General features: G+C 35.9%; 1 long non-coding RNA gene and 1 pseudogene across 2 annotated transcripts; both read right to left on the bottom strand.

Moving 5' to 3' along the window:
* Positions 1 to 6,512: 6,512 nt before the first annotated feature.
* Positions 6,513 to 7,901, bottom strand: LOC145564101 (protein JINGUBANG pseudogene; annotated as a pseudogene).
* Positions 7,902 to 21,141: 13,240 nt separating this feature from the next.
* LOC145564100 (uncharacterized) lies at positions 21,142 to 45,750 on the bottom strand. Of its 2 annotated transcripts, XR_014094747.1 has the most exons (7): positions 45,608 to 45,750; positions 38,168 to 38,188; positions 31,187 to 31,335; positions 24,668 to 24,722; positions 24,505 to 24,581; positions 24,277 to 24,356; positions 21,142 to 23,066 (listed from the first exon to the last, which is right to left on the bottom strand). It is a non-coding gene; the product is annotated as an uncharacterized LOC145564100 (long non-coding RNA). The 2 variants fall into 2 exon arrangements; XR_014094746.1 differs by having other exon boundaries at positions 21,142 to 24,356.
* Positions 45,751 to 72,089: the final 26,339 nt, after the last annotated feature.

The following is a 72,089-nucleotide window of genomic DNA, read 5'->3' as shown; positions in this document are numbered from 1 at the left end:
TCTGTTTCGCGCCAATGGCAACACTCGCAGTTTCTCTCTCTGCTTCACTGCCTGAGCAACTTCGGCTGCAAAAGTTCTTGATCAAATCATGAAAATCAATCTGTAAGTTGAAATTTTTTCAATTTCTGAGCTCAATTTCATACTTAATTTATGGTAATTATTCGCCTGATTTCAATTTTCCTTTTCGCATTCGTTGAATTACGGTTTTTTTTTTTGCATAATCTTTTGCTTAATGTTGTTGGTTACAGTTCGCAATTTGTTGTTCTAAACCTAATTTTCGGTAATTTTATTCGTAATTCAATTGTGAGTTTGAGTTTTTCTGATTATTGCACGTTAATCTTCTTTTAAGCTTGAATTAAGGCACCGAGGGTTTATAATTAAATTTTTTAAAAATATTTTTTATTCCTTTACAAATAATTCTCTCTTTAAGAAATTTCTTCAAGGTTTATTAATAATCCTCAATTTTATTGAAAACTTGCAGCCCTAGAATTGTGTTATTGCTTGTGTATGATATTTTAGCAGTTAATTACCGGATTATCATGCACATTAGGTACAAAGTATTATCCTATGAAAGAAGAAATCAATTACTAGATCATATATGTGTAGCTTCAGTTGCTTCCCACTGAATCGTTGATGTAGTTTCAATAAATATTGTACTTTATCTGTTCGCTATTTATAGTCACGTATACGATTTTGAGAATAAAAAGAAACAACTATTACGAGAAAAACTTTTGTATACACCCGGTTTACACTAATATTAGTGTAAATCGAGTAGTATAAGGGTAACTTTTAGCTAATTTTAGGGTAACCTTTTGCCTATTTTTAGGTAACTTTAAACCTAATACAATTTTTATATAAATAAACAACAAGAAAAGTTTTATAAAAGTAATTTAATTACATTCAATCACTAATAATTGGTTTTTAGTCATTTAAAATGTGATTTTTTACTAATAAAGCGTAGATAATTTTTATTTGTAAAGGGTTATATTTATACATATTGGGGGTAACTTTTATTCATTTTAGGGATAACTTTTGCTCATTTTAGGGCAACTTTATAACGGATGTACAATATTTTATTGTACATCCGATTTTTTTAAAAGTTTGTCCTATTACGAAGGACTTTTTAGAGACGTAGGACTTTCTAGTGAAGAATGGTGAAACCTTAATTATGGAGGGTTGAGACAATGTGACAACTAATTCTGACGGGGTGTTTTTGTACTCTTATCATATTTCTTAAAGACAAGCATAGATTTCTTAACATGCTCTTTGATTATTGTATCGATTAGCTTATTTTTAACTTGTCGCCCTATTATTTGTGGTTGATTTGGTAATTTGTTGCTTGGAGGTAAAGATGGCCATGAGCCGTGTTGACATGTGGGTGGCACGGGCCCGGCCCGGCGGCTCACTTGTGGGCTGTGCCGTGAACAAAATTCTAGAAAATTGGCACAGACACGGCACGGGTATAGCGGGCGGCACGGTCGTCGGCCCGTGGGTCGGCACGCCGGCATAGCTCGCCTACCCGGCACGTGGCCCGCAAGGCACGTATTTATTATTATTATTATTATTATTATTATTATTATTATTATTGTTATTATTATTAGCAAAGCATTATTGTTTTTTGCTAAATTAATAAAATTATTTATATAAAATTAAACATAAATTATTTATATAAACTTATATAAATTAAGGTTGTTGAAAAAAAATATATATATTAACATTAACATAAACATAAATTAATAAAATTATTTATATAAACTTAAGTTGTTTTAAAAAAAAATTATATATCGATTTTTTTTAATATACATGTATATTTTTTTTTAAAAAAATAAATAAATCGGGTTGGCCCGCAGCCCGACACGGCACGGCTTGCCAGGCACATGGGCCGGGGTGTGCCAAAACTTGGCACGGCACGGCCCAGCACGAGCTCACCCAGACACGGCCCGGCTCGGCCCGGCACGATGCCCATCTTTACTTCGAGGCATGATTGTGAAGATTGTTCAATGAAGTGTCCAATTCAGCACATTTGATTCGGTATGGTTTTCTTTGTATAAATTCTCCAAATGCTTACTTAATGAATGTCTGTTGTATTTAAGATTGTATCAAATAGAAATGCAATAAAAAGATTGTATCTTTACTTAGGGCCTGTTCTCTTACGTTGAAATTCAGTTCAGTTCAATTCAGCTGAGTTCAGTTCAAATCTGTTTGGAAACAGAGCTCTTTTATCGCGGAATTAGACCCTTTCGTCTCTGTTCGACCAGTCGGTCTCACAGTCAGGCGCACTCTCCTAAAAAAAAGTAAACAAGAGTTAACAGCAGGCACTACCCACGTCTATCCATAAGTAGTGAGCCCCCCGAGGCCCCCCTTGGGGGGGAAGGAACTGCAATAAGGCTGCCCCTTGCTCGCTGCCGGTTCAGTGAAGTCAAGTCTTTACGTCTATAGGGGCTCCCCTTTAGTAAAAGGGAGGGGTATAGATGGTACTGGACAAGCTCTTAGGGAATAATCTTTATTTATGCATCAATGACGATAGATGCATTCGCTATAGTTTCAGCATTACGGTCTACGTAGTCGGCCCAGAATTTTTCTTCCGAAGGAGGCAGGAAAGGAACGTTTCCCCCCAAAACTCTTATTCTGATTCAACCTCCCCTGCCGAAAAAAAGATGGAATTCTCCTTACTCTAAGCCATCCGCGCTGTCCCACCTACGTGAAAGTAAAACCACACCGCCCATCTATGCTGATCGAGAGCCCGACCCGGCAGTTCTCTCTTCTAGTCTGTTAGTCTGTCAGTTGGAGAGTGAAGGCCAATCATTCCGGTTCTCTGAGTTTCCCTCTGCTTCGCTGCGGGTCAGCATCTCCGAAAGAAACGGAGGACCTCAGCTGAGTTCAGTTCAGTTCAGTTCAACTCAGTTCAGTTAAGTTCAGTTCAGTTCAGCTCCTAATTTCCTTCTCTTATAAAATATTCATTTCAGTTCAGTTCAGCTGAGTTCAGTTCGGTTCAGTTCAGCTGAGTTCAGTTCAGTTCAGTTCAGCTGAGTTCAGTCAATGAGAACAGGCCCTTATAGCAAACATCTATATGTTTACCCAGCTTGTTACCTTCGACTTTATTAATTAGCAGTCTGGTGAGAAATTTTAGGCTTTTCTTTGTTGTACTAAACTTTTTACTTTCTAGGCATCTAGCTATTGAAATGTGAACTCAACGTGTTCAGCACTGTTCTTTGTGTTTTCACTTCCTTTGTTGTTCATCTCTTTTTTCTCATCACAAGTTTTTTATTTATTAATTTTTGTAAATTCTATGTCCAGCTTACTAAGTTATTATAGATGAATACAATCCTAGTAACTTGCGGATGATCTCATGATTTACAATTCTGTAATGTTATGTTCTGTAAAATATTTTAGGAATTGTGACTTAGGCAGCTGCCATCCTTTGGGACTTCGTAAGCCAAGATTTTTCAACAATAGAAAAAGAAAAGGCTACATGTATGCACTGATCATATGTTTATCAATCCAGTTTAGTTGTGCAATATATGAATTGACTGACTAGTGACTACATTTTTGCATGCTACGGAGTATTCAGCAACTTTATCTAGCTAAGAAAACACCTTTAACATTCTGTTTGCATATTATATCAGATAGGAGTTCCTCGATTAATATCTACTTTTATTTAGCCTTTGGACTTTGGTGCTCTGGCTTTTTCTTATGATGAGATCATTGATGTTGAGAGTGCTATGTTTACCAACTGAAATCATACTACCAGTGGTAAGGCATATATTGTGTAGCACCGAGTTTGTACTTATTCCAGTTGCAAATGGTCCAACTTTTTTTTAAGCTATTGATAGTAAGCAGGCAATTTAGCGGATTTACCTGTGCTTGTGTCAGCTTGGTTGCTGCACTTTGGCTGCTATAAGGCCTTTTTCCTTGTAGAAATAATAAAGGCTTATTAGTAATTTATAAAATACATTATTGGTAGTGGGTATTATTAAAGTTAATGCCAATTATTGGCCATTCTTAAGCTGGATGCTTTTTAAGCTTTTGGAATAGCCAATATAAGTCAGTTGTGCTTACATAATATAACACAATACAGAATTTAAAATGTCACCTTGTCTGGGTGTAATTCACAAGCTATAATAGTTTTGTTATGTTCAATTGAGCTAGGAACTATACTACGTATAATAGCACTCTGACCTTACATTTCGCTTCAAGATTAATATACTATTAAAAGAAACTACATTATTTGGTGGCAGCATGCTTCATGTCGGTAAAATTGTTGGGGATGACTGATTTTGAGCATTTTTTCCTTCTGTCATGTTCAAGAATAATACTTTCCAATTTTAATGTGTCAAGTAAATGCTAGTAGTGATTAGTGCAATCCAAGCTTCGCCTCCTATTTCTCTCTTTATATCTTTTGGGTATTGTTTTATGCCATTATAATCTTACAATATTTATCTAAGAAATTACTTGTCTGGTTATTCCAAGTTCACCATTTTTATTTATTTAATTAGAACATTGTAATCTAGATTAAGAGAATTCTGGAGTCAAAAGGGTGATTGCAGCACTTTCTTCTGTTTTTCTTAATTACCTTCCTTCTCACTGTCACTCTTTAACGTGGCAGGGTTTTGCATAAATAAAAGATTAATTATTGGCCATCTAAAATCTGCTAAGAAGCTTCCTATCATTCTTTATTCACCATTAAGAAGAATCTAGGATAATCTTGATCTTTTGTCTCCTTAATCCGCGTCTTAGTGCTCTTCCTGTTGCTGAAAAGATATTACCTTAAACAATGAGAGAAAATCAGAAACAGGATCACCTTTAATTTTGTGTTTTCTTAGATCATGTTTTTGTTACCTCCCTACAACCAATTTTTTTTTAGAAAAGTAGAAAGGAATGAATTAAATATTATGGGTTACAGGACTAAGAAATGACATTTACCTACCTTCTAGTTCAAGAGCAGTTATTAATTTAGTATAGTAATCTGAATTTAAAAGTATTAATTTAGTATATTAATCTTAGCTGTTTGCTCTCCTTTAATAAATGGATATTTTAGAAGAGCCATTCGTTTATATTTTACTGTCTTACTGTATAGTTTTACACTATATTGTATATAAATATCAAATACATAGAAAAGAAAATGACTTAAATATTGATAAATAGCTTTCAGTTGCAAATTAAGTGGAATATGCTAAAACTTTTGAGTTCTGCAATTAAAAAGCTCTGAAGGGCAATTAACTAACCATTAATGTTGCTTTTCTTCGATCAGAAAAATATTTTTGTATATAGTAAAAAGAATTAACTAAACTTCCAGCAAATCAATATGTCTGTAAGAGATTATATTCATTGTATAGTATTCTTTGCATACCTTCATTTTTGGTTATATGTAAGAAAATATTATTCCTTTGTGTGGTGCTTGTTACTTGTTTATTCAATGATCAAAGAACTAAATTCATTGACGAAATCATGCTGTCTTTCTGTGTTTGCTTAATATTGAATCCTGGAAAAAGTATACTGACATCATTTACAGGATGATATGGGATTTTGTGTGTAGCTTCTCAATCTGTAAGACTGTAATCAACTAAATTGCCATGTTACAAAAAGAATAAAAACAAAGCCTTTTATAGTTTATCTAGCTGCAATTCTGGAGCCGAAATAACCAATAAGGGTTTGCTATAGAGGGTAGATTTCATAGCCTATCTAAAAGTCAATTGTGGTGCTCACTTTGTAACAGGGAATAGTTTCATTTGAAGCAAAAAATTAATAAATAATCTAGTATAAGAGCTTGTTCATGAACACAAGAGCATAACATACCATTGACTAACCGAATATTGACATTTAAATTAGGTTTTCTTATAAAGTATATGTAAAAGGGGATCTGGGAGTTTTAATTTTTTTCAACTTCCTCGGTAGATTCCTCTTATATATTTCATACATAGCAAATTCTATCATATCTTTACTACATAAAATCTTTGCATATATGTTAAATTTGTTTTGATTTCTCATTAATGTGAATTTTAGTCTATTTATAGATTTGATCTCGCTTTGCTTGTTTGACGTGGTAACAACAATATAGTTTATTTGAGTCTGTAAATGCGCTTAAGAGTAATAGTCATGTACTGATGCATATGTAGGTAGACTATGTCTATGAGCTTCTTAACTTGTTAGTAACAGTAGTGTGACCAAATCTTAACTCTATATTGGCATAGGAGCTGGAAATTTCTTAGAAGTGTTTTAAGGAAATGGCCGCGCACCCTCAAGGAACTTCTTTGAATCATCTGTAAACCTTTTATTCTGGCTTTTGACCGATTTTATTTATTTTTTTATTTCTGAAAGCTAGAAAGGAAAGAAAAGGGAAAAAAGATGGGAAAAATGAAAGGAAAGATTAAGGCTATTCTTCCCCAAGCTGTTGCCCTGAAAATCCTTGGATGATTTGAAAGCAAATAAGGGGTTTAGAGCTAGGAAATGTTCAACAAAGGCGAACTCCAAAGGACAAAATCTGTAAATAGTCTAAATACTCAAATCATATCTTACTCACTATTCTATGTACATTTGAAACAATATGTAACAAAATTTCAATAAATTAACTACATAAAACATGGAAAACTCAGTGAAAAGGAACCCAAATTTTCCATACCTTAATATCACAATCTAAACTTCCACTATAAACTAAATAAGAAGTACCAGAACAAGAACTACTGTTTGGATCAAAAACTGCAGTTAAGCACTTAACTGGTTTCATATGTCCCTCTAAGACAGCTAAACAAGTATAATTCTTGTCAACACCTGACCTCTTCCATATCCTGATAGTCTTATCAGCTGAACCACTGAATAATAGGTCAGACACCACAGCCAAGCACAAAATGGCCTTGCTGTGGCCTCTAAGTGCTCCCACCACCACCATGTTGCCACTATCACCAGATTCTCTTTCCCACACTACGATTGAACGATCACATGCTCCAGAATAGAGCACAGACCCGTCATTGCTAAGAGCCAATGCATTGACCGCAGACTTATGCTTCTGTAATGTTTCCACCAAGGAGTGTTTTCGTTCTCCTTGGTGTTTCTTCCATACTTTAATGGTTTTATCAGCTGATCCAGTGTAGACATAGCCATCTTTAGATACTACAAGAGCATTGATAGCATCATCATGAGCGTTGGCCACTGATTCTAGGCACTTAAAGTCGGAGGTCCTCCATACCTTGAAGGTTCGATCCCATGATGCGGAGTATAAGAGGGATCCATCACTTGACAAGGCAAGTGCTGAGACAGTGTCAACATGATGGACCCAGGTACAGGACTTGTTCCTCCGTACCTGTATGTAGTTTTTTGCTGATAAGAGCCTTAGGAAACGATCGTTCATTGTGGGAAGAGTGGCTGTACATTGGTACCTCTTATTATGGCTCTCGTTATTGCTATCAATCTTCCAGACACGAATTTTATGATCTTGATGTGCACTGAAAAGCTTGTCTCCCAAAGCCACCAGGGACTTAACTGCACCGTTTGTAGTAGCAACAATATTGCTATTATTTTCAGCATAATTCTGGTGGTGGTTGGTAAGTTCTCTTGGCCAAACTCTGATTTCATCATTGGATGAACCACTATAGAGATATTTTCCGTTGAGAACAAGGGAGAAAACGTAGGAGGTGTGGCCTTTGAGGGTGGAAATACACTGGTAGTGTATGGTGGTTTTTGGATCAAGTTGTTGGGATAAAGAGAGAGAAGGGAGGGATTGAAGACTTCGCTGTGAAGTAAGAGATGATGAGGATGACGAGGAAGAGTACCCGGATCGAAGGCCATGAGAGCTAGATTGATTTTCATCTTCTAAATGGCAAGGTAGTGGACATTGAAGAAATTTCATATTTGGTTTTCTTTAAAGCTTTAGAGGGAAAGTATGTGTTTGATGGGTGGGTAAGGCTTACAACAAAAACTTGTATTTAAAGATAGGAAAGGAAGTAACTTAAGGTTCAGGGCTAATTGCAATTAGGTAAAGAGTAAAGGAGAAAGTTCATACAAAAATTTTAAAATTTGTGGAGGCCCCACAAGATACTATTGAGAATGTAAGCAATACGACAATGTACGAGAACTGAGTCCAACTTAGCTAGGCGCACAATGCACTCACCAAATTTTTTATGGGTCCATCAATTTTCACCTTTTATTGTTGTTTTTTAGTGCCTGAATAATATATGTATCAAACTGTCATTACATTCTTTTTCTTCTTTTTTTGCAAGGTTTGAAAGAAATAATCTTAGTCTTTACAATGGAAAAGTCCAGCCAATGGTTCCTATTGCTTGCAAAAGATAAGGTGTAAACTGGGATCTATTTGGTAAGATTTGTTTTGTTAGCTTCTTCGCTTTAGTCAGGAATAATTTTCCTATGATGAGTGGTTTGGTTTGGTGCATATGTGAAGACTACTTAAACCTAAAAACTAGGTCATATAGAATGAAAAGTGTATAAACTGTAGTACTATAAAACAACTTGCGGCGCCTTCAATTAGACCATCTATCAATTTAGTAAAATGATTAAATTTCTGGAAATAGTGATCCGTATGCATCTGAAATCACTCCTTCTACTTTGCATACATTTGAAGTGGACTGTATTACTTTGAGACTCACCTTTTTAAGAAATAATTTATCGCATTGGCTAGTCTTGCTAACAAAGGTAAAACACTCACAGGGATCGGACATTTTAATCCTATGCCGGGGTAGGTTTTACGAGTGACATTATGGTGTATCTTGGTGCATGTTAGGTTTTCCTGACTAACGTAGTCGTACAAATTTTAGAATAAAACAACTTTAGTTAGAATTTAAATCTTTTTAGGGATCAAATATGTGCTCCTTTTAAACATACTTGCCTTTTCTTAGCTAACATGTTTTTTAGTTTGAGCTTAGATATTTTTCGCACTAGGTGTACATCTTTGCGTAGACTAACTGGGAAGGGGTTTGAATAAGTATGCATCTATACAAGTATAACACTTGGCAGTTGAGATTTTATGATTAGTCATTAATCTGACTATATAAACCATATAACAAGGATGCTTTTGATTTTGTAATTTTTAAAATATTTGATTAGCTTTTAAAAGTATGCCAATTTTAAAGCAGACCATAGTCATGTCAGTATGTCACCATAGAGCATAAGATGCTTTGCCATACTAACAGTCTAATAAAAAAATCTTCCTTTGTGGTAAAACCAGATCAACATAATCCTATAAGAAAATATCAGGATCACAATCCCATGTCGATCTTTCCCTAGTCATCTTAGGGACCAAAATTACTTAATATATAATTATGTCCTAAATAATTTATTAAATCATTAACCTCTTATTTTGGCTAATTTGAGAATAATGTTGAACGCTCTAGATTGTTTTGATCAATTCTTAAAGTGATGTAAGTGTGGGCGAAGGGTTGAGATTAACCCTAATTATGCTGACTAATGCCACGTAAGCCATTCTAGCCGTCTTGTGGTGGAGTTTATAATATTGCTCCTTGTTTCCTAAGCACTAATTAACATATTTCTAAAGCAACCTATTTCAGAATATTAAATTACTAAAGGAACAATAGTTTTACACCAAGTTGCAATGAGATTCTATGGTAGGGTGGGGAAGAAAGGGGATAGGGAGTTGATTTTGCGGATAAGAGAGATTTTCTTCTAGACACATGAGGTCATTGGCATCAAAGTTACTTTTTTCAGATTGACTTTTTAATCTCAGAATGGTTAATTTGACCTGTCCTGTTCAAGATTATGGTGCTTTTGTTGTTCCTTGCAGTTGTTTCACGTTGTTTTAATTTTATATTTTTATTATTATCTTTGATCAGGCTAGGAAAGGGATGTATAAAGCATATTACAGAAGTCTAAAGAATGTTACAGAAAAGTTTAGTAAAACTGTAAAAGTGGCAAGGATTAGTAAATTTTTAATCTTGTACGGTACAAGTGCTTATATTTTTGTTGCAGACTAAATATGTATGTGGTTGTCTTACTACTTTTATTTATTTGTTTATTTATTTTTTATGCTGAAACCATACCGTTTGTTTGTTAACCTTGAATATGAATGTTTTCCTGTTCCATCTGCATGTGCATGGGCTTAATGCCTGAATACGTACGAAAGTATTAAATTTCTATTTATAATTTTTTTTGTTTTCTTAAAATGATTGAAATTAACTGTACTTGTACTATTTGTGTGATAATAACTCATTTTGCAATTTCCTAACTTTTTTTGGGTTCCTGTACATTTCTCATAGCTTGTAGTAAAACCATGAGAAGATCTGCCATGATCAAGTGATTTTTTCTATTAAAACTTTAAACTCATCTAATAGATCAAACCTATCCTCTGTCGCAGAAGCTAGTTCTTGGATGTTGCAACAGTTGCAACATTGCTCATTCCAAGTGCCAGAAATCTAATCTGTCGTATGCAAGGTGAGAAGCTTCTTACTTAACGCCATGTATTCCTTTCAATTTTTGTTTTGAATAAATTGTAAGCTGGATAATACTGTGGTTTTTTTTTATAAAGACCCTAGAAGTACAATAACACACAATTTAAATATAGGATATATTTTGTACATTTGGTTGATCAAGTGATAAACAGGGGAGGAAACTTCAGAAATTATTGTAACATATCCTCTTTGGTTGGTATAATCGTATCAGACTTTCTGGCCCCCATATTTTGCTAATTCACATGCTCTCCCCATAATTGGAAATTTTGGAACTACGTGTGTGGCTCATTTCTCTTAGGAGCAAGTAATATAAAACTGGTAGAATAGTTACACTCCACAAATAAAATATCAATATAAAATCTAATATCTGATAATATTTTTTAAGAGCTGTAAGCTAAATTGTTAACACAGTATTGGAGTATGGGCTAACAATTTTTTTGATTCCTATCATTGATGCTTTTATTATATTTGTGATATTTAAGTGAATATGTCCTAATGTGCGTAAGTAGCTGTATTAGAGCAAGGCAGCATACAATGAATAAGTCATTTTAATTATAATTATCTTCCCCTAAGGTCTAAACCGACAAGGCATTAGTGACATGATGCACCCTAAGGGCTAAGGCTAATACACTTCTATCTAATCCTATTGCAAATGGGTTAATTTTAGAGTTGCTAAAGTCATAGGAGTCGGTACGTGGTGCCATTATTAAATCATTATGTCGCACCAATTGTGATTTTCTCATGTTCTTTCTGAATCAGATTTCTTCTGGTGTGTCTTACTCAATAACCTTCTAGTCCCAACCTTATCCAAAGCAACGGTGATTGTTCTTCTTAGCTTTGAAGTCTTTGGTTGAATGAAACAAGAATAGTGCCAAGTGGTCCTAGTGTATTAAAGAAAAAAAGGCAAAAGCAAGAAGTACACTAGTACAGGGATATACTCTCCTATGTTCTGAAATTCATTATTGAAGCTGATTCACCATGATTTCAATAATTTGTCATCCTTTAACTAGTTGAGTAGGAGTATATATGTTTGGAAATCTACAGATATGCATGCATGCATACAACATTCATGCATTCTTAGATAGAGGAGATTTTATGAAATAGAAAATAGATGTACTTATTGAAGGATTTGGTTGAATTAAAAAATATTAATATTTTGTAAAAACTTAGGCAATTAGGTTGCCAAAGCATCAAAATTCCTGTGATATCTGAATTAGTGTAACCTGGACTTGAACACATTGTTGGCCAATGCACTAGGGAAAGTTGGATAAAATTCAAGGGAAAAGCTTGAAAACACCCAATTTGAGGGTAAAGTTTTGAACTTGGAAAAGTCCACTTTGTTGCTAAGATGGCACAATTCTACTCTCTTTAGAGAATTTACTTGTTACAGAGTACTTGCTAGTTCTTTCCAAAAGGAATTCATCTTGTCACGTTCTTATCTCTGGACAATCTGGATTATTTCTTGACTAGTTAGATATTAGTCATTGTCTTGTGTATAGTCGTAACTCATTAGACTTGTAATAGTTAAATTATGAGTCTCCTAGATGAAATCTGTGCTATAATTCTTGTAGTTTATCATGATTGTTTTGTCTTTTGTTTTGAAGACCATTGATCTTTTTTGCTTCTATGGCCTTATGTCAACTTCTGCAATATGAGATCCTTGTTATTATTAGCAGTGTTGGTAGTAATTTTTGGTAGGGGACTCTTAATTTGTGAGGAAGTTGTGTTTCTGTCTTACATGAAACTGAATTTAAGGTATCATACATCACTGCATGATTCAGTATTTCAGTAAATATTCAAGCTTGGTTTGTAGAATGCTTATTGAATTGCTAGGTAGCAGTGTTACATACTCGTAGTATACTAGCGCCAGTAGATCATTGTTTAGAATGTGCAAACTAGGTATGCAAAACATGGTACATACATTTTATAACTATTCTAACAAAATTAGTAGTGAATTATATTCCCGTACTCGTTCCACGTACCAAATGTTTCGCTGGCAGGCAGCTCACCTTTGTTCTAACAGTCCTCTACCTTCCTATAATGAGTCTGCTCCCTAGTCTTAGTATAGTTAGAATCAAAAGTATGATAGATCCTGGTTTCTTTTCAAAAAAAAAAAAAAAAAAGAAAGAAAAAGAAAAAGGAAAAGTGGGAATAGAAAAAGGGTAATGTACGGACTACGGAAGTTGGTTACAACTCAGAAATAGGTGGTAATCGATCCTTACAGATTTGGATGTTTCTTAGATCTTGGCACTAGTTTCTCTTAAAGTGTGTAAACTTGATTTTAGCTTTCTGAAAAAGTCTTTTTGTGCAACGAGTGTATTTTATGTAATAGAATAAATGGCTTAATTTTTAATTTAAGTCAATCTAGAGTGACTAAACCTGTTGTATATTATACATGTTGTATAAGATTTATCGTTATTGCAAGTTGTATCCTGTTGCTTGTCGTCTTTGAAAAGGAGAAACTTTATTGCACAAATATCTTCAGGCTAGTCTGGTAAGTAATACGGAGTACGTTAACAGTTATTGTACAACATATGAATAGCTAATCAACCAAAGCTTATGATTTGATGTGTTCTGTATTCCTTATCGCATGCATCAATTATCATCCGTTTTTTGGACCTACAAAAAAAGGAAGAAATGGTTGATGCTAGCTCTTCATCTAATGGCACAAAATTTTGATGGGCCCTTTCTAGAAATTGCTCTTCATTTTGGTGAAAATCACACATTTTTAGCTGTAGTTATCTTACCAGTCAATTTTCAGCTTCATTATCAAATGAAATTCGTCTGTCAGATTTATTAGGCTGTTTTTTTCATTTAGTAATATGAGGTGATTAGTAAGACACGATATTTGTATCTGGTAAACATATATGAAGACTTGTATGTATCATACATTTAATTTCTATTTCGATATGTTATTTTCTATCTGACCCACGCCTCAGAAAATCAATTAAATAAATTGAACTTACTTCATCATGTCTTATTGTATTTATGGCTTTAAGTATAGAGATGTGGTTAGGGGAAGTCACTTGAGATGACATAAACTTGGTTATCACTATAAGCCTCGTGTACTTGTGCGCCACCTCTAGAGAACTTTGATTTGCTTACCTTAGTATGAAATGTTAGTTTGTGTTAACTATTAATATCAGCTACCTTAATTGGTAAAGTCTTTGGAGGGAGTGAGTGAGTGATATCATCAAATTGAACATATCACACATGATGTTTACTTAGAGTCGGGTATTTATGTTTGAAATAAGTTAATAGTAGACAATTTACAAAAGTATGGTTTCTTGAAAACTTATTTACACTTTTGCGTCGGAATGAAACTTAATTACGGAACTATAGTCCACGTAAGCTCGTATAAGTTTTTTTTTTTTTTTTTTTTTTTTTTTTTTTTTTTTTTTTTTTTTTATATATATATATATATATATATATATTTTTCAGAGTAAAACTGCTACCTCAAGTAGCGGTGAGGTAGAGTTTTTACCCTTTATAAATTGCTATTCCATATCTTTATTTGTTGTATTAAAGACAAAAGTAGCGGTTTGTCTCTAAATTAAAAATTACTCTAAATGTATTCTCGAACCTACGTAGACTGTATATTTGTAAATAAATTTCATTCTAACGCAAAATTGTAAATAAGTTTTTAAAAAACTATATTTTTGTAAATCATTTGTTAATCGTGTTCAAATGTCTGACTTGACTATTTTGAAATATATTCTTTGTTTTTGGTAAAAGAAAAAAATAAATAAATAATAAAAAAAAATAAAAATAAAAACAGAAGTGATCAATTGTCCTCCCCCATGTTGAATTGTCGAGAATCACGTACGAGTTATTAATCTTATTATCGGCCTTTGTGATTCATATGTACAAATAATTGTTTTTCGATTGATTCTAGTATTTTTTGCATAACACTACCCTCAAACTTGATTTTATATAATAGTATTTGCTAACCACGCACTACCCTAGTCCGTACACGTTAGTCCTCACGAGTCTTACTTTGTTAGATAATAGTTCCTCCATAATCACACAAAGAATTAGGTTGTCGACTTGTATCAAACACCCATCTTCATCAATAGCATGTGCCCCTGTATGGCCTTGTTAAGTTATTATAATTCGTCACCTTCTATTACAAGTTAGTGGTTGAGGATTACGGATCAGATACGCAAAATGTCATTGTTAATATCTCAGGTGATTGATAATATCACTAATATGTGGATGTCGTTAGAGTTTTAAGGGTAATATCCAAGACTTAAGATTAATTTTTGTCTATATTATTTGTTTTTTTTTTGTAGCTCTTTTCACAGTATACAAAATAGTACGGAGTAATCATATAACTAATATATAAAGCTAAATTTTTAGCTAAGTCACGACATTGCAACACTTGGCGTTTTAACTTTTCGCTAAGTGTTGTGCCACGTTGAATAGATTTAAATAGATTTCATAAGATAAAAAAATTAGTTTAGAATTCTAATTAGATAAAATTTTTAGTTTAGAGTTTTACTATCGATAAAATACCAATATTCAGATGTACAATTAATCGGCGGTTAAAATTATATACTTCACAATCTAATAGAATGGATACCTGTCAATTAGGGTTGGGTCATGAAACATCTCGGATTGGGTCACTTCAGGTTACGAGTCACAAAATGTTCAACCTTTGCCCAATGTTTTGGGTTTGAGTCAATCCAATGTGCTTTCAACACTTATTTTATTTAGTTTTAATTTTTTTTAATTTAATTTAATGTATTAAATTAAATCGAACATTTCCACCAACATTATTATACTAGATAGCAAATTGTCAAAAAAGCACATTAATTCCTAACTAATTTTATATCAATGATATATTTTAAATTTTGACATATAGATTATAAATTTATCTTAAAATTCAATAAATAATTCGGATATCGCACGGGGCACAAACTAGTATCATATTATACCTCACATCAACATGACTATTGAATACTATAGACACTTCTCATCACTTTTAATTTATATGGGATTTTTTTATATCTAAGATTGCGATTACTCATAATCTCTAATTTTCTCTTTTATTTAAAAAAAAAAAAAAAGAGAAATTATAACTCCACAACCTATAGGAAGTCTAGTTCCTATCAATGAAACCCCATGAAGAAAATAATTGAACGTAGATGTTAACAATTCATTAGCCTTATCTGTATTATTCTCTACCACGTACTTTAAATCTAATTAGAATCTCAAAGATTTGAATAAACATGATTAGAGGGCCTTTAAATTAAGTGGATTTCTCTTTTCCCCCATATTGGGATAAAATGTTGCTTTTATGAAATGATGAGTATTTGAGTAAGCACTAAGCAGTAACCTTTTATTGTCTGAATCTTCTGTTGGGTGGTACGGTACATTATATAGTACAACGTACCAACTGTACAAGGTTCTCAATTGCCTTATCCGAATGTTTATCTCGCCAGCTAATTTGTGATCTAACTGGTGCTTTTTATAGCTTACTTTCCCTAACAAAAGGAGTATGCCTTTAGTAAATAGGGTGAATGACCTAAAAAAGTAAAAAGGAAGGGATAGGGCCTTTTGATTGTAAGGAACTGTGCTAGGGGAGAGACTAATTATTTGGATAGAGGTGCAACTGGCTAATTTAATCTACTTATGGAGTACATCTCATAAGCTAAGTTTTATGTACTTTTGGGTGTTTAATGAGCGTGATTATTGATTAGTGGTAAAGTATACCTTACAATCATGCATGTTTTTTATGACATGCCTATGATTGGGACTTGGGAGTGTGTAGTAGACTAGTAGTGCATGCAATGATGAAACAACTTCTTTTAACCAATTTTGTGTCTTTCACAACTCTTTTCTCCTAATAAGTGTGCAATTGGAAAATTGGTGAATAGAATATTAGCAAGGGAGTACAAATGTGTAGATGACTTAAGTAATAGAATTAGGGGTGCCAATTTGGATAAACAGTTCGGATTTGGGTTGGGTTTATCAGTTTCGGGTTAAATGGGTTGATTTGTTAAAAGGTTGAAATGATTAGTGGGTCGGGTTTGAAAGTCATCAGGTCAGTTTAGTTTGATTTTTTATTTTTTTATCCAGGGCTCATTTATATGAGAGCCTCAACGTCATTTCCGCTTCACTATTAAGGGCAAAGTCGTAAAGATGCAAAAAGCCAGAAAGTCGCACTAACAGCTAACTACCGACGTTAAATGTTTCAAACAGTTGCCCCCCGTTTCAACACCTTCCGCATTCGTGACTCCATACTCAGTCGAACATTTAGGTTTGCAACAGCTTAGACGTTGCAGTTTCAGATCATCATTGTCCACAACTCCGAAGTTCGGCCCTTAGTTTTGAATTCAAATGTATTGTGACAGAGGGTTGGATTAGGGGATGCAATTGTGCATCTAGGGTTCCGACAAGGTATGTGTGTTTTAGTTTGAACTTTTTAATTGATTCCATTCAGTGCTTATAGGGTAAATTGGAGGAATCGAATTTGGTCAAATTTTGGGACAATTACCTAGCAAAGCTCAACACTTTTCAGATCCGATGAACCTCAGCTCAATGGATTGACGGCTCCTAAGATAAAATACCTACCCTTTAGGGTTAACAATGTCCTTTATTTCTCACATTTTCCTCAGGGTTTTAGTAGAATTCGGCGGCGGAGCCGCCGGGAACGACCGCTGAAATGGTGGGTCGGGGTTCGTGTATGTTTTGGTGTTGGGTTGTTGTCTGAGATGTTGGTAAAAATTCTGCCATTGTTATGTTGAGAAGGAAGGATGAGGAAGAAGGGAAGTAGGAGGAAGAAGGGAAAACAGACGTTAACATCCACAGTTATGTGCCATATCAGTTATGTGCAATATTAAAATATTGAAAGATGCTTGAATATTACCGAAATTGTCATCATATTAATGAAAAACGTTAATATGGCATATTAACTGGGGCAGGCTCGATCAGCTCCCCGAGAAACAGCAAGAGGAAGCTCCAATTTGGTGCTTCTCCTTCTACACTCCCTAGAAGCTATTTTGAGCTTCTAAATAAAGTGTTTTTATTTCTAAAAATCACTTGTTTGGCCCAGCTTCTATTTCATTAATTGAGAAACACTTTGAAAAACTTGGCCAAACACTACCTTAATCTAGAACTTAATACTACCTAGAATATGATTAAAAACACATTGAAGTCCGTATTATTATCCTTAATATCATAGATTATCCATAACCACTACTCAAAAATATCAATATTTAATTCTATTCTTACTCTGAAAATTCTAAAAAATTAAAATGTACTAGAAGTAAAATAAGTATTAGGTGTGACGCCTAGATGTACTAGACCTCTGCTTGGTTTCTTATCGTGGGTTCGTGGTCCATGTCCATTACCACTTTGAACAAACCTAGTTTTTGCTTTGTCTACATTGTATATGCGAATTTTTTTTTGGTAAAGCAAGGAAAATGACCTTGTCCAAGTAAGACAATCTCCACCTTCAAATACCCTTATTTATTAGGATTTGAACATTAGACCAGGAGTTTAGGATCTAAAAAAAGACTTACCAAGCGAATTAAGCTATACTTAGTTAAGCAATGTATTCTACATCATTCGTTTCTTAATAATTAACATGTTTGACATTTTTTTTTCACCATTCATATATACTAACTTTGACTGCTGTATATATAATACAAAATCATAAAATAGATTGTTTAATAGATATTAAATAAATTTTCATTATATATAAATTTGTATATTTTTTTTTACTAATACAGTATATATATATATATATATATATATATATATATATATATATATATATATATATATATATATATATATATATATATATATATATATATATATATATATGAAAAATTGTGAGAAATCACCTTTTATAACACTTTTTTTGTAAAATAACATCTTATAAAAAATTTCTTGTAAAAATACACCTAAAACCAGATTTTTTTTTTTGCAAGATAACACCTTGGGCCGGTTTCAGGGCATTGACCCTATTTTCCGGCGTTGACCCTCACGTGCTCCACCCCTCCCTCCTCAAAACCACCAAAACCACCGCCTTAAACAACCCCAACAGTCAACACCACCACCTACCCACCACTAGAACCATCACTCAGCCGCCGACACCACCACCCATCATCATAGCTGCCATCACCGCCTCCCAAATCACTGTAAAGCCACTGGAAAAAAAATCCCTTAGATCTAGGGTTCTCAATTGGGGGAAAAAGGGGGGAAACTACTACCTATCCTCTTCACTATTGGTTTTTGGGGAAAGACGGTACACTATTCCGAGTGAATTTGGGTGGTTTTGGGTGGGACATAGGTGGTTGTGGAGGTGGGTAAGGATTTTTGCGGCCTGGTTTATAGTGATTTTGGTGGGTGGGATGACAGCTAGGTTGATGGGTTTGGCGGCAGAGAGGTGTTCTAGTGGTGGCTAGGTAGTGGTATCGGCGATTAGGGTTGGCTTTGCTCTAATTTTGGTGGATTTGTGGGAGGAGGGGTGGAGCATGTGACCCTCACGTGAGGGTCAATGCCGGAAAACAGGGTCAATGCCCTGAAACCGGCCTAAGGTGTTATCTTGTAAAAAAAAAATTAGGTTTAGGTGTGTTTTTACAAGAAATTTTTTATAAGGTGTTTTTTTTGCAAAAAGAGTGTTATAAAATGTGGTTTCTTACAATTTTTCCATATATATATATATATAATATTAATATTATATATATATATATATATATATATATATAATATTAATATTATATATATATATAACGAACGCCTCTGGGGCGTTGGATAAGCATTTAAAATATTGCCTAAAATGGTATTAATTTGGGAAAGCGTGACAAAATCATGCGTCGATCGGTGTAATAATTGTTCATTTTAATTTAATCTTTCTACTTTTAGCTAGCTTATCCAACGCCCCCGCGGCGTCCAATATATCTTGCTAACGAACGCCCCCGGGACATTGGATAAGCATTTAAAATATTGCCTAAAATGATATTAATTTGGGAAAGCATAACAAAATCACGCGTCGATCGGTGTAATTAATGTTTTTTTTTTAATTTAATCTTTATACTTTTAGCTAGCTTATCCAACGCCCCCGCACTTAGCTTGTCCAACGCCCCCGCATTTAGCTTATCCAATGCCCCGCAGCGTTCGTTAACTTATATATACGTATACTAGCGTATTGACATCCTCGTCAAGTTTGAATGTGTTAATTAATTACTCCTATTAAAAATAATCTAGATTTTTTGTCTTTGTTATTTATTTATTTTTACGTTGATGATCTGTGTGATTAAATGTTTCACCTAATTTGTTTTTAAAAGGAGTTGTTGCTGCCATATTTTCAACATTTGAGTAGTTGGAACCTTAGTCTTTTTGTGTTGAGTTAATTTCAAGCTGAGAATTATTAATTATCATCCATTTACTCCATAATACTTCCTCCGTTTCTTTTTAGTTGACACATTTCTTTAGTCATGTTTGTCAATGCACAAATTCAACCATTAATATATTTAATTATCAATTATAAAAAATTATAAAAGTTGATATTTTAAAAATATATATTGTGACGAATCTAACAAGACTCCACATGACTATATTTTTCATTACGTATAAATCACAAAACAGGGTCAAAGAGAATTGTGTGAATAGTATTAAAGTCAAAATGTGTCAACTAATAAAAAAGTGAGGTAGTAAATAGAAATTGTAAAAAGTTGATTAAACGGCGGGAAATAGAGATTTATTGTGCGGAATACATGTTAAAGTTTACTACAAAATGTTATGTCTAAAACATTATTTCGTATAATTTTGACTGTGCTTTTAACCGAAGTCCAAATATACATTCTACCTAGACCATAATGTCAATAATCTGAGCAATTTTTCTGACGTTAATGATTTAAATGTCATTATGTCAAGGTATTTAACCTAACATTTGATGGGATAATAAGTTATCAAAATTTAAGTTAATTCTTATGACATGAGGGCATTGTATTGTTGGTTGAAAACTCTACATATTTTTTGACCGTGTTTGGTGTACACATCATTTGTGTTACATCAATCAGATGCGCTGATAACAATAAACTTAAGAATGATTCATTACTCTTGTTACGGTTGAAAACTCCAAATGAGAAATAAAGAGAAAGTTATATAATTTAAAGTTTAGTACTACAATGTATCTCATGCTCAATTAGTGGTATACTCTGTAAATAATATATTAGTCACTTCATTATACAATAGAGTACAATTCACAACCCTTCTAAAAATTACTCCCTCTATTTTTAAATACTTGTTACATTTCTCCATGCGCAAAGTTTTAGGAGAAATTGAAAAAAGTATTAAAATAAAGAGGTAGTGGGGTGGGTGGAAGGTAAATTGGAGGAGAGAGAATCAAAAGGTAATAAATATATTGGGCCCTACTAATTGAGAGAAATGAATTAAATATTGTAAAAATTTTCTAAATAAGAAATGAAACAAGTATTTAAAAACAGCTGAAAATGAAAAATGGAGCAAGTATTTAAAAACGGAGGGAGTATTTGGTAACCAAGGGAGTGTAGATTGGATTTTGCAAACCATCTGATTTGATTACCTATTGACATACAAGTATATTGTACATATGTAGGTCCTTATAGAAGGATTTGTAACAATCTGATTTACTGAATGGTTAACATAGAAGTTAATGTTTAGTAAACGTAGGTAATAGCAACTAACAATTGGCTTATGAATTTTTTATTTTTTACAACAGGAAGGCTTATGAAATTATGGCGTACATAAATTAAAAAATTACATAATTTTTTTGGCAAACACTTTAGCTATGGCTGTCTGAAGGAATTAAATCGGCAATTCATTTCTTTGCATAGAATATGGAAGCATAACCTACAAAAATGCTCAACACAACTAATCTTAAAACAAGGAGTAACATATAGCAGCTACATGTAAGCCAACATCATTTTGTTCCATCTACGTATGGCGACAGCAGCAGAGAGATGAGTTAAAGGTTGATGAAATAGTTTCATCAGTAACTCATTGCCAAAAAATTACACATCTCCTTCTCCAAGTTAACCATAGTTTGCTGCTGGCATTCGAAAGCAGGCATTTTTCTAGGGAACGCTGATCTCAGAATCCTTTCCCAGAAATAGCAACCCGAGAACATAAGCAAAGCCCAGATCAATAGTTTATCTCTTAAAGCTGTGGGCATGGGCAATAGGGCACCAGCTTAAGCCTATCATTGAGGTCCCTTAATAAATCAGACATCTTGACGACAAGGAAACCAACAGCTGCTAGAAGAGAATAAGGTAAGGGCTTGTTTTCTATAGTGCTCTGGTTATAAAGATACCCCCATGTAATTTAGAGCAAATGTGGCAAGCTGCAACATCATTTGAACCATGTATGAAACTATGTTTACCAGGTTTGGATGAAAATTAGAGCCTTGCTCAATACATTCATCAGGCATATATTTTCCAGCCTCCTTCCCAGCACTTGTCAAGTAATGGAAGTGGACAGAAAACTGTCTAATTAAAGAGAGAAAAACGTAACAGCAGAATAAACTGGGGTGGACTAGGTGGTCAATCAGCTGAGAGTGTCTGAATTGGGTGAGCATGGGAGATGAATAGGAAAAATGCAGCAATGAAAACCTCACACTAATAGTTGCCTGGATATAATCAAGCTTGACACTATCCAAGTTCATGACACTGAACACATAGGCAGTTGCAAGGCAGTGAAATTGAACATCTGAAGTGTAGTAACAAGAGTACTCTGACCCTGAAGCATGATATCTGTAATTGGGTCCACTGATGCATGCGTGAACGGAGAAGCCATAGACAGCTTCTGGAGACTTAATTCTTTCAGCTGTTGCTAAATTTATTGGCACAATCCAAATTGACATGAAAATTTTTCTCTTCTTTCATTTTCACTTCCCTTCCCTGAGTTTCCTTTCCAATCCACTATAGAACCCCATCCATCTAACAAGTATCACACAAAAAATCAACTACTAATCCTCCATAAATCCCCATCCATCTATGCCCCAGTCACTTCCCAGCATCAGCTGGATAGTCATCTAATTAGTCCAAACACAGATGTACAACAATTGCCCAAAACCCAAGTGCCTTATAGAGGAGGTGATTAAATATGCAAATAATCAATGGTCTTCATCAATCTCACTATGAAACATAAAAGCCCAAGCAACACTAAAAGAGCACAACTTTCTCTTGATTGATAAAATTCTCCAATTTATTCCTCTGCAATAGCCTAACCATGGTGATCATACCCAAGTATTGTAAATGTTACACCATGATTTGCTATCCAAATCATATTTCAAGTCACAAGCTCAAGTAACATAATATCTAGACAGTTCAATTAGCATGAAATATCACAGGCTTAGTAGAACTTAAGACATTTCATACATTAAAATAGTTTAATTGAACTTACACCTTGCAATCTTTTTTTTTTTTTTTTTTTTTTCATTTTCCACAAGGCATTATGTAAAAGTTCACTCTTTGCAAACACATCAGTATGCAACATAATAGAAGACCATGAAGTACAACATTGTACCATCACCACATATTAATGTCATTCTTCCCACAGTTTTTAGTGTGGTCATGATGAACTCTTTCTGTTCTGGAGAACCCGAGCAATCACCAGTGCCAGTTGATCTTTTTGATTAACAAGGCTTGTCAATCTAATGGCCTAATTGTAATAATGAACAACAGTGTTAATTTGCCAGCTCATAAAATTGCACTGTCATATGCTTAGACAGTATAAAGGCCAGGTAGCTGTGCCACAGCGTTTCATAAATCCGTTTGTTAACATGTTGGATTTCATTTGTATGGTATACCTATACCAATTACTCCTTTCCCAAAACCCTTACAAAATTTTCTTTATTTCCTTTATTATTACACAAACACTAATCACTCAAACAAATACTTGTAATTAAATTTGCTACACTGCTTGCTCTAAAGCAACTGACACTGAATTTCACTTAAAAGCAACTGACACTGACTCCCACTATAAAAATGATAATACAAATTCTAACTTCATTGCTAAAATATTTGCTTTTGTTTCGTAAATCAAAACATAAACTAAGAAATTTAACATAATATACAAAACAAGAGACTTGTGTTGTTTTTTGCAATGAACCCCAACCTAAATTTCAGCTGCTGTGACCTAATGAATTTTAAGTTATTATGTACAATTCCAATTGTGACTATTAAGAGTTTTTGTAATTTACCACCTTAATAAACCCCACGCATTGATTTAACCCCGGTTTTCATTTTATTTATAAGAAAATTTGCAAGTTGCAGCCATTTAAAGTTAGTATTTTGCAAATTGCAGCTCAAAAATTCGTATAAATAGTAAATTGCAGCCCGAATCAACTTTTTCATCGGTTTACATGTCGAAAAATCTTTGGTTAAGATTTTAGGGGCCATTTTCTTTCTAAAGGATCCGAATTAAGCTCGGAATTAGCAAAAGAATAACGTAAGAGCTTCGTTTTGCGTAACAAAAATGTATCGATTTGTGGGCAACCATTTTTTGCTGTAAAAACAAGACACGTTATTTTTTTGCTAATTCCGAGCTCAATTCGGACCCTTAAGGACTAAAATGGCCCATAAAACCTTAACCGAAGATTTTTCGACATGTAAACCGATGAAAAAGTTGAATCGGGCTGCAATTTACAATATATACGAACTTTTGGGCTGCAATTTGCAATTTTTTTTTAATGGCTGCAATTTGCAAAATACTAACTTTTAATGGCTGCAATTTGCAAATTTTCCTATTTAAAATACCACCTAACAATTAAAAAATAATGATTTCACCAAGGTTGCTTGATTCCGGTGATGATTCCAAAGTCTAATCTCTTCTACTCCAACAATAATAGAAAATTAATGACATCTCTTACTTTTTAGGCATGGCCTTCTCATCGGATTTGTAGGACCAATTAATTCCCTTAAGTTCAGCTTACTCAAGATGATCACCAACCTAGACAACAATAGCCAATGAATGGATGAAGATATTCCAGCATAAAGAAGTAGAGAACACAGACTCAAAAGTGGATAATATACAGTTAAAGATCTTCAATGCTAAATTGAGAAGTAAAGCAATTGTAAGAAATAAGATATCAGCATACAGCGTTCGACTTGGTACTCTTTCCATATCTGACTCTAAGTCTAAACTTTCTGCAGATCCAACGACACCAGAAAATTCCTACGGGCACCAGAAATAATATCAGATTAGTGTATAAAATTCTGTGTTTAATTTGACGCATTAAGAACAACACATAAATGACACACCATAACATCTGAAATCAGGGTTCCAGTCTTTCTTGTCAAAACAACATATATCAACCTGCAAATATGTCACGGATGCACATGGTCAAGGTCAAGATCAAGATGTCCAACCAAGTTCTATCAAGGTCTATACAAGGAGAAGGCAAGTCAACCAAGATCAAGGGAGAAAGCTTCAGCAGCAGCAAACACCATTTGGGAAGGTTACAAGCTCCAATGGAGAAGATGACAAAATTAATTAAGAGGAAGAGAAGGAAAGAGAGCAACTTAGTTTCTTTGTGCTATTTTATGTCTTTCTATTTTAGCTATGTATCACATGTAAGCTTCAAGGTCTCTATGACCACCTTAGTATAAGTAGTGTAAGTGGTAATTTAGAGGGTATCCAGAAAATTGAGTGAAACACATTGTGAGAGTGGTGGCCTCAAGCTACTAGTGAGAGTGGTGGCCTCAAGCTACTAGTGAGAGTGATAGCCTCAAGTTATCAAGTGTAATCCTTCCTATCGTTATTCAATCAAGCTTTAAGCCTTCCTTCCCATAAAATTATTGCAGTTTATTAATATTAATTCGCTTGCCGGAAGTCAGTACATTACAAAGTGGTATCAGAGCAGGCGGTCTTGCGGCTGCCAGTGACCGGAACCACCAGTCCGACCACCAAGTAAAAAAAAAAAAAAAAAAAAAAAATGGAGGCTAATACCTCACAACGCCTGGACGCCATGGAAACAACGCTCAAGGAGTTGAAAACGCAGATGACGACTATCGCTGAAACACTACAGACGCCAAACGACAACCTCACACGGGTGGTCGCGGCCGCCGTGAAGTCAGCAATGGAAGAAGAGCGAAAAATCCTCGAAGAGGAACGGAAAAGGACGGAAGAGGCTGTTGCGACCGCGGTCAACAAGATGGACATCCGCATCGAAAATCTTCGGGCTACCATCGACACTCAGGCTGCGATTGACCGAGGGAAGGTCGCCAGACTTCAGCGAGAATTGGAGAAGACAAGGCCGCCAGACCAGCAACAACAACAAATTAACCCTCCGTTCTCACCGTTGGAAGACGAGAGCCACCCGCCACCGGAGTTAGAACGGGCGGCAACACCAGTCGGGGGGCGGTCGTTCGGGGAACAGGAATGGCACCCACCGGAGCCAGGCGGGGGGCGCGGCGGTATTGGGAGAGTAGGAGGTGACGGCGGCGACTACGGTGGTGGACGCTGGAAGCACAGAAAATTAGAGATGCCAATTTTTGACGGCTCCGACCCCGACAATTGGACCACGAGGGCCGAGATGTACTTTGAGGTATACCGTCTATCGGAGAGGGAGAAAATGGAGGCGTCGGTGGTCGCCATGGATGGGCCAGCGATGAAGTGGTTCCAATGGGAACAAAAACGCCGGCCGTTCTATGGGTGGCCGGACCTCAAACATAGAATTTTGAGTGAATTCCGTCCATCTCATCACGGTTCGTTACACGAACAGTGGCTGGCCGTAACTCAGGAGGGGACGGGTTTGGTGGCGGAGTATCGCCGGCGGTTCATTGAGACGGCGGCGCCATTAGAGGATGTGCCGGAAAGCATCATGTTGGGTCAGTTTATAAACGGACTGAGGAAAGATATTAAGGCTGAGCTGAGGTTGTTAAATCCTCCAAATTTGGAGAGGGCTATGGAGGTGGCAGGAAGAATAGAGGAAAGAAATAGATTTGCTCTGGAAAAGAAGACTACGGGTAGTGGCGGATGGAAGGTCGGGCCGAGCTATGGTGGGCCAAGTAACATTAGCCCAGTGGAAAGAAGTGGGGGAGGAGCTGGGCTTATAAGAACTTTTGGGCTGCCAAGTTCTTCGGGCCCAAAAGCATGGCCCAAGGCCCCTGAAACATCGCAAGGATCCGTAAATCAAAATTCATCCTTCTCAAGCTCAGGCAGTAGGTTCCACGCGCCGATTAACCGAGTCGGAAATGCAAGAAAGAAGGGCAAAGGGGCTTTGTTTCCGGTGTGATGAACGGTGGGGAGTTGGCCATCGTTGCAAACGGAAGGAGCTCACACTCATGGTCACCGGTGAAGTAGAAGAGGAAAAGGATGAGAATGAGCCGAATGAAGAAGAAGAGGCGTGGGAGGCTAGTGAACCCGTGGTGGGGGTATCGTTGTGTTCGGTGGTTGGCCTTTCTAACCCGAAAACCATGAAGTTGGGTGGAGAAGTGAAGGGGCGAAGGGTGATAGTGATGATTGACCCGGGAGCAACCCATAATTTTATCTCCAAACAACTAGTGTCGGAGTTATCACTAGAGGTGTACGGTGATGGGGAGTTCGGGGTAGCCCTCGGAAATGGAGAAATGATAAAAGGGCGGGGAGTGTGTAAGAAGGTGGTGGTCAAGTTGGATGGAGGAATCACGATCACCGAGGAATTCTTACCCTTGTCCTTAGGGAATGCGGAGGTGATACTCGGGGTTCAATGGTTAGAAAAGTTGGGTTCCGTGGTGACGAATTGGAAGACGCATGTCATGAGGTTCGCCATCGCCGGAGTTCCGGTGACCTTGGTGGGCGACCCCACCCTTGAGAAGTCACAAGTATCCTTGAAGGCCATGGTGAGAAGTCTAAGTAAAGAGAAGATGGGCATCTTAGTTGAAATCAACATGATGGATAAGGAAGGAGAGGCCCAATCTGGAAGGCCCAATCCTGAATATATTGGGGCCTTACTTAAACAATATCAGAATGTCTTTCAAATTCCCAACGGCCTACCACCACAACGAAGCCATGAACACTCCATTACACGCAAGGAGGGTAGCAACCCCGTGAGTGTCCGTCCTTACCGATATCCACAAGTCCAAAAAGACGAGATCGAGAGGCTCATACGCGAGATGATTGAGGCCGGAATTATAAGGCCTTCGACTAGTCCTTTTTCTAGCCCGGTTTTGCTAGTTAAGAAGAAGGATAGATCTTGGCGTTTTTGCGTTGATTACCGGGCTTTGAACAAAGAGACGGTGCCGGATAAATACCCGATTCCGGTCATCGATGAGTTGCTTGATGAGCTCCATGGGGCTAAAATTTTCTCTAAACTCGATTTAAAATCGGGTTACCATCAAATTCGGGTTAAACCCGATGATGTCCCTAAAACCGCATTTCGTACTCATGAAGGGCATTACGAATTCCTCGTCATGCCTTTCGGTCTTACGAATGCCCCGGCGACTTTCCAATCATTGATGAATGATATATTTCGGCCTTACTTACGCAAATTCGTCTTAGTATTTTTTGACGACATTTTGGTGTATAGTAGGAGTGAAGATGAGCATGCAAGGCACTTGGAGTTAGTGTTCGGGATTTTGGCAGGAAACAAGTTGTACGCCAACTTAAAGAAATGTGAATTTGGCCAAGTAGAAATTGCTTACTTGGGCCATGTGATTTCTTATCATGGTGTGGCCATGGATAAGGAAAAGGTGCAAGCAATCTTAAAGTGGGCCTATCCAAGAAATTTGAGAGAGCTTAGAGGCTTTCTTGGACTCACGGGATACTACCGAAAATTCATGGCCCAATATGCTCTCATCGCGGGCCCGCTCACGGCCCAACTCAAGAAATAATGTTATGGTTGGACCGAAGAAGCCACTCAAGCCTTCAACCGACTTAAGGAAGCTATGGTTACCGCCCCGGTTCTAGCAATGCTGGATTTTGGGAAAGAGTTTGTGGTAGAAGCCGATGCATCGGGCTATGGGCTCGGGGCTGTCCTAATGCAAATGGGCCGGCCCATAGCATACTATAGCAAGATGTTGGGAGTTAGGGCTCAAGAGAAATCCATCTATGAGAAGGAGCTTATGGCCATTTGTTTAGCCATAGTCCGTTGGAAGCATTATTTAATGGGCCGTCATTTCGTGGTACGTACCGACCAACAAAGTCTACGGTACATCACTCAACAACGAGAAGTAGGGGGGACTACCAAAAGTGGTTGAGGAAGCTTGTAGGGTTCAACTTCGAGGTTCAATACAAACCCGAGGCCTCAAACCGAGTGGCGGATGCGCTGTCCAGATTTGGTGGTGAAATGGGCCAGAAGGTGCAAGAGGCCCAATTCGCTGCTTTGGTTTCTTCATCTTGGGTAAATTGGGTTGATCTAGAAAAAGAAATGGAAGAGGATATGTGGTTGGGCCAAATTAAGAAAGGCCTTGAAAATGGGGAGGGTCCATCAGGTTTTACACTTGAAAGAAATAGGCTTCTCTACAAAGGGAGAGTCGTGATTCCTAAAAACTCAAAATTCATATCTGAGTTGCTGAAGGAGTATCACGCCACCCCTACTGGTGGTCACGACGGAGAAGTCAAGACCTTTATTCGAGTCGCGGCGGATTGGTATTGGCAGGGAATTAGAAAAGACGTGGGTAATTTTGTGCGAGAATGTACGGTTTGTCAACGGAACAAGGTGGCCCAACGCCACCCTCTCGGCCTCTTACAACCTCTCCCAATTCCGACGGCCATCTGTCCATGGATTTCGTGGAGGGGCTACCCTTGTCCAAGGGAATCGATTCGGTGCTAGTGGTGGTTGACCGGCTATCCAAGTATAGCCATTTTATTGGATTGAAACACCCTTTTAATGCTCTACGGGTGGCTGATTGCTTTATTAAAGAGGTGGTGCGATTTCACGGGTTTCCGTCTTCAATTGTCTCGGATCGTGACCGAGTATTTAGAGCATTTTCTGGAAAGAATTATTCAGACTCCATGGCACTCAATTGAAGCGCAGTACGACCTATCATCCGCAGACGGACGGCCAGACGGAAATTGTTAATAAGGGGCTCGAAGTATATCTCCGGTGCTTTGTGGAGGGGCAGCCGAAGCAGTGGGCGAAGTGGTTAGCGTGGGCGGAATATTCCTACAACACCTCACCGCACACATCCACCAAGATGACACCCTTCAAGGTTGTCTATGGCCGTGATCCACCTAAATTGTGGCGAGTGGGTGCAGGACGCCGGTCAGTAGTTTGGAGGAAGGTTTGAGAGAGAGGGACTTAGTGTTAGAAGAATTGCGCCTTAATTTGGTAAGAGCTCAGCAGCTAATGAAGGAATTTGCGGATCGACGAAGGATAGACGATGAGTTTCAAGAAGGGGAGGCCGTGTATTTGAAGCTCCGCCCATACCGACAGCGGTCTCTGTCGAAGCGACCTTTCGAGAAATTGGCGGCGAGGTATTATGGGCCGTACAAGGTTATTCAGAGGGTGGGCAGGGTTGCATACAGATTGGATCTGCCATCCTCATGTCAGCTCCACCCCGTGTTCCATATCTCGCAGCTCAAACGAGCGGTGGGGGCGGCGGCTGTCAATCCGAGTATTCCAGAGCAACTCACTGACGAGATGGAATTGGTAGTCGAGCCGGAATCAGTCCTAGAAGTTCGGCCACAGGAAGCACGCAGGGAACGGGTGGGAGGTCTTGGTCAAATGGAAGGGATTGCCGGAATTTGAAGCGACATGGGAGGACGGCGAGTCATTGAATCAACGTTTCCCGGACTTCCACCCTGAGGACAAGGTGAGTCTTTTGGGGCGGGGTATTGTCACGGATGCACATGGTCAAGGTCAAGATCAAGATGTCCAACCAAGTTCTATCAAGGTCTATACAAGGAGAAGGCAAGTCAACCAAGATCAAGGGAGAAAGCTTCAGCAGCAGCAAACACCATTTGGGAAGGTTACAAGCTCCAATTGAGAAGATGACAAAATTAATTAAGAGGAAGAGAAGGAAAGAGAGCAACTTAGTTTCTTTGTGCTATTTTATGTCTTTCTATTTTAGCTATGTATCACATGTAAGCTTCAAGGTCTCTATGACCACCTTAGTATAAGTAGTGTAAGTGGTAATTTAGAGGGTATCCAGAAAATTGAGTGAAACACATTGTGAGAGTGGTGGCCTCAAGCTACTAGTGAGAGTGATAGCCTCAAGTTATCAAGTGTAATCCTTCCTATCGTTATTCAATCAAGCTTTAAGCCTTCCTTCCCATAAAATTATTGCAGTTTATTAATATTAATTCGCTTGCCGGAAGTCAGTACATTACAAAATATAAACCAATTGAAAATCTCAGCATACAGGTAGGGAAGAGAATATGCTGCGCTCTTTTCTATTGTAGTTTAACGTCATAGTTGTGACTCCCTGAAAACATATTTCTTCCGTACTTCCAACTATTAACTATTAAGCTACATGAAATAGACCAACAAATTCAAACTTGTACTACAACAATTTAGATCATCAAAATCATAAAATTGCCTTAGGCCATCAGGCATTCAGGCATAACGCTCTACTCAGAGTCAATATACAACTTTAGGATTGGAAGTACAGATACTGCTTGTATTTTGGTTAGATATGAAAAACCAAATATCTATAGGATTATAGGACTTCTAATCAGAGCAATCACAATTTTATCATTTTAAGCAAAGTCTATAAATGATTCCAGCATGAAACCATGCTTCCCATCAAAATAAAACATATATCATTCAACTCAACTTTTCAAGCAAATGATGACATGATTGACTTTGGAAGAAGAAATGAATTGGCAAGCTTTGAAAAAAAAAAAAACTCAATCACCTTCCCAGCAATTGGACATCGGAATGGCTCCGTAGATATATCCCAGCTACAAATAATTCCATTGGAAGCTCATGGGGTATAACAGAAGTAATAATCAGCCAACCACTGAGGATAAGTTTGTATCTGCTCCTGGAAGGATCCTCCAGCCCCTACAAAAATCATTTTTGTTATCAGTAGCAAGCTAAAGAGAGCTGTAGTGCAGAGAAGCTCATTAGTATCAATATTGACCATGTAAGCATATACTTGCCTTCTTCAGAACATAACCAGCAGGTATAACATTTCAACAATGACGGGTAAGATTTGTAAGTGAGAAAGATTATATTAAGCGTTTCAACAGTTTGGGGAGATAAAAGGCATTTCAACAGTTGTGTGAGATAAACTAATACCTGCAGAGGGTTGCATATAAGGGATGTTTACAGAAACAATTTACTTAGAATGCCCCAAGTTTCCACCCCACTCTATCAAATATAAATACAAGCTAGACACAGCCGCACGTTTCCAAGTCAAAAAGGGAAGATTTCTAAGTCCTTTACCTTTAACCCCAGACATGGAAGTTTAAATCTCATCAAGCTTATCCCAAATACCCCCCTCTCAACAAAGCCATTACATTGAGTGAACAAAGCAGGAAAGAGATATAAAGTAAATTTAAAAACTTTACTACCAGAATATTCAGCTCACAACTAACGTTTGGAGAACATAAAGGCTCACTCTACAAGGAAGCAAAACAGTTTAGGAATCTGGTGCAATCAATGGGAGGAATCGGCAAGCACATAAATGCAAGAAGAAACGAGTAAAAAAAATGAAAAAAAGAAAGCAAAAGGACATTAGGAGTATCTCTAATGACAGGATTCACACACATTGCTTAAGCTAGTCATTGTAGTGGCATTGTTGCAAATTAATATGGAAAAATTAATATTAATAATCCTGCGTTTCTTCAATCTACTTAAAATAATCCCAGCTTTCAATAATTCCAAAATAATCCCACATTTTATCCCTATCTTCTTATAATAAACTTTTTAACCTACAACCTATTTAACCAGTTGATTTTTTTTTTCCTCTTTAATCTCACCACCAACACTACCACCGTTGCCACCATATCCATGGTAATCCACCTCCTTCCATGGCAACTCGAAACACCACCCTACCCCTTTCCAAAGTAACCCTTACACTTATCACAAAGCCACCAAACATCATGCCACCATCCTAACCTCGAGCTGAGCATGGATCGGATATCCAATCCGAAATTGGATTTCGGATCGGATATCTGTATACGAAAATTCGAGTATTTGATATTCGTATCCGATCCGATATTTTTTGGATATCCGATATCCGAAAATTTCGGATCGGATAGTTCGGATACCCAATATCCGAGCATTTTTAATATTTTATGACTAATATTGTTAACTTACTATTATGATAGAAAAAATTGATTTGTTGTAAAAGGCAAATTGATACGCAAAACTAGAAAATAAATTCAAGAAAAACAAAACTAGGATACATTTCATATTTTTCATGAATGCAAAATTAATTTCATCATTAGAACGTTAACAAACCAAAAATTTGTAACACTTATATACAAAAGTACATTACAAATCCTTTAAAACTTCCGATCAAATGAGGAAAAAAAAAAATCAGAAAAAGTGTAGATAGAGCCGCCATTGTTGGCATAGCCTTGGAGCATCTGTGAGGAAGGAAGCCGCTGCAGTCGAAGGGGATTATTATTAAAAGTTAAGTGTGGGATTTGATGATTTCTAGAATTATAGAGTGGGATTGGGTTGCAGACTTTCAGATGTGATAAAAGAAAGAGAAGAGAAAGAGAGGAGGTAGGAGAGAGGGGAGGGGAGAGGAGAGAGAGCGGCAGTAGGGGAGTTTTGTGTTTTGAGGGAGTGAAATAAGGGTTAGGGTTTGAGTTTGGGCCTGGGAATGTTTGGGCTTGGGGGTAATAAAATAAACTTATACGTAGTAATAAAGTAATCCTTAAGTGTTTTAATTTGTGGATATCCGATTCAATATCCGATTTTTTCAAATCGGATATCCAATCCGAAATCAATTTCGGATCGGTTATCCATAATTTTTGGATCGGATGCGGATCGAATCATCGGATTTTTAGATACTTTTGTTCAGCCCTATCATAACCACCATAATCACTATTCCATCACAATCACCCCAGCAACCACCCAATAACAACCTCCCACCCACTCGGAATACCATCAACCCCCCAAATCAACCACCCATCCTCCCTAAAAACCCTGCCACTTACCCATGAAAACCCTCCTAACCATGAAATAAACATGAAATCTTAGAAATCGAAGTAAGCACCGACCATTGCTAGTGGTTTCACGTAGCAGAGGAGAGAGAAAAGAGGGCGAGAGATACAGCAAGCAACGAGAGGAAAGCAGAAGGGGAAGGGAGGTGGGCCTGTCGGTCTGGTCATGGCGGCAGGGTCATTCAGTGGTGGGTGGAGGAGTGGACGACTTAAGTGGAAGGGTTAGGGGGTGGGTATAGTCAAGCAAGGAAGCCATTGAAGAACTTTTTTTTTTTTAAATGATTTTTAAAAAAAAATTAGAGCAATAAAAAACTAACAAGTGGCATGGTGACATGCTACCTATTTCAACCGATCAATAATCTTATAAAATCGGTCATGGCCTATTTTGAGAAGATAAGGGTAAAAAATGGGATTATTTTGAGAAGATTGAAGAAAGGTGGGATTATTAATATCAATTTTTCCAATTAATTTACTATCTTTATTTCTTTTTATTTGTAACATATACTAAGTATAGAAATTACATATTATTTGCAACAAACTAAAACTACCCTTTATTAGTAAATTTTTTTAAATTTTAAATAAATTACCAGCATACCCTTACTTAATTCAATTTATAATACATTAAATCAAATTAACTTAACTCATCTCCATTAACACCCTAATCCACCTTTTCTCTCATTCCCAGCGACAACATCCAATGTCAGTGCCACCTATTTTCTATCTCTTCCCTCTTAGCCACCACCACCACTTATCTTTGTCTTCTTTCTTCCGTCACAAGCTCACAACCACCACACTACCACCACCACTATCTATTTTATCTATCCTCCCCTAAATACACCTTCATATTTTCTCCCCCGTCCCTGACCTCATATCCTCCAAAACCTAAGCATTCGAAAGTAAAATTTCAAATAAAAAACGTTCGCCAGCGAGTCAAATTTTGAATGTTGGAATTCCATAACATGATCACACCATCTTAAAACTCCGTCGCCCAAATTTGTCAATTAATCGTCTTCAAACACTCCAAGTCTCAAATCCCTTGCGTGATTCGCCGTCCTCTTCTCCAATCTCACGCCGTCTTCTCCGACAATCATATGGGCTAGATGGGTGTAGGGTAGCTTTGCGGTGGAGGGTGGGTGAAGAGTGAGTTTGGGGTGGGTTTCTGGTCGGTGTTTGGTGGTTGTGAGGTAAATGGGTTTAGTGTGGGTTTCTAGTCAGGGTTTGCTGTTTGGAGGTTGGTGGTTGCAGGGTGGGGTTTCAATCAGGATCTTATTAGTGGTGGGGTGGGTATACAGGTGGTGAATGCGTATTAGTGGTGACATGGTGGATAACTAATCCCCCACTCTCTTTCCTCCACTTAATCACATCCCTTTAATTTACTAATCAAGCATTAAGAATTTTTGCCTTGGATTCCGTGAGCTCATTGTTGAAATTAAAGTAACGGAAGTTGTAAATTCTTGAATACAAATAATTTAGATTAGAGCAATTTGCGCAAGAAAAACTTACACATTGCCTCTCCATTTCTCGGTGTCAGCAACCGGTATCCAAATGTTTCTTTAGTAGGGAAAGGAAGCTTGTAAAAAGTTCCATTTTCTTTCGAATAGAGAAACGGAGAAACCTTTGCTTTTCGAAATAAAAAACAAATCTTCATCATACTCAGTAGAACATGTTATTGTGCATAAAACAGAATTACATAAACAAAATACAGACTACATATTTTGAGCTATTAAGCGATGGTTATAAGAGGATAAAAGGGGGAAAGTGGATAAGACTAAAATAGGAAATGTAATAAAGGAGAGAAAGGGTTGCCTACTCACCCCTTCCCCATGCACAATATTTATTCCCTCCAAGGGTTGCCTACTTTAGAAAGTGATGCTTATAATAAAAAACGGGAGGGAGTATACTCTCTCTGTCCCACTAAAAATTAAAAAAAATAAAAAACCAACTTCCCATTTACCTTTGGCACATACTTTAAGGAGATTTCTAATGGTGATATACTACTATATCAAACTATATATATATATATATATATATATATATATATATATATATATATATATATATATATATATATATATATATATATATATATATATATATATATATATATATATATATATATATATTAAGTTTCAATTTAGATGAGAAAAAGTAGAGACCATAATTCTTAAGAGGGATAGAGAAAAGAAGATTTATTAAAAAAAGAAATGAAAAAGAGAAAATGAAAATATTATTACATTAAGTTGACCAAGTTACCGAACTAAGGAAGAAAAGAGAAGTAAAATCGGGAAAGGATAGAGGGAGAATTAAGAAGTTTTTTGTGGGATGGAGGGAGCATAACGGTGTAGCCATGCAGGCAAAAGAGGATTCAAGTTTATAGTCTAAGGGAAAAGCAACTTCATTAAGAAAATATTTTTGGCCTCTAAACAAACTCAAAATGTGTAGTATGATCTTATTGTTAATGTTAGTCCTTCAAGTTAGTGGTTAATTAGCTTCCTTAGTTTTAGGATAAATATCTTAGTTCGCTAAGAATCAATCAAGTTGATTAAGTCATGTGTTAAATAGTTGTTAGTAATAGATGTATTTGATACAAATCATGCATGGATTACTATCCCACTTAGTTATTCCTATTTTTCAGTTTATGTATGCCTATATATTAGGTTGTTATTATTTGTTTTAGTTAAATGAGAAAGTGGTAACTTAGAGTTCGTTTGGCATTGCTGTGGTTTTCTGTTTTTTGGTTTTTTGTTTTTTAAAAGTAAATGATATATGTCCCATAATAAATCAAAAATTATATAAACTTATTAAAATCATGATAATTTTGAAAACTGACAACAGAAAAGTAAAAACACCTTTTTCTTGTTTCCTGTTTTTGGTTTTTGATTTTCAAAAAAATAGGAAACTGAAAACCAAAAATAATGCCAAACAAGCCCTTAGTTTTACAACTTCTATTTTGTTTCCTTATTTCCAATAAATTAGGGGAATGTCAAATTATTCAAAGTCATATTTTCTTCTCGCTGAAAAAAAAAAAGGATACATATTCTTGTTACTAATATCTAGCTTAGTCATTAAGAGCAACTCCAATGGTTGCTTTTGGGAACTAGCTTGCAATTTTAGTAATTTTCAAGCTAATAGCCAAACCATTGGAGGATAATTCAATAATTAGCTTGCTAAACAAATTAACTTGGCTAAGCTAATTGTTAAATTAGCTTGTCATGCCACCTAGGATTGCAAAGCTATTCTTCCTTCTAGCTAATTTATACCACAATGGTTAAGTTAATTGTCATTTATTTTTTTAAACAATTTTTTTTTTAAATAATTAGTATTTTATTAGAGACACGAGCAAAAATTGAAAAGAAAAGCAAATTTCGATCAAACATTTCAATCCCAATTTAACATATCAAGAAGATTCAAGAGAAAAGAGGGGGAAAAGAGGAAACCAACATAGTAAAGGTCGTGGTACGCATAATTTTAACCATGGCCGAGGACAAAGTCGAAGAAGAGGTCGCGGATAATACCAAAATTATTAGCAAATGTCAAATAAATCTTGTAATATATGTTGTACTTTGGTTTAATGCATTAATGAAATATATTTTCAATTCCATCTTTCCTCTACTATAAATTTATCTGTAATAGACTAACCTAAGGTGGGTAGTATGGGTATTTTAATAGTATTAGTTTGCTAGGTTAATAATCTTTAGTATAAATAAGTAGAGAGGAGTAGAAGGCTTAGGGAATCAATATTTCCTTCCACCATTAAGCTCATAACTCTAATGGCTTAGGGAATCAATATTTCCTTCCACCATTAAGTTTCTTAAAGATAGCAATAAACATCTAAATAACTTCCAACCAAAGTCCTAATAACATGTCTGTAGGGAATATTTCAAGCATCCCAAATTTGAGCCCCACTGTGATCATACACTTAAACATGGTGGCGTCCAAAGGGAAGGAAGCTAGAGTAAAAGAGTCGCCAACAAATTTTAGGAACTTGTAAATCGTGAAGGGAACTTGTAAACCGTTCACATGGTGAACGTTACACCACTTCACGATCTTAGAGATCGCTAACTCCATAGTGGTCTGGAACCATGACTGGATATTCGGGGATGAAGGTACAAATCCAACCTAAAAGAAATTGAATATGCCCTAAAAATGGGCCTCTACTTTATTCTTCTTATATTCATGTGCGCTTTCTGACTAACATACAATCAATATATTAACCCTAAACCTGTTTAATCTATGTTGGTTGAATATTAATGCACAAACAAATCTATTATTGGCGATCACTTGAATTAAAATCATATTAGCCTAATTCAAATTATTAATTATCTTATTAATCGTGATTACAAGTAAAATTCCCTTTAAACCTATAAGAAAGGCGTGATCAAGCAATAACAATAATATCAAGCAATATATAATATTAACAACAAATCATCATCATCATATAATCTCAATAAAGCATAATAATATTATTAGCAAGGTCCTAGGCATGATACTAACATGATTAATAACAAATCCTAGCATGTCACTAAACAATAAAGATCAAAGCTTTAGCCATAAACATGATACTAGCATGATAGAAGAAAATAGAAAGCAACCTAAGCATGATACCGGAAACATACATGATATTAGGAATATTAGTTAATACCCTAAACATGATACCAGGAATTAAAATAATCTAAGCATGCTTTCTAAAGATATATAACAATAAAACTACATACTTTGTTGTCTCGTATCTCTTTCTATCAAAACAATACACACGTTAGTAACTTCAATGAAAATATTAAATCAAACAATTAATTTAAATAATTGAAATAGGGATTTGGGACCAAACACCAGAAATTATCAACCTTTTACGTCTAGGGCGAAGGCAACTTCGAGCTTGGCCATGTGTGTCTAAGTCTTGTGATGGAGGAATATTGTATTTAATAAGGTAAGGCTCAGAAAGTGGGAGAAAGAACAAGCTTCTAGCTTTGAGAGAGAGAATAGAAAGATGATTGTTGATGATTGTTGGTAATTTGAAAACGGGGAATATCGACCCTATTTATAGAGTAAAACGACCATAAACGATTAGAAAAGAGTCAGAATTTTAATCGGAGTAAAATAGGTTTTGTCGCCAAACAAAAGTCGCGAAACGACACAGCTGTCGCGACGCGACAAGACAGTTATTTGCGGATTTTGTTTTATCATAACTTTTGATCCAGAAGTCGAAATAAGACATATAATATGTCGTTGGAAAACTCTTGAAGTCTACTTTTCAATCCAATTAGAATCAGATTAAAATATTTTGTAGAATAAAAAATATGGCCAAAATAGTGGAAGGGTGTCAGTTTTGGATGGAGTTTCGTATTTCTTTCATATCTTTTTCGTTATAGCTCGGAATTAATATTATAATATATCATTGGAAAGATAATTTCAAGAGCTATCCAACCATCTACGATTTGGATAAAAATTATGAGGCACGAAAATAATATCTGACTGCCTTTGAACGTCTTTCATTTCGAATAGAATTAGGACTTTCAAAAGGAGAATTTTATTCAATTTCAAATTCTTTATCTCATCTTTTCAAAAATGATAGTTAAGATCTTTTAGAAACTTATAAAAGCTTCTAATTAATCCTAATTGGTTTAGGAATATAATTAAGATTAATGGACCCTCCACATGATCATTGGGTCGCACATAAAACTCGTTTAAGCCCAGTTTAGTATTTTGGCCATAACTTCCTCGTTATAATTCGGAATTGAGCTTATAATATATCGTTGGAAAGGTCTTTTCAAGACCCATCCAACTACACAATTATTGGACTCATATTATGGTCTAAACTAAAATGGATTGGACGTTTTTCATAAATAGGATACGAAAAGAAGTATTTTCGAAAACAAAAATAACTATTTTTATTTAAAACATTTTAGAAAACAGAAGAATTCACGAAACTCTTCAACATTTCACCTTACTCGATATCCAGAGCGTGAAAAGTACTCATCACTGGGCTTGGTTTTTGGGGAGGCACAATTTGGTGTCTACAATGTCACATGAGACATGCACACTGCCACTCGATTTCACAATCTCATCTAGACTTGGCAATCCTGACGTGACTCGAGATCTAAAAATTGACCCGAACTAACCTAACTCGACCCGAACATGCCCCGAAGTGGAGTTGTCCCGAACGTCACCCGATGCCCGAAATTACCCGACCCGAAATTTCAAAACGCGAAGTTAGACTACCTGAAGTGATCACTATACGCCCAAAATGAAGATCACCCTTCAAGATGATTGTATCCCCACCCTTTAAGGTGACTGTATCCCCACGTAACTGGAATTTGAGAGTTTGCGTTTTCCAATTGGAGGTGATTGTGCCCAACTTCTCCGGCCATTGAATGCCAAGGATCATATCTGAGCTACCAAGGGGAAGGATGAGAAAATCCTCCATTATCGTCACGCCCTGAAGGTCCAGCAGAACCCCTTCAGGGCCCTGTTCTCTTCGACTTAATTTCAGTTTAGTTTAGCTCTGCTCCGCTCCAATCAGTTCAATTCCTAATTTTCTTCTCTCATAAACAATTCATTTCATCTCTATTCTATGAGTTTAGTTGTTCATTTTCAGCTCAGCTCAACTCCAATCAGTTCAATTCAATTTAGTTGTTTTCAGTAACTCAGAACAAGCCCTTACACACACCTTCCCCCTATACCGGTACTAAATGTCACCACAAAACTCTTTGATTTCGTGAGGTGGATACCTAATTTATGGGTTGTTATGGTAGAGATGAAGTTATGGGTTGCTTCGGGATCTATCATCACCACCACAGATCTTTCGTTTACTACTCTGACCAACCGCATCATCTTCGGGCTCGTCAAACCCATTACCGACTTGCCGGGGAGACCTCTAGGTTAGTATTTGGGTTTGGTTGTTCTATATGAGAGGATCTGGCTGCGTTTCGACCATGGTGAACTCATCGGATTCATCCCAGTCATCATCGTCCACCGTGAGCAACACGCTCAAGCCATGACGCTGACAACGGTGGTTTAAATTCCATTACTCATCACAACGAAAACACAAGCCCTATTCTCGTTTCTATTGAAGCTCTTTCACTGCAACTGCCTTATTTTGATGGTGTTTTTGTGGTTGTTGTAGGTGTTTTAGTTTGGGTACAGCTAGTTGGTGGTGGTGTTGAGGAGGTTTGGGTTCGTGTTAAGGGTTGTATTTTGGGTTGTGTTTGTGTTGGGTTGAAAATTCGAGAAAGGGGTATGCCAAGTGGGTGGGCTTCTAACTGGTTTGGGCCGTGGGCTCAACTTCAATTTTTCTTCAATTCACATAGATAGATCCATGGCCTGATCCAAAGTAGTTGGATCCAAGATTTAGACCTTGACTCAGATGTCTTCTTTCAACCCATTAATGTATTGCCCTTTAGCAATGTCTTCGGGTACTCCATCAATGGGAGCTAGAAGCTCGATGAAGAGACACCGATAATCCGCCATCGTGCCGATCTAGTGAGCCACTGCTCATGTAGGGTGCCTATTGCGGTAGTTCTGAAGCGGCGGAGAAGCAATTTCTTCAATGCTTCCCACGTTAACAAGGGATGACGTCGATGCTCCCATTGATACCACAACAAGGCATCACCATTAAGCGAAACCACAGCCGCCTCGAGTTGGTCCTCTTTACTTAGCGGTAAAAATGGAAGAACCGCTAAACCCTAAGAATTCAACCATCCGGAGTCGTTCCATCAAAGAGTGGTAAGTCGAGTTTCCTCAGCTTCCAATTCAATTGCCTTCCGTGAAATCCGCCATCACCATAGTCCAGGAGGTTCTCCTAAGAAAGGGTTGACCTACTGGTGTTGTGGTCCATTCTTCGGCAATAATCGAAACTCCGATCAGATTTTCTCATGCTCGTTAGCTAGCTAAGCATCGCATTAAGATCCGTCTTGAGTGCCGCCAGTCGTGGTCTCCAGAGCAACACGCAAAGGAAGCACATCGATCTCCTGCTCTAACAAGTGCAAGCGTTGTCCACCATGGTTCAAAGCGAGCCATTGTCTTCTCTGGCTTGAATCGTCACCACACTGATACCAATTTGCTAGGAATTAGTATGAAAATAGTAAGTAGACAAGCTAATTAGAGAGAAAAAATGGCGGCCAGGGGGGATAGTTGTATTATCAAACAAAGTGTTCAACAATACATAGCTCTCCACAATAATTTTCTGCATACACTCCCCTTACAATCACCTATTAATACCCCAAATTAAACAAGCTAACAAACATCAGAAGCAGCTAGCAAAGGGAATCAAAATAACAAACTAGTAACTAACTTATTCATGAATTACTACTTTACCCTCTCCCCCAAAACTGACTTCTTAACAAACTTCCATCTCATCAAGTATTATTTTTGGGCCTTCTTACATAAGTGAAATGAATAACGAGCTAGGCTAGGCTTGGCTAATCCCTTGCATAGTGGTGATAAAACAAGAGAAGGTAGAGAAAGAAAAGGGGAGGCAGTAGCATCGGAGGAAAGGTGACGACAATTAAAGAGAATGTGGTGGAACAATGGTAGAAAAGGAAGGGAGGTGATCAAACAACAACTTAAAAGGAATTTGCTTTGATTTCTCTCTTTCTTAATTGCATTCCTTTAACCCGTGCAATTATGCAAATCAAACGCTCCCTAAGTACTTACAAGTGTGCTCCAAAGGAATCTAGTGATTGTGGCAAGAACCTTCATAAGGTTTCTACATAAGATCCTTCTATAAGTACCTCATGCCCATTGTGGCCAAACCTGGCCAAATTTCACCCTATTATTCAGTAAAGGGGGCGTTTGGTATGAATTTTAGAAATGGAGTGGAAAGGAAACATATAAGGAGAAGGAAATTAATCATTTAACCATTACCTTTTTCATTTGTTTGGTTTAAACATGGAAATGAATTCAAACATGGAAAGGAATCATCTAAACCTAACTTTCTTTATTTTTGTTTGAGGAGAATACGGGTAATTGTTACCTTAACTTTTAAAGAGGTAACAAATGGGTGAAAACCATTACCCTTATGGTAATTGTTACACAAGCCATCTAACTAAACATTTGGTAATAGTAATGGTTTAATTGAAACCATTTCCAACTCTAAAAATACTTCTACCAAATATGGTCTTAATGTGCATTTATTACCTTTTAAAATAAACAATATTCACATCATTCATTTGTCTTATATTAATGTCACTTCACAACTTTGTCCAAAAACATTCAATTAACCTAATAGATAGCCTCCTTAAGCTTCATCTTGATATAGTAACATATGCCCTATTATACCCCTCTAAAATGAATACCATTGTGCTCATAATACTTTTTCACTTATTTGTGGTAAGCTATTAAAAAAATGAGTACGACAAATAAAGTAAGCGTCATATCAATACAGGAATTGCTAGGCCTAGAGATAACAAAGTAATTGACCCTCCACTTCAAAGGCCCTAAGCATGCATCACAAAAAGTAACAAAACCCACACAAACAACGATCTATATCCACAAACACTTTGAGCTAAAAATATAGTCTCTTTTTCCTTTTAGTGGGAAAAATAAGGAATTAACTTACTAGCAAACCCATTTTCTTCATATCATTTTGAACTTCATCCTTTCATCTTGAGCAAGCCTCCATGTCTTTTGAAATATCCATTATCCTTTTTCCTTTTAGTGGGAAAAATAAGGAATTAACTTACCAATGCATTCTTTCGTTGGCTTTTCACTTGCCAAACCAACATAGTTGATTATCACTATTCTTATCACAAAGATCTACAACTCTAACTTTCCTCCAAACTAGCCTCAGTAGAGGGTAGTGGAGGGGTAGTCTAGAGCTCTAGGGAATGCATAATTAGTTGGTAAAATTAAGTTAAAGGTTGCTTGAGCAACACGATTAAGGGAGTTAGTTAATCTACAAAAAATTTTGAAATAAAAAGGTGTGAAGAAAATTGATGAGAGTTTTATTTTGCTTGTAAACACCATAACTGGTGATTTAATCATCCACACTACAATCATCTATCAAATTTACCTATTTCACCTTGATTTCTATATACATAATTTCCATTCCATAACATCATCCCACAAAGTGTTACCACACATCCATCTCAACAAGCACGTCTTGCTACTCTCGACTCTTGAGTATGTTTATTCTTAAACACCCTAACCTTTATAATAACGCCAATCTAATGCCTTTGCATAGTATTTTCCCTTCAACTTTAAAGGCACATATAGTCGTTGCTCTCAATTGAGCCACCCCAAGTTCTTATTAATAAATCCATTTCATTGAAAAATTGGTCAATCTTTTGAGAAAGCCAAAATTTCACATGAAGGCAAAAGGAGAGTTAATACAAAGTAGATTACATTCAAATTAAACGTTCCACTATCAAATTAAGTGTTTGGAAATGAGTCTCTTTTATAATCCTAAAGTACGTCCCTTGAAATTGTCTTCTCCAATAAACAATTACAGCAAAGAGGATTGGATAGAATTTGTGTACATTTATATCTAGGAATTTCAAAATAGGGCAATGTATGATGTGCTCCCAACAATGTTTTGCACGACATATTAAGTATTCTAATAATAAAATTTATGTTTTCAAGTGTTATGAGTAAAGATCCCTAATTATACTATGAACTATATTGAAAATCAGAAAATTAAAATAAAATAAATAAATAAAGAATTTATCTCATTATTAATGAAAACTTCCTATGTGGCACCCTTCAAACTACCTCTACACAACGCCACAGGCTTACAATGATGAAGGATTATACAGTAGTTGAATGACATTATAATTCTCAATTTACATACCTTTTCTTTATTGGTTTATTGGCTACTTAGCAATAAAAACACAAATTAAGATAAAATTATGATTTACTTTTCCATAATTGACAACTAGTATGATAAGGGAACTTAACAACCTTCATTATTAAAGAAAAATTAGTTAAACTGATAAATAAACTAAATAATTACTTCTATTCAGTAAACTTAACAGCCTTCATTATTAAGAAAAAAAAATAGTTAATTTGATAACTAAACTACTCCGCAAGTAATTAAAGAACTTAACAACTTCATCATAATATGTATAGTACTTGATACTTGAAAGAAAATCACAATACAAAAGCATGGTATATCACTATATCCCCCTTACAGTGTGTTTGGATAAAGAAAGGGAAAGGAAAAGAAAGGGAAAGGAAAAGAAAGGGAGGGAGGAAAAGAAGAGGGGAGGAATAATGGTGAGTTTTCCTTCCAAATCTCTCCATTGTTGAAGGGATCAATTTCCTACAATTTAATCATTTCATTTCTCTGCCCTCCAATTCCCTTCCTTCCTCTTTTGTTATCCAAATTAAAGATACCCCATCTCTACATTTCTCTTCCCTTCATTTCCTTCAATCCAAACACATTGTTAATGTACCAATTCCCAAGTGTGAGAGAAAGGAATTTAACTTTATGCTGAGCTTTGAATTGTAAAAGTTAGGTTACGTGTTCTACACTTGGATGAAGGTGGTCGACTATGAATTTTCTAATCTTGTCTAGTCTAATCTTGTTTGAAATCAATAAGAACGAGTAGTAAGATTCTGAAATAAAGGTGAAGAGACAAATTGCTAGATGTTGATTTAGGAATGCAGCACAGATAAAGTTGTGGACAATGAAATTGATATCGGAATGTTCAATGACTTCACAATCTACTCACATAGAGTTGATTCTTTCTCACTTTGCCTCAATAAAAGGTTTCTCGATTCTCTAAAGGTTATATTCCTTTTCAAGAATTTGTCAGATCGAAATCAGTCACAAATTTTGCCAATTAAAGTAGTTGTTCATTTTCTAATCTCTATAACCTATGTCACTAACTCAGTCACAAAATGAAAGCAGAAAATTCAAACTAAAAATCAACATACATACTACAATCAGCACAACATCAAATTCAATTATATTTCTATAGTTCTAAAATTACAAATTCTCTAAAAAAAAAAAAAAAAAAAAGAGAGAGAGAGAGAGAGAATTATGTCTGCGCGCAATTCAAACACTCAAATTAAACTCAAACTCAAAAGTTCATGATCCAATTCCTCAAAAAAACCACGGAGTACTAAACTCAAATAAATACAAAGTACATTGAAGAAGCTGTAAATTCTAAATTCAGAATAATTATAATTTGATTGAATTTGTAACTAGCAAGTACCTTGATTAAATTGAAGAATGAAGATCACAAGAGCTAAGGCGATATTCAGCGGCATTGCAGACGGCGTAGAATCGACGGCAGAGGTCGAAGGATGAGAGTTTGAAATGGAAGTTTTTGAATCGAAATTGGAAATTCGAAGGAAGTTGATACCTGATTCTCATTTACGTAACAATGACCCAGGCAAAATAAAAATGACAAAAGTGAAACTTAAAAAAAAAAAAAAAAAAAAAAAAAAAAAGGGGGGGGGGGGGGGGGGTTTTATCTAGTGGTGTTTTTGTAAATTAGTCAACAATTTTTATTAAATACAAATCCTACAAATGTTGACGCTGACTTGAAAATTTTGTTGAGTTATTTAAAAATTGACATTAGATAAACAATGACTGTTTATCATGAAGATAAAATGGCTCCCTCTCGTAAGACAATCACAACATAAAAACCAAGACCATATATATCAGATTGTTGAAAAGCAATAAATGCAAGAAACAAGATTAAGTAACTGATTTAGTCAATACTCACATCAAGATCCTTAGGAGTCCTGTATCATCTCTTCGATGTGATCAGGGTACGCCAATAATATATATATATATATATATATATATATATATATATATATATATATATATATATATAATATATATATATATATATAGAGAGAGAGAGAGAGAGAGAACCACAATGGATATCGCTTGATGCATTACTCTGCACACGTTTCATATGACCAGGACAAAGATCGTACATCATAAGTGAATGAGCAGAGCCAATATTTATGATGTTGGATTTCGGATGAAATGCAAATGTATGTATCCATATGTGAAAACCAACACACTCAATGCTTGACGCAAGTTCATGTATGTGAGAAAAGGTGATTTTGCACTTCAACATATATCCACTCACCCTGTTTGCTATGGTTGTCAAGAAACAACACCCACAAATGCCCATATTCTCTCTTTGCATACGATAGGGAGCTAGATAATACCCCAAAACATCCTCTTGGAAGTGATTTATTTTTCTTGTCCAGGAAAGCAAATCTAATTAGGTTTGAGGTCAATACATAGAATCTTGTCATGCAAAGATAATCTATAACATGCCCGGCCTTCAAGTAAACGCAATGCCTAACCATCTAAAAGCACTCAGAAGGAACAGGTAGATTAACTTGAACCTCATGGGTCATCCACTCTCTAGTTTGGGAGCAAAAAATTAACAAACATTGTGGCTGAGTTGTAAGTGATAAGATTACAATACAATAATGAATGGACTCAGAAGAATCAAAGCTACGGCTAATGAGGCATAAAAGGAGGGCATATGGATTGTAGGTGGAGGGAGAAGGATGGGAACATATTATTTTATGGCAGGGTTACACACGTAAAAGCAAGGTTTAGGACGATGGACAAACAAAAGTAAGCCATTGCAACAATCTAAAAAATCAGGACCATGGTGGTTAAATGGCAATATACTTGCATAAGAAATACCCTCAATGCCGGATTTCTCCTTCAAAGGAGCAGCACCATTCATGATGTGCACACTATCATCAGAATTCATTATTTATATGGCCAAAGAGTAGCTTTTTAACTTTTTGAGGGAGTATGTTGTAAGATGTCCTAACTTACTCGAGCAATACATAAGTAAACCCTCGAAACAAGAGTCTCAACGGACAACCTAGGAACGTAAACATCGGTGATAATCCAATGCCTCTCTTTCGATACACACTTGCACCTAATAATATCCGGGTAAAGTGATTCGTTGTACCTATTGGTTGTGAATCGAGGTTTCTCAGTGAATTTTAAAACATGGAGATTATTGGCAGTGGAGGATTTGGATGCATCGTTAAATGTATAAATAATTGATCAACAATTTTATGCAGTAAAGAAAATGGTTTTAGGAAGTGATGAGGGTTTGGATTTCAACTACGTCATTAGGTGCGGTTCATTGCTATTGTTGAGATTTCTGAAATACTTGAGTTTTGTTGCTAACCCTTTTTTGTTGAATTAGGGAGGTGCGATTTGCTCAGTTTTCCAATAAGAATGTGGTAAAATTATTACCAAGTGTTTTACGTATTTTTATCGTGCCGCGTGGTCCTATTAGAGCGTGACACGTGTCACCCTAGGAAGGTCTCCAAATGGACCAACCAGGGTATGACACATGGCAGGCAGATACCTCTTCAAGAGTTGGCGGCTTTCAAGGCCCATTTCCCTAGGCCGCCCCAAAACGGCGCAGCCCAAGTTCCTAGGTCATCAAACCCTAGGACAAGGGCACAAACTTCTAGGACCTTATAAATAGGGAGATTCCCCCATTATTGGAGAAACTTTACAATCATTACATCATTTATTACTCTCCAAAACAGAGAAAACACTTGATCTCGGAATCTAAGGAGATATTTATTTTCCGCATCTTTTCACTCCGAATGTATACTAACTTGACTGCTGGAGGCGGAACTCCGACCAACCGGAGCTTCCATAGTTTTGCAGGTACAGGCGGCCCCGGACCAGTCTTGGTGTTGTAACTCTTCCGCAGGACACAAAAAACCCCGAAACACCAAGCATGATTTGAAAATGAAGTTGTTGGCAAATATGAAATTGAATTCGAAGAAGAATGTTTTGAGGATAGCCAAGAATCTCGCCCTTGTTTATACATAAAACAAGAATTATGCTCGAACTCTTTAAAAGATATTCTGCCTTGAAAATGTTTGGGATATCTTAAAAAAATTGTTATAAGATTACGTGCGATTCATGCGAAAAAATTCGACATGAAGATCTCAAGCCTGCAAATATTATTTTAGCTGGAAAAGATGAATTAAAGATTGGGGATTTTAGGTTTGGGTAAGTTTGTCAAATAATTAAATTTAAAATTGTGATAACATAATTAATGTTGAAGCTAACTCTGTGTAAATTGTTTTGCATCGAAGGGTTCGTAGGTGTACATATTGCAGAGGGTCTATATGTTGCTCCTAAATTAAATTTGTGTACATCGTCTTGACTCGAAAAGTTCGTAGGTGTAGATGTTATAAAGGTTTTATATGTTGTTTCTGAATTAAATCTCTGTACATTGTCTTGCCTTAAGGGGTCATACTCTAATGCTTACATTGCTTCTTTATTCATATGTATTTCAATGTTGAATTTATTGTATGCAGTGGTCTGTTTATACAATATAAATTATTTATATAAAAAAGCACAATTACAATGAATTATAAAATAAAAATAATTTAGTATGTATGAAATTGCACTGTACTTCGTTATGAAAATAATTACCATTTTCTTTTGTATATAATGCAATTTGAAAGTCAGTGTATATATTCTTTTACATAATAAAATAGTTAATAAGATATATAAAATATTGCATAAAATAAATTATATTACGTGAGATTATACATATTGACAAATTATACAATCAACACGTGTTGATGTACAAATCTATTTATTTCGCCGTTGAAAGGGTTGATACATAAAAAAAAAATCTCATGTATAAACCATTCGATTTCACATTAGGCGATTGGTTGAAAATGAAAATTAATCTTCATTCACATTAAGACAACATTTACAATGTTTGGAGCTCCACTCAAATAATATAACAAAAAAAAAACCTATATATGATTAAGATTGTAGACGACTTTTTAAAGATACAATAATAGTTGTAGAAAGTATGTTGAAGGATGTCATATGATTTCATAATAGAGGTGAATACCATGGTTTTTCCAATCATGTAGAGATTTTTCTATTTAAGAAAGAGATTGAACAAATAGGTGGCATTCGAACGATTATTCTTAAATGTATTTTGGTCTACCGAAACATTAGTTGGAGTGATAACGATGATGGAAAATCTATAGAGACACCTGATACGTTTAAGTGGGGTGATATTTGATATAATTATTCATGTTAAAGAGTTGGCATGTGGGTTGAAACATCTAAGTGATGATGAGGGATTTTCAAAACCTAGAAGCTAATAAACGATTAATCGCAAATCATCCAAATCTTTGGATTTAGGAGCGATAATTTTTTTAAGATAGGTTGTTATAATGGATGAAAATTCACCACCATAAAAAAAATGTATAAAGAAGGTAAGTCTTGTTTGTTTTTAACTTGTTTGAAATGATTGTAAATACAAATCTCGATGGTGTAACGGACAACTAGTAGATTGTTGCTTCATCTCTATTGTTGATATTCAAATCATTAGTTGATGTGAAAATTTGACATGCATATTTATTAAAAATAACTTTATTGAATTGTATCCAAAAGGGTCAGATTTTTAGGGAGGATAGTTATACCATATTAGGGTTTTTCCGAGTGTCTCACTTTAATTATATAGATAATCATCTAACAGATGATGAGGCAGCTTCAGAGGAATATTACTTGTTGGAGTGACACAACAATTATTGCGGTGACTATTTTATGGAGGTATTTACGTTTGAGACTTTCTTATGATTCTTGTAAGGGTGTGTGCCGGAATTTGTAGTATATACGTTTCTGTATAGTGGCAATGGATCTCAAGCAAGCATACACCAAGAGGAGGTGACAACAAGAAATTATTAATAATAATAATAATAATAATAATAAAAGATAAAGCTCCAATTATCAAGGAGGCCACTAAATCAATTAACATAGTGAATGTTGTTAACCTAGGAATAAAGGTTGTATATATAAGAAGGTGGAAACAAAGATAAGGGTATGCATTATTTGTGCATTCATTGAAGAGTTAGGTCATTGTTTTGGAGAGTAAAGCAACCAACATTTAAAAGAAACGTTTATTTAGTACCTCCGTTTTTTATTATTTGCAACAAACTCATGTGCACAAATTCTAAGAAAAATTTTCTTAATGGTATGAGAGAGAAAGTGATGTGAATAATAAATTTAAAGGTATTTGACTAAGGGTAGGAGAGAGAAATTGATGAGAATAATAAACTAAATAAGTCCATCCCATCATCACAACCACCACGCACCCCACCAGAATTAGGGGTGAAAGTTCGGTTTGCGGTTTGGATTATAGCCAAAACTGAATCCAATCCGAATTAATTCGGTTTTAAATTTCTTAAACCGAATTCAAACCGAATTATGATTCACTCCAATCCAAACCAAACCGAATTAATTCGATTTTGCTGATTAGAATCCAATCCAAACCGAAATTTATTCCATTCTTTCGCAGCATTCAAACCTAAAACCAGAACTACACCCAAAAAATTCCTACAATCGTTTAACCTTTTCTTGTTAACTACTCCCTTTGTCCCAAATTACTCGCAACGTTTTGACTTTTTGCACTATTCACACATCTCACTTTGACCATCTTTTTTAGCTATTATATGAAAGTTGATGTAATCATGTAAGATATTGTTGGGTTTATTTTAATGTATAGTTTCTTAATATAAAATTTTTGTAGACTTTATAAATATATAATAAAAGATCTCGACGGTCAAACATGTGCATCGGCAAGTGTGTCCAGTCAAAATATTGCAAGTAAAATAGGACAGAGGGTGTACATTCTTTGTGAGAAAGTGAGATATTGAGAAAGATGAATAAAGAATTAGGGATTTTTATTTTGGCTTATACATGAAAGGGAAAAGAACTTGAGATACTTTGTAAAAGAAAATAGACTTAATGTAATAGATCGAAATTTCGGTTTGTAATTCAATTTTCGGTTTTTTAAAGCCCCAAACCGAATCCAAACCATAATCCATATTTTTTAATTTTTCCAAACCAATCTAATCCGAATTTCAAATAAATCCAAACTAAATTACTAATTTGGTTTGGTTTTCAGTGCGGTTCAGTTTTAATCTGAATTACTTTCACCCTAACCAGAATGCCCAATGGCTAACACCACCCACGCACCAAAACCCCTCCCTTACCCCCACCAGAAGGTTTGGAACCCCACCACAACGACCACTTACCCACCTACACCCACACCAACAACCTCACCACCACCAAATCATAACCTGTAATCCACCACACCACCAGCCCACACGAACCCGACAACCCGCAACCCACCAGAATCCCCATCTTAAGTCGCCTACCTATAAACACCCTCCCAATTACCCAATACCAAATACACCCTAATTAACCACCTCCACATTCACCACAAAATCACCAATTCCATCATCAATTGGCTTTATCTGGTAAAATTTGAACATGAAAACTCTATATCGGTCAAATTTAATCATTGAAACCTTAAACTTAAGCTTTAATGTTATTGATGAACAAAAAAAGAAGAAAGAAAGAGAGAAGGGGGCGTTAAGTCATTAACGAAAAGGACAAGGGCGGCGATAACGTGAATTCGGGAAAAATTAAACAATAGTGGTTGTCGAAATCTACGGAAAGAGGAAGAGAGAGTGTGTGGATATCAGTGATGGTGGTTGCCATTGAAGGTAAGGTTAAAGGAGATGAAAAGAGGATGAAGTATGTCTGATTGTCTGATATATTGATGAAAGTGATGACTTTACACTACAAGAATCAGGTCGATTTCTGACGGAAAGGTTCCAATAGACACGTTATTATGCGGAAAAATCGAAAATTCCGACAATTTTTTATTCTGTCGGATATTTCCGACGAATTCAATTTTTTCGATGGAATAAAAATCCGTCGGAAATTTCTGATGGAATTTTCGTCGGAATGTTAATTTTTGTAAAAAAAAAAAAAAAAGCCTTTTAGAAAACCCTAAGATCCCCCCTCTTGTCTGCCTCTTTTATTTTTCTTTCCCCCTTCTCCTTTTTTCCCCTTCTTATCTCTTTCGTCTCCTCCTTCTCTCTTCTTCTCGTTCTCCTTCTATTTCCTCTTCTTCTCTTTCCTCTTATTCTTTTTCTTCTTCTCCTTTTATCTCCTCTTCTCTTTCCTTTTCTTCTCTCCTCTCCTTTCCCCCTCTTTCTAACCACCGCCGCAACAACACCAGCATGAACAACAACACCGACATCAACATCAATGTCGCAAAACAAAGGTTTTCAGGTCAAATTCGACTATGAAAACTCTTGATCTAGAGTTTTCATGGTCAAATTTGGCCTTTGAAACCCAATTTTGAGGTTTTGTTTTCGTTCAAATTAAGGTATATATCTCTTTTTTTTCTTAATTTTGATTTTATTTTGTTTGTTATTTTTTTGGATTGTTTTTTAAAATTTATGGTGATGGTGGTGGCTGTTGGAGTTTGGATTTTGGGGGTTGGGTTGGCTAGGTAGTGGTGGGTAGATCTGGGTTGTGGTCGGATTTTTTTGATATTTTTTTGAGGTCGCAGTGTCGTGGTGGTAAGGAACCTGTGTCGGTTTAGTGTGGGTTGGGTGGGGTTTAAAATTGCTAGGGTTTGTGGTAGGTTTGTGGTGGTTTTGGGGGGTTTAGTGGTGGTTTTGGGTGGGTGGGATTTGAATAAGGGCTGAAGGGGGGTTGGGTTTTGGTGGTCGAGTTTTAGGTGGTGTTGGGCGTCTGATGGGGTGGTGGTACGGGTTAGGTGGGCTAGTTGGGGTGGTGTGGGACGTTTTTTTTAAAATATTTTTTAAAGCAATTTCCGACGGAAATTCTATTGGAATTCTCCAACGGATTTATATTCTGTTGGAAATTTCCAACAGACTTTTCCGGGCCGGAATATTTCTCCGATGCATAATTCAGACAGATTCACTTTTCCGACAGATTTTCTGTCGAAAAAGGTTGTTTTTCCTACAAATGCTCTTCCGACGATAATTCCGTCGGAAACACGTTTTTCGACGGAAAACAGGATGTTTCCGATGAAATTTTTTTATCGGAAAACGCTTCTTTTCTAGTAATGTTAGTTGGTTTATGTGAATAATTAAGAGTCATTATCTAAATAAAGTTAGGTTAATAATTTAAGAATATCTTATTTAATAGGTTTTTTTTTTTTTTTTTATAAAAAAAAAGTCAAGAATACAAAGAAAGCTAAAGACCCTTCCTTGTGGCAGTTACAAGTTTATGGGCTCCCATAACAATAGTTCTATTAATTTCCTAATAATAAACGAATTACAGTTACCGATTAACTGCTTGATTTCTCTAATAATGTGCTTTATTTATCTGTTTGCCCTTTCCTCCACTTTGAAAGAATTCACAAGGATAGAAGAGTTTGTGAGAACAGTGACATTTTTCCCATCTATCTAGTGTGGTGCGTTGGAGAGCCATCAAAGCTAGCAACCATAGTTTTTCTTGTATTGGTGAAGTTGCAAAAATTGGTGCCTTGAGACTCCCCATGATAGGTCCCTTTTTCCCAGATCACTCCTCCTTATTGGTGAAGTTGCAACCATAGCCCCGTCCACATAAAGGATAATATCCTTTGGAAAGTTCCCTTCAATAGAGTGCCAAATTGTGCGGCTTTCACCGTTGATGTACCTGCATTCGTCTTTCCCTGTGCTTTTATTTTGTCTTCTTATTTCTTTTCCCCTAGACCACTTGTTCTTCTAGTGTGAGGCTTATGATAATAAATACTCAGGCCTTATTGTATCCTTCCTAAAAATTGCATTGTTCCTGGCAAGCTAAATGCTCCACAAAATGCAGACAAAATTCATTACTCTATCATCTTCATCAGGCTTACTTTGAAGGATGTACAGAATAAAGTTTGAGATCCATTTATCAATTGAGAGTTCCTTCCCGATCTTTGCATTTATTCCCAGAATACTACTCTTCCATAATCTTTTTGTCATCTAACAATCTCTAAAGATGTGTGTAATGGACTTATTCTCTTTTGTTGCACAATTTGTAGATTTTTTATATTATAATACCTCTCTTTTGCAATTTATCAGCAGTTGGCAGAGCTTTATTGATGATTTTCCATACGAATAGCTTATGTTTTGGCCATAAGCTAGCACTCCACCATTTTTTCCAGAAACTTCTCCTTTCATCTGACATCTCTTCCATATTTTTTATGTGCTAGTAGCTTAATTTAATAGTGTACTGACCTGACCTCGAAGGGCCCCAATCTCACCTGTCTTCCGCTCTTTCTTTCTCCGTCTGTATTGCCAGAATATCTTTAGCCACACTAGGCTTGAACCACTTCCAGACAAGTCACGTTTTCCATGATCTCTGATCATCCAGAAGGTCACTTACCATAATAGGCTTAGAAGCATTTTCTTTTGTTTCACGGGTTCAGCATTGTATTTTCTTGGATGACACCCACTTGTCCTCAACACGAGTAGATGCCCCATTTGCAATTATTTTTCTTAGTCCTCCACTCATACAATAAATACTCTTGAAAATACTCCTTGCCCCCCATGACATTGTAGGTTTCACAACACCCCTTCTTCCTTGTTCAAACCAATTAGCTTTTTATTTCACATTAAAAATGAGGCTAACCTGGAGTTGTGGGTTTGAGTACATTCTCCATTCTTTCTTTAACAAAAGTGCATTGTTCAAGCATGAAATGTTTCGATTCCCAGGCCACCCTTATGCTTTTGTCTTTCCAGATTCTCTACTTTCCTCCAGTAAATAGGTCTTTTATCCATCGACGATGCCCACCAGAATTTAAGAATTATTGATGAAATTTTTTTCTGATATTTTGCGGAAGCATGTAAGTGATCAGAATGTGGCTAGCCATGGCCACCACCACTCCATTGATGAGAATAGTCTTCCTAGCTTGGGAGAGGCTAAGAAATTTCCATGATGAAAGCTTTGGTGTGATTTTCTCCACCAGTTCATTAAGAATACCCATAGAACTTCCATCAATGTCCGTGGGGCACCCCAAATAAATGCTCATGCTATCTTTTTACTTCACTCTAACAACTTTTCTAAGTATCCTTTTGAATCTATTTGGCATATTTCTCGAAAAAAATAACATACATAGGACTTATTAAAATTCACCATCTCCCCGGAAAGTGCATAAAACTGGTCAAGAACTTTCTTCATAGAGCTAAAATTTTCAATATTTGCCTCGAGGAAGAAAAGCGCATCATCCGCGAAAAAGAGGTGGTTTATTTCTGGTCCACCTCTATAGGCTATCATACCTTTTATTCTGGCATTTCTTTGAAGAAGTTTCAGTTTCTTAGAAAGAGCTTCTATACAAAGTATGAAGATATACGGGGATAGCGGGCCCCCTTGTCGTAGGCCCGCCTTTGAGATGAGCTTCTTTGATGGTTCACCGTTGATGAGGATGCGGTAGGAAACCGTAGAGATGCATTGTACGATCCATTTAACCCATTGTAGGCATCATTTGAAGCGCGCCTACGTAAGCATGTGGTGAATATGATTGACATTCATAGGAAGTGGGAATTGACATATACGATTAAGGACAACGATTAGGGACAAAGCAAAAGTAAGGTAGCCGCCAACAAGTTTTTTAGGAACTTGTAAACCGTTCATGGATCATAAAAGTCAACCACAATTAAGGGACAACGACAGGCAACAACGATTGACCTGCGAAGGTTATACCCTATTCATAATCCATGAGATTACTAACTCCATATGGTTCGGAACCATGAAAGGAGGATCAGAGATGATGATACGAAGTGAGTCATGGAGTCACATTCGCCCGTAATGGCCTCTACTCGATTCTTATTGCGAAAAGTGATTCCTGCAATCTTAAAGACATGCAAATGAAGATTCAATTTGCTCCAAACTATAATTATGCTAAATTGGTTGAATGTTAATGCATACATAATTCCAAAATATTTATGATCACTTTAATTAACAACAAGATTAAAAAGGAATCTAAACCGGTCGTCCAAATTATCTTATTAAGCGTTATATTCAATTACATATTCTCTTTAAACATGCAATATGGTGATCATAAATATATTAAAACCAACATCAACATTGGAAGCAATTTAACAATAAATATCGTTAGTCATATCAAATCAAAATAATAACCCTAATCATGATACTAGCAACAAGAATAATAAAAAAAGTAACTAAGTGAATTAATTACTCACGTTCCGCGTTTCCTTGAATTGCTACATCATGAATAAATTGTTAGTAACTTCAATAAATAAGAAATTTAATAGAAATTAAATTAAATGAAAAATAGAGTTGATTTGGTCCAAACCCTCAGTTAATTCTACCTTTCACGCCGTGGTTTAAGTATAGAATTTCGGGTCAAGTATGGACTCCTTGGAGTGCTTAGGGGAAGTATTGTGAGAGAATAGGGAGACTAGTATTTAGGCTAAAGAGATAAAAAGAATGATTGTTGATGCCTCAAAAACTGAGGAAATCAGCCTTGTATTTATAGAGAAAATGTGAGGGGTGAAGCACGGAACCCTAGAATTAAAATGCGCCGCGGATAAACCCTAGGAAAATGCCGCGTCACGACATGAATACCGCAGCACGACGTAACATTCCGTGACACGGCGCAAAATCCCATGACACGGCAGGTAATACCGTCACACGGCATATCTGTCGTGACACGACAATTATCTTTTCCTGAATACCGTTCAGATTCATTTTAATTTTTTCTTAATAATTAAGTATATAATATTTTATGCGCTGTTTCAGCTATTCTGGATTAATTTCAGGCCTAGGGGTTTTTTTTATTATCAATTAATAAATCACACGAAATGGGTTAAAAGGGTTTGGGCTAAAATGATGATTGGACAGAGTTTTAATAAATGTTTGGACTGATTTGTTGACTGAATATGTTTGACTGAATATGGGTTTTAAGCACTCTCGAGATTAAATACTTGACCTGACCAATAGAGGCGGTGAAAGGTTGTTCATCATTGGATTTGGTTTTGGGGAGACATTTTAGGTGTCTACACCCATATGAGGAAATTTCATTTGAATGAGTACTTTCTCCACAAAAGCCCATCTCACTTTATTGTATGCTTTGTTAAGGTCAATTTTAAAGATACATTCAAACTTCCCTGATTTTGTTTTCTTTTTTTTATCTTTTGCAACATCTCATGTCCTAGGAGGCAGCTATCATTAATAGATCTTCCCGGCACGAACGCATTCTGACTGTCCCCCACAAGGTCATTAATAATACCCTTAAGTCTTCTGACCAAACACTTGAAGATGATCTTGTACGAGGTGTTGCACAAGCTGATTGGTCGTCTAAACTCCGCCACGTTCTCCGGGTTGTTCATTTTTTGAATAAGTGTAATGAAAGTTTTGTTCATTTCCTTGAGAAAAAAACCCTCTCTAAAAAATTTCATACATGAGTTGACAATATCATCGCCCACCGTGTTCGTTCCAGTTTTGGTGAAAGAACACAGGTGGAACACCATCTGACCTCGGGGATTTGAGACCCTTCATATCAAAGTTGCTTGCTTAATTTCTATGCTTTTGAAGGGTTTCCCTAAATCGGCTATGGAGGCATCAGATAACATCGGAAGAGAAACTTTCCAGTCATCCCAGTCCTTGCTACTCCATTCTTGAGCAATACCTGCATGAAATAAATCTTCATAAAAGGTTGTGAAAAGAGAGTGAATGGTGCTGTCAACTGAAGTCTAGTTGCCCTTATCATCTCTTATTCCTTTGATCTCGTTCCTTGCTTTTCTGGTTGCTGCACATTTGAAGAAGAAAGAGGTATTCAAGTCTAAGAGATTATCCCACTCTGTCCAGGCCCTCTGCCTCCAGAATTCTTGTTTGATTTTTGTCTTGTTCAGTACGGTGTCTCTTTCCATAGCTTCAAAGTTGACATCCTCTAAGGGCATGTTGATTGCATTCTAGTTCACAGTCAGTTCCTCGTTTATTCTCTTCCAATCAATCTGCTTTGTGTGCTTAAAGTCAAGGCACCACTTCAATTCTCTCTCTAACAGAGCTTCTCTCTCTAGAATTCTAGAGCCTTGACCCACCACCTTTGACTTGTTTCCTAGTTGCCAAAATTACCAAATAATGACAGACCACCCAAATCCCCCACCGACACAAAATCCCCAACATCACTGCAACCAATTTAACGCCAACCAGAATGATGAACCCCGCCTCATAGTTGCCGGGAAATTCATCGATGAACGAAGCTTCTCCCAATCTAAAATTCAAGATTGGGTTGAAAATATTTGGACCACGTATGATCGAATTGAGGTGAAATATTTTCTTCTTTAATTGCAAAGATCGAATAGATAGAGATTGTATTGTTGAGCTTGGAACAGCAGCTTACCAAGCTGCTTTACTTGTCTTCAAGCCGTGCGAACCTAGAGTGTCATTCATGGATATCGACTTTAGTTGGGCAAACATCTAGGTAACGGCTGATCTCCCCCTTTTCCTTGACATCACCCAAAATTTCCTTTTAAACTTCAAAAAAATTTGGGATATCACTTTGATGAGTGAGCTAAACCCTAAAATACTTTATTCGCCAAAATTAAAATCCCTATCTCAAAGCCTCTAGCCCAACTTGGATTTCTATAAGCTGTCAATGAAATATTGATCACCATTTATGGATTTCTATAAATAAAATAAGCTGTTATATGCTCGAGTTGTGGAAGAATTGGGCATAAAAAAAGGTAATTGGAGAACTTCCACCTGCAATGCGCAGAAGGCTATCAATGAAATATTGATCACCATTTATGGTTTGCTTAGACCTCTAGATCCCCTGTTCACAAACAAAATAATTGGCCTAAAAATATTGAAAGGCTCCGTACTTCAAGAATAATCACAAAATTGAGCTACATGAAGCCTCATTTCCCTGCAAACAAACACAATCAAACCCCCCCAAGCAAAAGAGAAAGCTAACAATGGTGCCCACCCCTCAATTACAGAAAAGGCAAAAACTTGGTCATAGTGGTCAATCTGACCAACTCCATAGCTCACCCACTCCAATGGATATGTGTAGCCGGAAAAGACTAGCTAATGACCTTCTTGATTCCACCTTTTGAAAATAAAAATCACAGGGTAATTTCGGCGGTGATTTCTATGCAACTGCATTATCACTCCAGCAATGTCAAGACCTTTTTGAGAATTGTAAGCCGCACCTGACGAGCCAATCAGAAAAGTGTGTCCATATCGTGGATCAGCATCTTAGCTCTATCCATTCTTACTCACGGAATAGCCACAACAATCCGTCTCAATCCACTCAAACAAACCCAATATGCTAAAGAAAGCCCAAGCCCAATCCTCAAAAGCGATAGAGCGTTTGTTTGAAAGCTCTACTGACTCTTATGACATACCCATAATAGCTTACCATGGATCTCCCCCTCCAAGCTATTAACCCTTTTCTTGCTCTGACCCTGAAAGCTCCAATCCCCAGCTTAATTCTGAATTACTTATCCTAAATCCTCCCAACTCTCCGGTCTATGAGGAAGAGTTTCTATTGGCTCTCTCGGATTTTCCACTATAGGAGCTCACTGTTAACCTCAACAAAACCCCAAAACAAACCCAAGTGGCTAACCTGTACTCTCCTCCCTCTCCTCCTAGTTGTAACATCCTTAAAATTTGAACTCTTTTTATAATAATCAAAACCATATTTTTATTGAAAATTGTCGTTCAAACTCTGGGTGTGTTACTTAGAGGCATAGAAAAGTTCGATAATAACAAGCGATAAACTATTATAATTTAGCTAGGTGGTCTAAAACAATTATAACTTATTACAACCCAAACTTAACATAAAACTTAAACCAAAAGTATTTAAGTGGTGACAAAGTCAGATAGTCTTATTCTACGATACGTTTTTCCTCGAACCAACCCGTCTTACCAACCTGCAAAAATAAAAAGGAAACACAAGGAGAAGCTCCAAAATCAGATAAACTAAGTAATTACGACTCCATTCCGTAAAATAAATATTATTTTTGTTTTAAAAAAATATATATTTAATACTTATCTTAAAATAATACTTAAAACAATAGAAATCAACTTTGACCTTAAACACATTAACAAACAAAATAATCCAAATGAATGACATATTTAAATTATGTTTAAGAAAGGAAAAGAGAACGCGAGTAGGCCGGAACTAATCCCAAAATAACCACCTACTTACAAAGGGTTGCGCATCACCTTGTTTTGGCAAAGAATATGTTAACACATTGTCCCAAGTGTTGTAAGGAAATCTCATAATCCCATGAGATTAAAACAACCATTACAAGATTAAAAAAAAATATTGAAATTCAGACCAAGAGTGTGGAATGACAGCCGGTATAGTCGATAAATTGGAAATGGCGACCTTGCTTGCGTCGGTAACCATGGTGGTGATCATGGTAATTAAAGATTAAGAAACAAGATAATCAAATACTATAGCAAAGGAAAAGATATCAACTCACCAATAATTGTATAATTTTGAGAAGAGGGTGATTCATGAAAAATTATAATGGAGTGGATGGGTGAGTTTATATACTTGTAGTAAGGGAGAATGAAAGGTTAGGGATGGTAAAAGGACAAAGAACAATCGAAAGAAGAATTAAAAAAACAAAAAGTCATTGATGGGAAAGATGAAGAGTTTTGATTAACTAATGGTAAACATGAACTGGTGAACATCCAGTTTCTCATCTCCATTCATTCAATTTTCTTTCTTTTTTTTTTTTGAAAGAATTAATAAAATCATAAAGGAATAATATTAATAATTAATAAATCAGTTTTAGAAAACTAAAATCATTTCATCCCTATCAAAACTATTTGTCATACTATTAGAAATTTTGCATCGTACAAAATTTCTTGTTCCAAACTTCTTTTTTTTACCTTAAAGAAAATATTTTAAATTCGAAATTCCTCTTTTTAAGAGAATAATAATTTTATAAATAACATAAAATTACGTGGTATTACACTAGCTGGGGCTACAAAAGGAAAGAAAGTTGTTAGTAAGTTTCTGAGTGAGAAAAGACTAAGGAAAGCAATCAAGAAGAAACTCTGGAAAGGCCCCTTTAGAAACATTATTGCAGGCTAGGAGAGGGTGAATCATAACTAGGGGTGAAACAAACTTGGTTTAAAACCGAACCAAACCGTAAACCAAACCGAATAACAAATTGTAGGGAATATTTCAAAGAGGTCTTTGTAGGGTTGTAACGTGGTTAGGCTAGAGGTTGAAGAAGAAGGGGATAAAAGGCTCAAGACCCTAGATAAGCCCCCAAGGTGTGCAACCTTGCTTTTGAATCTTTACTTGAGGTTTCTCACTTTTGAACTCTCTTTTTGTTTATATTTTTTTTTGTTTATGTATATTTTTTTTGTTCTCTTTTTTCTTTTTCTTTCATTTTTTTTTCAAATTCAAATCCTCTTTTTTATAAGCGTGGACAATCTCAATCATGCGGTCCCACACTTGAACCCCACTGGAATTTAATCAATTATAATTAATCAATTAATTAATCAAAGTCCCCATTAGAGTCGTCAAAAACTGTAGGGAATATTTCAAGCATCCCACACTTGAGCCCCACTGTGATCATACACTTAAGTATGGTGGCGTCCAAAGGAAGGAAGCTAGAGCAAAAGAGTCGCCAACAAGTTTTAAGAACTTGTAAAGCATTCATAGGGTGAATGTTACACCCCTTCACGATCCATGAGATCTCTAACTCCATAGTGGTCTGGAACCATGACTGGATATTCGGGGATGAAGGTACAAATCCAACCTAAAAGAGAGTGAACCTGCCCTAATAATAGGCCTCTACTTTATTCTTCTCATATTCATGTGCGCTTTCTGACTAACATACAATCAATATATTAATCCTAAACCTGTTTATCTATGTTGTTGAATATTAATGCACAAACAAACCTATTATTGGCGATCACTTGAATTATAATCATATTAGCCTAAACAAGATTATTAATTATCTTATTAAGCGTGATTACAAGTACAAATTCCCTTTAATCCTACAAGAGAGGGCGTGATCAAGCAATAAAAATAATAATATCAAGCAACATAATATCAACAAATCATCATTATAACAATCTCAATCAAAGCATAATAATATTAGCAAGATCCTAGGTATGATACTAACAAGATTAATAACAAATCCTAGCATGTCACTAAGCAATAAAGATCAAGTCTTTAGCCCTAACATGATATTAACATGATAGAAGAAATAAGAAGCAACCTAAACATGATACTATAAACAATAAATAACATCCTAACATGATACTAGGAATTAATATAATCTAAGCATGCTTTCTAAAGATATAGAGCAATAAAACAACTTACTTTGTTGCCTTGTATCTCTTTCTATCAAAACAATACACACGATAGTAACTTCAAGGAAAATATTAAATCAAACAATTAATTTAAATAATTGAAATAGGGATTTGGGACCAAACCCTCAGAAATTATCAACCTTTTACGTCGAGGGCGAAGACAACTTCAAACTTGGCTAGGTGTGTCTAGAACTTGTGAATGCAGTATGATGTATTTGAAAAAGGCTAGGCTTAGAAAGAGGGAGAAAGAAAAGCTATTAGCTTGAGGGAGAAGAGAATAGAATATTGATGATGATTGTTGATTGATTGTGAATGATCGAAAACGGGGAAACACAACCCTATTTATAGAGAAATAGTCCGAAAACGATAGAAAAGAATTAGAATTTGAATCGGAATAAAACTGGCTCCTGTCGCCAGCGACAGAATCCAGCGCGAAACGACAAGCATCACGCATGGCGACAGGGTCTGTCGTATGGCGACAGACTTGTCGTTTGGCGCTAATAAAAAGATAAAACACTCTTTTGTACGGAATCCTTTCTTAATATAATTAAATAATTAAACTCCGTGTTTATCAATTTTGAATCAGATTTATCATAATAAAACACTTGTTTTATTTCAAAACAAATTCATTATTCTCAAAAGATAATTATCAATCCTAACTCTATTAGAACTCAAACTAACCTTCTAGGTTATTCTAGAAGACTAGAATTAATCCTAATAATTTTAGGAATAATAATTAGTGAGCCATCCACTAGTTCATTTGGCCATAAAACTATCTTAGACCCAATTTAGTATTTTGGCCATAATTTCCTCATTATTTGTCGGAATTGGGCTTATAACATATCATTGGAAAGCTCTTTATGAGCCCGATCCAACTACACCATTATAAGACCCATATCATGGACCAAAATAAATTGGATTGGCTATTTTCATAAATAGGGTAGATTTTCGAAAACAGAAGGAAAGATTTTTATTAAAACGACCACATCACAAGACTTTCCACATTTTCACCTCGTTCGATAATCAAGTGACGTGAAAAGTATTCATCACTGAGTTTGGTTTTTAGGGAGACACATTTGAGTGTCTACACAAATATGGTTTGGTTTTTGGAAAGTGGTTCGGTTTCGATTTTGAAAAAAAAATATTTCGGTTTTCGGTTCAGTTTCAGTTTGAGAAAGTGAAAAACCGAAAAAACTGAAATTTAGGCCCAAACCCAAAAAATACCTTAGCCCAACAGATTTTACCCTAAGTATATAAAGCAAAAAAAAAAAAAAAACACCCTAATCTTGCGCCCTCCTTTCCTCTTCTCAGATTTCACCTCTCCTTTCCTCTTCTTTCTTCTCCGCCCACTCTCTCCTCTTCTCAGTTCTCAGTCTTCTCACTCTCTCTCCTTTCCTCTTCTCTACTTGCGCCCTTTCTCTTTCCTCTTTGATCTCTTCTCCACCTTCACTCTCATCTCCTTTATTCCTCACCAACCCGCATCACCATCGGCAAACTTTTGAGATTTTTCGAACTCCATCAAGGGCATCAACTAAAGGTTTGTCAAATTCAACCATGAAAAAACTAGATCTAAAGTTTTCATGGTCGAATTTGACCTTTAAAACCCAAATTTGAGGTTTTTCGATGGAATGTGAGGTATGTCCTCTTTTTCTTTCTTTTAATTTGGTTTGAGTTTTTTTTTTTCTACTTTCTTTTCATGGTGGTGTGTTATTGAATTGCGGTGGTGGAATGGTGGTAGATTGTTTTGGCCCTTTTGGGTCGATCTAGGGTTAGGGTTTGGGTGGAAGGGATGAAGGGTGGTGAAATAAGGTGGGTTGTGGTGGGTGCGGATCTTGGTTAGGGGTGGTGAAATAAGGTTAAAACTTGTTTATTTAAGTTTGTATGGATTGGTTTGTTTTGTTTGGTTTTGATTGGTGTGGTTTGGTTCGGTTTTTCTCTTTTTTTTTTTTTTTGCAAAATTTGATGTTTTAGATGCTTGATAGGAACATTCGGCGTAGTTTGGGTTTTTTGTTTTTAAGAAAACCAAAATTTAGGTAGTTTGGTTTGGTTCGATTTCAAAGCTAAAGTGGTGCAGTATGGTTTGCAAAATAAAAAAAAAAACGAAATATGGTGGTTTGGTTTCGGTTTGGGGAAAAAAACCAAACCGAAAACCGAACTTTCACCCCTAATCATTACCATGTGTCGGTTGAGAAAAACCCTGGCCATGAGGGCAAAAGGAAGAGAAAGAAAGTGTAAAAAGAGTTTTGGATTTAAGGATGGAGAAGACTTGGGAAATATTCTATCATCTAACTCTAAGGGCGTGGTGGCTGGCCCTAATCAGCCCCCATCTGATAGATGAGGTGTTTGGTGTGGAATTGCAGGGGTATTTCAGCCGCCAACCCTCCTGCAATTCCCTTCCTCAAAAGGTTGGTAGATAGCTCGTGTATTGACGTAACTTTCTTATTTGAAACAAAAACAGAAGCAACCTGTTTTGATCCAATTTTCTCTAGTTGGGGATTCAATAGTAGTAGTAGTGTAGACTCTATAGAGTCAAATTGGGGGATTAATTTATGTTGGAGAAAAAAATGTTTGTGTTAATGTAATATTCCAGCAGGATGTGAACTAATTTTTCTGCTCTATTAATGATGAATTAAATCAGTTTTCTTATGCGTTGTTTGTTTATGGTTCCTTGTACTTATGCGAAAGACAAACTGTCTAGGACACCCTACGAGCAATTATCTGGCCTCACTGGGGAAAATACTAGTGGCTAGGGATTTTAATCAAACGAAAAACTTGAACCAAAAGCTAAGAAGGTTAAATACCATTCCTGGTGCCCTTAATTTCTGTAAGTGGAAAATTGATTGTGGTTTAAAAGACCTATATCACATGGTGTTCAATACACTTGGACAAATAATAGGGAAGGTAATGCAGCTATTTTGGAAACCTTAGACAGATCATATGGAAATGATGAGTGGAGAAACCTTTACCCTGGTGCTTTCACTCTAAATCTTCCTATACTTATTTCTGACCATAGCCCCATTATAATCTCCACCACTCAACCCCCTAAAAAAAAGAAACCGACCCTATAAAATTGAGGTCTGGTGCCTTGAAATTAAGGAGGTCAGTGAAGCCATTACAAATAACTAGAAGGTTCATCACAATGGATCTGCTATGTTTACCCTGCAATGAAAACTTATTTAATAGGTTAATTGAATATCTTATTTAATAGGTTAATTGAATACCTTACATGAGTGCATCCAACCGATTCCAATATGTACATGGTACGGTGCATGGTTAGCATGTGAGATTTGTACAAGTGTACAACATTAACAATAAAATAAAAATTTAAGGAAAGTTCTACATTAACAATCCCCGTTAGTGGGGCCCACTTTACACCTATTAAATTTTTTTCTCAGTTTATGTGCTAAAAAAATGTTCAGTTAAAGGTTTTAGGGGTTGTTTTGACCCTTCAGTATCCAAATTGAGCTTGGATTTGGGAAAAATAAAAGTATGTAAAGTCCTTGTTTTGTAAATTCAAATTTCTATAGTTAAAAGAATAATGACAAAATAGGGAGTTTATGTTATTTTTTTAGGCAAACTCGATCTCAATTTGGTCTCTTAAAAATCTAAATGACTCCTAAAACGTTTAACGAAATATTTTTTAGCACGCAAATCGAGAAAAAAATTTAATAGGTGTAAAGTGGGCCCCACTAACGATGACCGTTAACGGTAAAATAATGGCAAGGTCAATATTGATATGTGATGTAAGTTGAAGATTATAGTGTGTAACTTTATAAAGGAGGGAGCACAATTTGGAAAAGTCAATACCAAAAGGTTACGGTGCAGAATTTCAAAAGATCTTAGCATCAATTCTCATCACCCCCTCAGGGTCTCTAAAAACCAAAAAAAAAAAAAAAAAAAAAAAAAAAAAAATGAGTTTGGATTGAGTTGGTTAAAAGGCTATTCCAAAGCAATTTAGGTTACATGTTGAAGATGCTAGTTAGACCCTAACTCAAAGTTTGGGTTTGGATCAACGTAAAAGGTTTAACATCAACATCTTTTTACAATAGTAAAAAAAGTAAAGTTTTAGCTTTTTTAACTACATTTTTTTTTTTTTTTTTTTTTCTGGGTTAAAGAAGTAGCATAAATTAATTAAGGCCCGGCTAGGCTAAAAGTAGTAGCAGTACAGGCTGTAGTTAGGGGGGCCTAACAGCCCATTAGTGTTAAAGTTTACAGACAGAGGTTCCATGCAAATGACGCCTAATCATATCCACACCAGGGCTTAAAGTACTAGAGCTACTGGGGAAGGGGTTAGCAGCAAGGCTCCATAAAACATTAGTTCCAGCATGCACCTGACTAGCTTGGGATGCCAATATATGGGCTTGAATCATCTGGTTTCTTGGGAGACACTGAACATTGTGCACCCATGTCTCTTTGCCATATTTTTTTCTTTATTTTTCATGTTTTTATTTACAAAGTCATTAATATCAGCTACATGACACAAGAATCAAATAGTTAAGAAAAATAGGGTTTAGATTTATAGTACATATGAAGTTATTTTGTTTAGCCCAATACATTGAGTTTAACCTAATTTGAGCCAAGTCATGTGAATCAAGCAAATGATATAAGTAAGAAGAAGTTATAATTAGGTAAGGCTAAACCTCAAATAAACTATTCAATTAGATTCAAGCTACATTTTAATTAGGCTAGAGAATAGAGATACACTTTTCAAACTCGATAAACATGGTGTGATTAAATGGAGAAAATTCATGTTTATGCCCCCGATAAAATTAGAATGTTTATCCGGGGGTAATTTTGAAATTTCACGCTCTAAAACCGGGGACACATATGACAAGAAAATTTAGCATTTATTTTATTCATGAAGTCGTCCAATGGGCGTTGCCTGATGCAAGTTAACTAAGGTTAACTTGCACTAGTAGAAAATAACAATTTGGCACCGGTTCAAAACCGAATTATCCCACCGATTTTGAACCGGTGCTTATTTGAGGGATGCCAAAACCGGATATTTTTGCCACCGGTTGGAAAAGTGCAAAATAGCACCGATTAATTGGTGCCCATATTTGGTTATTAGCACCGGTTAACAAGTGCCCTTAATGTCCTAAAAAATTACTTTTTTTTTGTTGCTTTTTTTCACTTGAATTTATCTCCACCCCCACCACCAGCCCACACCACCACACCGTACCATTTGCCCACACCACCACCCCCCCAACCAGCCCACACTAACACCCCTACTTCTCGCCCCCACCGCTACTTCGCTTAACCAATTCACTCTCCATAACCCACCAATCGCACCACCTTAACCCACCAATCGCACCACCTTAACCTACCTTAAACCGAACCCACCCACCAATCGCACCACCTTAACCCACCTTAAACCGAACTCACCCACCAATCGCACCACCTTAACCCACCCACCAATCGCACCACCTTAACCTGAACTCACCCACCAGACCCACCACCTTAACTAGCCTAACCCTAACCCACCCAACTACCTCATATCTATCATCTAACCCCACCTAATCCGAACCCACCCACCCACCTTAAACCACCCAACTAACCCAGATTTATCACCTAAACCCACCCAAATAAAACCTAGAACTACCACCCTAACCTTTACCTCGAACACAAACCACTTTCCACCATCACAATTTAACTATACATCACTATGAAATATAAAAAAAAAAAATCTCAAAAAATAAAATAAAAGAAAGAATGAAAAAAGAGAGCTTACCTTGAATTCCACCAAAATCCCCGAAATTTGCTTAAATTTGGGTTTTAAAGGTCAAATTCGACCATCTAGAGTTTTCATGGTTGAATTTGAGCTGAAAATTAAACCTTTGGTTTTATCACAAGGAGAGAGAAAGTGCGAAAGAGGTGTTGTTGTTGATGTCGGTCTTGGTGGTGGTGTTGTTGCGGCGATGGTTAGTGGCGGCGGTGGCGGTGGTCGAAAGAGGGGAAAGAAGAGGAGAGAAGGAGAAGATGAAAAAGAAGAAGAACGAGAAGGGAGAGAGAAAGAGGAAGAGGAGGGAGGGGAGAGAGAAGAGAGGAAGAGGAGTGAAGGGACGATATTAGAGAACGATAGAGGAGAGAGAAGAGGAAGAGGCTAGGGTTTGGGAGATGTAAGGTAGTTTATATATGAAGAACAATGTAAGGGTTTTTTTTTTTTTTTAGAATTCCCACCGGTTCAGACTGGTGGCATTTCCCTAATTTGGCACCAGTTTGGTAGAACCGTTGCCATTTCTATTAGTGTAAATCCCACCCATTTTTTTCCCCAACGGTTTTTAAAAATCGGTGGCCTTTATTCGGTGCCAAATTGCTATTTTCTACTAGTATTGGTTAACTTATTATTTTGTATACTAGATGAAAGCCCGTGCGATGCACATATTTTCAGTACATATAAAAAAATATTTTGTATATTCTTAACTAGACTATAAATAAAAACATTTAATATCCCATTACAAACTAATAATAAATACATATCTTTTTTGAGATTTATCTTTTTCAATATTTTTTTTTATTTGTTATACTGGTAATAATGATTTAATAAATTTATCTTTTCCTATATTTTTTTTATTTTTTTTTGAAAACATGGTTTAATTGAACGTAATTTTTATTTTATAACTTTAATACTTATTTTATTTCATTTTAAATATATATATTTTTATTATAACCCTTTTCATATGTTATTATCTTATAACATACTGTATGATTTTTCTAGGATTGATTAGAGATGGAAATGGATTGGGTTCGGGGCGGGTGGATCATCACTCGCATCCATCCACCCCACCCGATCCATCCACCACCCACCAAAACATCCACCCGAATCCATCCATCCATCATCACCCACAGGTGAAACGGATGATTTGGGTGATAATCGGATGTATAATATGAGCATTTTGCAATTGTTTTTGGGAAGAAAAAGGGGGGAAATTGATGAAATGGCGAGCCAGTGCCTAAAAGTTGTCATTTATCAATCCAAAGGAGCTTTGTTAATTATATTTTATCATTTAGGACATTAGCTTAGGAATCACAATATTGAATATACATTTGTATGCATGTATTTTGAAATATTCGGGTGATGAGTCTGGTTAACGGATTGGGTGATGGGTGAAAATTGTCCACCCGAATCCAATCCATCACCTGCATTCGTTAATCCGTCACCTGCCTATCATCCGTTTAAATCGGGTTTTGCACCCATCCAATAAGATGGGTGAAACGGGTGAGCAGGTGGTCCACTGGATATTTCCATCTCTAGGATTGATAGATAGAGTTTTTAAAATATGAATTTTATACGATTAATTTTAGTCAAGTTAACATTTTAAAATAATAACTAGGTTGTGGCCCGGGCGATGCCCCAGATTTTTGTTTAGTGTGAATTGTATATCGTAAGCATTTATTTATTTGCAAGTAATTTAATGTCAAAGTAACAATATATTTAGGTGGTAATAGAAATGCATTAGTGTACATGGTTATGTATGCTCTTGGCTTCATAAACATGTCTTTGAATTGTTCAAATTTTTTATGGTTACACGTGTGTGTCGAGTCTGCAAACTTGAGTGAAAGTTAATAAGCAATTGTTGATTTCAATATTCAAGCATACATGGGTGAAAGATTTGCTTTTTTTTTTTTTTTTTTTTTTTTTTTTTTTTTGTGATGGTAGTATTTGCTTATTGTAATGTGCTTGAATTGTGCATCATTTCCCTTTTTTTCCCTTCTACCGTCTCTAAATGTGCTTCATTTCCTTTTCCCGCCATTGTCTCCAAATGCATTTGATGTTGTGGCAATTCCATTATTGGTAGAATTTGTGATATGCAACATGTGTGGATCTTCCTTTCTTTGACGCTCTTCAGGCTGTTGGGTCGTAGTTGTTGGTGGAAGTTCTCTTATTTCATTCCATGTTGGATCATACGTGATCGTACTAAATAAGTAACGTGGTTGGAGTCGTTGATAAATAGTCATTGTATCTTGGTAGTGGTGGATCATATATCTATGGGTACCAATGATGAATCTTGAAGGTAAAACCACACGTCGACCTACCGAGGGGGGTGTTGTTGCCATTGTGTTTTGCTTGTATAAAGTGTGTACTCCTAAAATAAGTCTTGAACCACATCGCAAATATTCAGTCATGCATATTAATGTAGTTGTTATTTTTAAAATTCTAAAATATGTAGTTGTTTGTATGTTATTTTTAAAATATGTAGTTAATGATATATTCAGTATATAGAGAAAAGAAAAGGATAGAGCTTGAATATCCAACATGGGATACAACATTCAAAGGTGGTTTTTTTTTTTTTTTTTTTTTTTTTTTTTTTTTTTTTTTTTTAAAGTTTTCCTTTCATTAATTCATTTTTAAAGTAAATAAAAGCATGGTTTCACAGCACTTGGAGGTGGCTTTCTGAAGTTTTGTTCTTATAAATTCCTTTTAAACTAAATGAAACGTCTACCTAATTGTAAATTTAAAGCGTTTTTAATATTGATAATATTATAGATACACCAAAAATCAGATATATATAAAGTGAAATTTAATAGTATTCTAGATAGATGGACTCTTTATAGTAATCATTTCTTCTTATTTATTGGAATACTTTGCATTCTTGAGCTATAGTCTTTAACTTTGTAAAGAAAAAAAAAATTATGAGGGAAAACTCAGCTAGAATTGAGCTACTCATTGATATGGTTTAAAATTTATTTTTCTTATCCCCTAGAATTGAGGCTAAGTGTTCTTGTCTCCAACTTATACTAAATTTGCAAAGTATCATCAAATCATGTATAGTGAGATCAAACATGAAATTAATTATTATTATTATTATTTTTTTTTAAACGGAAATTAATTTTATTTTATTGTACCTAACTAAATGCAATAAATGAACAGATTAACATGACTACCTCTAAATTATGGTGTTACAAAGTTTTTGTAGGTAGCAATCATAAAAACTGTCACCGTTTATAAGTCTATTGTGTTAGAAAAGTAATGATAAAATAAAGGCGTTTTCTTGACCTTGTACAAATCAAGAACATATATATTTTTTTAGAGTCGACTCTTTTGTCTATTATTTTGTATGGGTTAATAAATATATGAATAGATAAAGTTATTCATTCGAGGCGTGTGTCTTAAATATATACAACAATTGTTTTGTACTTATCCCGTTTCAAAATAATTGCCGGAATATGAGTATGTTTACTCTTCGTAAGTGTTACTTGGTTCATGATTAGTAAATTTATGTACAATTGACAATAGTGCCATGCAAAGGGTCGAATGCATTAATTGATAAGGTGTAAATTTTAACTCCAAATGTGTCATTTATGTTAATGAAACTTCACTGTACTCCGTATTTAAGGAATGCAAACTAAGATCGATGATCAGGTTAATTGTTATATGTATTGATGTAATTGTGTAACTCTTATCAATGAAAAATTAATACTAGTATATACTAACCTCCGTTTTTTTTAGTTGACATATATTCTTATTTAGGAAGTTTATTTTTAGTTCACCACATTTCCTTTTCAGGTAAGTTTTTTACCTTGCTTTTGTAGTGTGCCCC

Source organism: Chenopodium album, chromosome 10 (genome assembly GCF_948465745.1).
Source record: "Chenopodium album chromosome 10, dcCheAlbu1.1, whole genome shotgun sequence".
Classification (NCBI taxonomy): Eukaryota; Viridiplantae; Streptophyta; class Magnoliopsida; order Caryophyllales; family Amaranthaceae; genus Chenopodium; species Chenopodium album.
Note: the sequence above shows the minus strand (reverse complement) of the source record. Positions and strands in the feature narration are given on the sequence as shown.